This window comes from Zea mays, chromosome 1 (genome assembly GCF_902167145.1).
Source record: "Zea mays cultivar B73 chromosome 1, Zm-B73-REFERENCE-NAM-5.0, whole genome shotgun sequence".
Taxonomy (NCBI): Eukaryota; Viridiplantae; Streptophyta; class Magnoliopsida; order Poales; family Poaceae; genus Zea; species Zea mays.
The window spans coordinates 285,713,292-285,785,380 of record NC_050096.1 but is presented as its reverse complement, the minus strand read 5'-3'; the positions used below and the strand labels follow the sequence as shown (position 1 = coordinate 285,785,380).

The window sequence follows — 72,089 nt, the reverse complement described above, 5'->3', positions numbered from 1 at the left end:
TCGACTCTACGTCGATTAGAGGAGTCTAGGTCGTCCTGCCGAGCCTAGACAACACCTAGGATCTCTCCTCCCTGATGGGGTCCCTCCCGAGGGCGAGATCCAGGCGCCGCCGGCGACTTTCGCCGCCCCTGCGCACGTGCGGACCGTCCGCGCCTGTGTAGGGAGCACCGCCGCCGGTTCTCACGCAGTGATTGACGCCCAAAAAGGCACCAACACACTTTTTGGCCACTCCGCTGATGAACGATTTCATATAGACCTATCAAGATCGGTCCTCAATGGCCGGTTCAAAGGACAACTCTGAAGTTTCTACCAGCAATATTATCAAGCTGACATGGGAAACCTTGCCGGCTGAAGAACAGCTCCTGTTCGAGGAGCGCCAGGAACAACTGATCCACGAAGCAAAGACAAAATTCCTAGCTGACTTCAAGGTGGACAGGAACAACAAAGTCGTTTGGCAACGGGTGACAGATCTGGCTTCGCCCCGACCTACTACGAATATCCCCGATGTAAGTGACACCATTAAGCTCTAATCTCTTAATGCTTACATAGACGAACAACGAGAGCAAATGTAACATATCGTAGGGGATATACAAAATAATTATAAAAGGCTAATGCGTGCATTTGATAAGTCTACTATTGCAAATTTTCCTTCGCACGTGGTTAAACTGGGGGAAAACACAAGTAATTCATCGGCTACAGGTTGTCACGACCAGTCACAACCCTTTTATGGGATGCCGATAGACATGTACCCTGGGCAACAACAGCCTCCCACGCGCATCGGCGATAAATTTACCGATCTGCGCATGTCCGAACCGTCCGCACGTGAGCGCGGACCGTCCGGGCCAGCGACGGCCGGTCCCATTTTTAGAAGCGAATTACCGAGGCCTGCACCCAAGCCGCCACATAACGTGCAAACCCTAGATAATCCATTCGGACCGTCTGCGTATGGCGCCGGACAGTCCGAATATAACGTCGGACGGTCCGGCCACATGGACGGATAGTCCGCTCACGTAGCCGGACGGTCCGTGTATTTAACCGGACGGTCCGGCATAGAGTTTTTTGAGGAGGCTGGATATCCAACTCCGCATCCGTCCTAGCTAAACTCCCCATCTCACCATACGACACACCAGCACCATAATATAACATACCAAACCCATAAGAGTGAGTACTTTCTGGCCCCCAGAAGGGCAGAAAGGAATGGCCAGTCCTATGAGCCTCATAGGGCATGTATTAACGCGCCGCAAAACCCAAACCAATGGGGAGGAAAACAACGTACCAACATCCAAGCAATCTCACCCATATTGGACCAAAGAGCCGGTGGTCTCCCACCGGCTACCATTGATATAGTAAGAGAGGAAATAGCTGGGGCATTCCGAGATAAGCTCGGAGTTGGCATAATCCCTGGGGGGCAGTCATATCGTCTCCCATACCCACAGGGGACCAGAATACCCGAATTCGCAAAGTTTTCAGGTGACCAAGGAAAGAGCACGCGTGAGCATATAGACTAGTTCTTAGCACAATTAGGAGAATTGGCCGACACCGAAGCATTCCGTGTACGTTTTTTTCATTATCTTTAATAGGGACTGCATTCGCATGGTATGCCACGCTCCCTCCTAATTTCATTTTGTCTTGGGGAGACTTAGAACAAAAATTTCATGAACATTTCTTCTCTGGCGATTACGAGTTAGATTTAGTAGACTTAGTGGCCCTACGACAAGAAAAGGATGAATCAGTTAATGATTACATCCGGAGATTCTGGGATACGAGAAACCGATGTTTTCAAATTCATTTAACAGATAAACAACTGGCGGGAATAGCCTTTGATGGATTGTGCTATTATTTAAAAGAGAAATTAGAAGGCATCCAGTTCTTTACGCTAGCACAATTACATCAGAGAGCTTTGGCTTGTGAAAGCCGAAGCAAAGAACTAGTCAAAACAGTTCATCATAATGTCCATATAGTAGAGCACAATCAAAGTAGTTCGGACGACGAACTAAAGGAAGTTTACACTGCTAAAATGGTTTGGCCTGAGCAGGTCAAATCTTCGGCTTGCTCCTCCTTGCAGTCAGTTCAAAAGAAACCACAGGAGGAGGTTAAGTTTACATTCAATGTTGGCAAATGTGATAAGATATTCGACAAATTACTAAAAAATGGCAACATTAAGATAGATTATAATGTTCCACCCGCCGATGAACTAAAACATCGCGCATATTGCAAGTGGCACAACTCATTTTCACATGCCACTAATGATTGTAATGTGTTTCGACGACAAATCCAATCGGCCATTAATGAGGGACGATTGAAATTTTAGGAGGACACGGAGCCCTTCCCAATGAATGTGATCGACTTCGAGGGCAAAAAAGTCCTAATTCGGCTCGGCACGACCGATAAGGGCAAAGGCAAGGAAGTCATCGTCGGCAACGCACGAAAGGCCGATGAAAATAATAGAAGTTCTTGTAGGAAGTTGGTTGCTGAGAAGACTCCTGATGGAGGGGAGACTCTGAAGGTTACCATCACAAACGCTCGGGGGGTAATCGCAAACAGATGACCGAACGCGGGAACCTATTCTGCGGATCGCGGACGGTCCGGTACACAGACGCGGACAGTCCGGGACCTCGCTAGACAGTCCGGGTCATTCTAGTAGACGGATCGACAATGCCAAGGAGCCACGACGACCAAGTACCTTTGAACCACGATGACCAGAAATAGGTACGTGGAAAACTAACACGTTCAAGGTAGCTGGTCGGTTGGTCAAATCCAGCCCGACCTTTGATCAATTATTGCCTAAATATGTGAAAAAGAAGGCCAAACCTAGTGACTGGCCACCAAAGCGACCTCGCTTACCCACTTAGGAGCGACAACAGGTTAGGCCGATTGGACCACCTCACCAATTGGAAAGGACATGAGGTCATAATGTTCAATTAAGAACTAATGCACCTGCGTGGACACCTCCACCTCCACATACACCCATGTCATGTCATTATGCATACATACCACCGCCACCATATATCCCAAATCAGATGTGGGGCGCGCTGTAACACCCTGATTTTGGGGGTATAAAATTTCTTTCTAATGATCACCCAAAATCATGTGTTACTCTTCTCTCTTTCACCCTAGGTTCTATCTCTCTCTAGATTCTCTATCCCTTTTCTCTTTTAAGTAGAATTAGCTTAAAGTTAGGGGGATTTAATTATTTATTTTTGCCAAAACATTTTGGGTCATGACGTGTTGCATCATGCTGAGCTTAAAATATTCTTTGAAGTGAGCACATGTTTGAATTTATTTGAATTTGAAACCTAATTTGAATTTGCAATTGAAAACCCTATAGAAAAGAAATGGAAAAGGAATTAGAAAATCCAGGGAAAAAGAAAAAGTCATTTCGGTCCAAATCAGCCCACCTGGCCTAGCCCCGCGCGCGCGCCCGCACCCGCGCGACTGCCGCCCCTGACAGGCGGACCCCGCCTGTCGGCGCTAGTCTGCCCGCGCGCTCTCCTCTCTCTCTCGCTCGCTGCCTAGTGGGGCCAACTTGTCGGCGCCAGTTGCCTTCACCCGCGCGCCCCCTCCCCTCTCTGCTTCGCAGGCCCATTCTGCCAGGCGCTGAGCCGTTGCCCCGCGCGCCCCTTTCCTCTCTCTCTGCGTCGTGGACCCTCCCAGTTAGTTTCACCCCCTCCACGCTCGCCGTGGACCGGCGCGTGCGCACTCGCGCACGTCGCCGGATTTCTCGGCCACGACGCCCGCCCACGCGCCCAGCTCCCTTCTTAGAGCCCCGCCAGTGCCCCACACTCGCCCCTAGCCTCATTTCGCACAACTCTGCCCTCTCTCGCGCTCTGCCCTTGCCGCTAGACGCCACCGGAGACCTGCGCCCGTGTTCCCGACCACCTAGCTCGCCGGAGACCGCACCAAGCCTCCCCAAGCTCCGCCCCGAGGTGAGACACCTATCCCCGTGCCTAATTTTCCCTATTGCGCTCTGTGCTCGGCCAATTTTGGCACGCTGGTGCTCGGTCACGGCGGTCCGCCGTGGTCGCGCGGTGTCCGGCCATCCCCGACCTCGTTCAGTGCCCGGGCTTTGGCCCAGGGTGTTCTCCCACCTCTACTGGAACTAGCCTGAGCCCTATCACGGCCGATTGCCCCCTCTGGCGGCCTGGATTCCTCACTGGAGTTACTCCGGCCCGCCCGAGACCCTCTCCCCGTCGTTCTCCCCTCTCTGCCCTCGGACTCGTGGCCTCTTTCGCGCCATTGAGTTCGTCGTGGCGTCCTGTCCCTCTCTGCCCAACTCCAACGACCCCGGAGCCACCCTAGCTCACGCATGCCTCAGCTCCGGTGACCTCACCACCGCGGAGAAGAGCAGCGCCGCCCGCAGCCGTTTGCCCCTCCCCGGTCTGATCCCCCCGTTTGATCTTCATCGCATGGCTCAGATCACGGATAACGCTTCGCGCACGCGCACCTGATGCCCTGGCCCGCCTGTCAGTGCCCAAGCCCCCTGGCGCTGGGCCCGCTCGGTCAGTGCGCCCTCCCCATCTATCGCTGATGCCCCTGGCCCGCCTGTTAGTGCTCGCCCGCCCACGCGCGCGCCCTCGACCACAGATCTAATCGCAGCCATTGGTTTTAGATCTCACGGTTAGATTCACCCGATACCCCTTCACGCGGTAGTTTTATTAAAGAGACCCTCGGTTTATGGGAAATCAACCCACCGTCCTTGGTTTTCGCGCGCAGGCCCCTGTAATCTTGCAGATTTAACCCTAGACTTTTAAATATTCACAGAATTTGACCTAATTTCATATTTTGAATTCCCAAACTTGTTTATTTCATATCTTTTGCCTATGAACTCCAAATTTAGTGATTCAAATTGCAAAATGTTCATAGAATTATTCTCTATCTAAATAAAATGGTTTCATTTATTGTCTTCACATTCTAATTTTTATGATTAAGTATGAACTAATGTAGATGTAGTTTTATTTATTTAATAAAATAAATAAAAGGTGAACCTTAGAGATTTAAAAATGTTTAAGCTGGTGAGATTAATAATGTGTAATACATGAGTTCATCTCTGTTCTAATTTTTAGGTCACAATAAAATGAATTGAACTATGTTAGGTATTTGAGGGCAATACTTAGAGAAATAATAATCTATTTCTAGAAAAGGTTAGTTTATGTTAAAGTTCATATTATACTTTGATCTCATTATTCCTTATTGTGTTTTAAGATGCATTGCTATGATTGTACATGTTTGGTGTGTTGTTTATTTTGTACTTTCCAAATGTATTGATTGCATGCTCGCTGTATTTAGACAACGAGCAGTCCGAGGTTCCTGAGTGTGTTGTTGGAGACCTCCCTGAGCAACAACCTGGTGAAGGCAAGTGTCCTCTGACCCAATATGTCCTACTTACTTTATAATTTACTGTCCCGCATTACTTTATGAAACCTAAGGATTGACTACCTTTCTATTTACCTTATCCTTGTTTACCTTTTTTGGGTTATCATGGTTAGCATGTTGCTGTTGCCTTAGCTTAATCAATGAACATGATGTGAACATTTATGATACGATACTATTATCCTAATTATGTGGATGATCTTGTGATACCTTAGGGGGGCTCAGGCCTTTTTTCTGAGTACCTCTCCGTAAGGACCTGTTCGTGGAGTGACCACCCGGGATAACAGTACAACCATGAGGGTGGAATGGGACGACCTTAGTGAGAGCACCTAGAGGGGGGGTGAATAGGTGATCCTGTAAATCTAAATACTAAATAGCCACAAAACTTAGTTATGAAAAAGTTAGTGCGACCAAGTAGCTTTGAGGCGAGTTCTTGTGAGCAAAACAATCACAGAGAAAACAACACAAGAGACACGTGTTTTTTATTCCGTGGTTCGGCCAAGTGACATTTGCCTACTTCCACGTTGTGGCGTCCCAATGGACGAGGGTTGCACTCAACCCCTTTCAAGTGATCCAATGATCAACTTGAATACCACAACTTTCTTCCTTATAGTCTTCTTCCCGTTTGCGAGGAATCTCCACAAGTTGGAGCCTCTCGCCCTTACAATATTGATCACAAAGAACGCACAAGAGTAAGGTTGGGAGAGCAACACACACAAGACTCAAATACACAGCACAACCACGCACACAAGTCATGACTTGAGCTCAAAACACAACACACGGAGTTCACAACTCAAATGGAGCTCAAATCACTAACACAGAGAATCAAATGCGTGGAGTTGGAGTCTTGGAGTCTTAGGATGCTTAGTGAATGCTTAAGTGACTCCTCCATGCGCCTAGGGACCCCTTTTATAGCCCCAAGGCAGCTAGGAGCTGTTGATGACAATCTTGGAAGGCAATTCTTGCCTTCTGTCGAGTGGAGCACCAGACAGTCTAGTGCGCCACCGGACAACTACTGTAGCCTGTCCGGTGCGCGATTTCCTTCCAAATCGAGCACAGTCGACCGTTGCAGCTCTGGGCCTGTTGGCGCACCAGACACTGTCCCAGTGCACACCAGACAGTCCGGTGCCCCCTTCCGACCGTTGGAGCTGCCATGCGTCGCCTGTAGATTTCGCGGCTGACCATTGGCGCTGGCGACCGTTGGCTCACTAGACAGTCCTGTGAATTATAGCCACGTCGCCTTTCTTCATTCCCGGGAGCAATGAGTTCGTCGCAGATGACTCACCGAACAGTCCGATGCACCACCGGACAGTCCGGTGAATTATAGCCGTACACTGTCGTCAACTCCCAAGAGCAGCCTTTTCACCGGAGACCAGTCTGGCGCATCAGACATTGTCCGGTGCACCACCGGACAGTCCGGCGTGCCAGGCCGAGCTGGAGTTTTGGCTGGACACAGCCAAGTCTTTTGCAATTCGATTATCTTTTCTTTAGCACTGTTTCTAGCACTTAGATAACCTCATTAATATGCAAAAACAAATGTACTTAGTCTAGAAACATACCTCATGCCTTGATTTGCACTTTTCACTTTCTTTGGCCCATAAGAACTTATTCAAACGTGTTGGGCACTTAATCACCAAAACATTATAGAAATGGCCCAAGGGCACATTTCCCTTTCACTTAGCTGGTTAATTAGATGAACCTGGGGGTGTAGTTGGCTTTGCCGGAGGGCCGTCAATGGGGGTCGGGGCGTAGTGCTCGCTCTGCCAAGGTTGGGGTGTAGAGGTTCTTTCGATTTGGTTTTGTTAGTCACCCACCTTGGAGAGGTGTACTGCGTTTATATGACTGGCGAAACCTAACGAGCAGCTATGCACCAGGGGAGTCTTTGTAAAGGCTATGTAGTGTATCCCTGGCCATTCACCTTGGTAGTGAAGATTGGGTCTGTACAACCCAGGCTAGAAAGGGATCACGACTTGTGGGTAAAGTGTACAACCTCTGCAGAGTGTTAAAAATTGGTATATCAGCCGAGCTCACGGTTAAGAGCAGCCTTGGGATCCTCTTTGATTAGAAGAACTTTGGATACTTTTATGATGATAATTAAGAATGATGGTTATAAAATTTGATCTCTGGTATTTCCTCGTTTGAGGAAGTACTTTTGGGTAATAACTGGGTTTATTACTAAAAGTTGGCTCTACTAATAATAATAAATACTTGACTAACCTAAAAGCAGCTGCTTGACCTCAACCCCATATACAGCTAGTCCACTTTAGCCAAACGAGACATTTGCTGAGTACGTTGATGTGTACTCACCCTTGCTTTACAAACCACCCCACCCCAGGTTGTCCCCATTGCACTTGGTTCTTAGGAGGTGATGCTGGCAATATGGATGACTTCGAGGAGTTTTAGGACTATGACGAGTTCTAGTTCTTTGTTAGTGGCAAACCCCCAGTCAGCTACCTGTGTAGGCTTAGCTTCTACGTTTCGTATTTCCGCACTTTGATATTTATGTTGAACAATGGTTATGTATTAGACTCTATGGATGTCTTGGACATCTTGATGTAATAAAGTACCTTTCCGCTATTTATTTAGAGCATTGTGTGATGATGTCCAATTATGTAATCACTGTGTACATGAGTTTCTGATCCTGGCACGTACATGATTCGCATTCGGTTTGCCTTCCAAAACCGGGTGTGACATAAGTGGTATCAAAGCCTTGCTAACTATAGGACCGCTAACCTAGACTAGAATGGTCGCCCTAAGGACTATAGACCCCTACTCTTACCTTGACCTTAGAGTTCTTTCAAAAGTTGGTCATCTTGACCAACTCTATGTTATTTACTCATCTCAAAAAGTTTTGTCTCACTTTTCTATCTGTTTACTTTCTGGTCTCATAGTTCTACTCTTACTCTTGTGCTTACAATGTCTTTTGTAGATGGCCTGTATCAGGTGCACTGCACGTAAGTCTGTGATCCCCTTTTTGCCTTCTCGCCTGGCGGAGCGTCCACTGCGTCGCACGGTGCCAGGTCAGTCCAGTCACCTAGAGAGACTGCATCGTCGCCTGCACGAGGAGTAGGAGCACCGACGCCAGGAGCAGGAGCAAGACCAGGAGCAGCAGGACTCTTCCCCCTCGCCTCAGCGGGAGGTGGAGTCTGAGAGGCCGCCTTCCCCTGCACCTCAGCCAGAGAATCCCCCTGCACCACCACAGGGCCTCCCGGCTGCTGGAGGAGACCATGACGGAGACGGAGACGACGACGCCGATGGTAGTTCGAGCCACGGCACGGAGCTCTCGGAGGAGCCGGAGCCGGAGGGATGGATCGCTAGACCCATCACTCGTGACGCTACTCGTGGGTGTCACTTCCATGACGCTCTCGATACCCTGTTGCTTCGGGCCTTCGATCGACACACTTGGTCCATCGAGTACCGTTGTGTAGTCTACCAGCATCGTCGCGGGCTATACCTAGACCAGTGGGAGGCTACTTGCTTGGTGCGCCGTCTGGACGATGATCTCTGAGGTGCAGAGGCCTTCTCAGAGCACTATTCTATTACTGAGAGGGATACTGCCGAGGCAGCCATGCAAGATGCAGCACGACGGGCACTTCCTCAGTATTGCTCGTTGTTCAGCGGGGTAGCTGATGGCCTTGACCTGAAGTACTACCCTCGCCGTTCGACCGGCAGTGCTGGAGGTGTGATTGTCTCGCCAGTTGGCGAGGGCAATCCTAGGCTGAACAACATGGTCAACTTGGCCGCCGTGCTCAACACAGAGTTGGACCATGCCCTTGACGAGTTGGGCAAGGTTCAGGTGGAGGTTGCGGAATTGTGTGCTGAGTGCGCAACACGCCACTATCTAGATGGTGGTTCTCCCGCCCCTATCAGGATTCAGCACCCTTACCGTTCGCCGCCCCGTGGTCGCTTCGACTATGGTACCCCAGACTGCAGGACTCGGATAGATTTGGATCCTTAGATCGACAGAGTCGAAGTCTGTAATAATGCTTAGTTTAGTGTCTTAGCCTAAGTCAGTTTTAGTTAGAGTTAGTTTGTTTATCTTATGTTGAATGCTTGTTATGATGGACATGTACTGAAGTTGGGTCTTTGTAATGATTGTCACCAAGGTGTGGGTGTCCCCTGCAACTTGGTGTAGTTATTAATAAAGTCAGTTATTTAGTTGGGTAATCCCTTTATTTCCCCTTTCCTCTTTATCTGAGAAGTTGTCAGTGAAGATGGTCATTTGTTTAGTGTTATGAAGATTTTCTATACATCTTCTCTTATGCTAAAAGACTGCAGAGTCAGATTTAATATATATGTGTGATTTCTACAGATGTCTCAGAACAGGCGCAAAGGTGCGAGGTGTGCTCAGCCAGAACAGCAGGCACCCCAAGAGGAGGCAGCCCCACAGCAGCATTTGCCACCGCCACCACCGATGACCATTAAGCAAATGATCCTGATGCAGACTCAAGCAGTCCAAGCAATTGGTCAGACCCTAGAAGCTATGCAGCAGGTGTAGCAGCAGCCACCACCACCTCAGCCTCCAGTGCAAGTTCAGATGCCACAAGTGCCCAGAGACAAGCGAACATAATTCATGAGAGGCCATCCCCCTGTTTTTGCCCACTCTGCTGATCCCATGGGCGTCAAAGATTGGCTGCGTACCGTGGAGCCTGAGTTGCACACTGCCCAGTGCAACGATCGTGAGAAGGTGTTGTACGGTCCCCGATAGCTGAGGGGAGTAGCCCAGTCTTGGTGGGAGTCTTATCTTGCCACCCATGCCAACCGTGAAGCCATCACTTGGGAGGAGTTCAGGGACAACTTCCGCCGCTACCATGTGCCTGAGGGACTGATGATAGTGAGGAAGGAGGAGTTTCTCGCTTTGAAGCAAGGTCCCCTGTCCGTCAGCGAGTACAGGGACAAGTTTCTGCAGCTGTCATGTTATGCCCCAGAGGATGTCAACACGGATGCTAAGAGGCAGTACCGCTTCCTGAGAGGATTGGTTGACCCTCTCCACTATCAGCTGATGAACCCCACCTTCCAGCATCTGATCGACAGAGCAATCATGATAGAAAGGAAGCGTCCGGAGATGGAGGACAGGAAACACAAGATTGGTGGACCTCAGGTTGGGAGTAGCAGCCATCCTCGCTACTCAGGCAACCCACCTCAACCATTCAAGCAGGGTCACCAGCACCAGCACCAGCATCAACATTAGCGTAAGAACCAGCAGCAGCAGTACCAGAGGCAGTTTCCTCAGCAGCAGCAGCAGTACCGTCAGAATAACCAGTAAGGAGGAAATCAATACCAGCATCAGAGCAACCAGGCAGTCTGTCTTCCTGCCCTAGCAACCAACCAGAACAATCAAGCAGCGCCATCTCCAGGAGGAAGTCGTGCATGTTTCCACTGTGGGGAACAAGGCCACTGGGCGAACCATTTCCCGAAGAAAGCAGCTCAGCAGTAGCCAGCTCCTAATGCCCCAGTTAGACAGAATGCAATGTAGCAAGGAGGCAACAACCGTGGGCAGCCTCGTGCCCAGTATGGAAAGGTGAATCACTTGGAGGCCGACACAGTCCAGGAGACTCCAAGAGTAGCACTAGGTACGTTTTCAGTCGAGTACCATTCTCCAAATGTCTTATTTGATACTGGAGCAACGCATTCTTTTGTGACTGCATCATAGGTAGAATCACATAATATACCAGTAGCACCCATGTATCCACCTATGAGGGTTAGTTCAGTTGGTGGAAGGACCCAAGCAGATAGATTTTGCCCTAGTGCAAAGGTTCAAATAAGGGGGATAGAGTTCCCCGCTGATTTAATAGTTATGGGAAACCAGGATACAACTATAGATGTCATCCTAGAGATGAATTGGCTAACCAAGTATCAAGCCAGTCTTAGTTGTGATAAGAGAACAGTGAAGTTAGTGTCCCTATCAGGAGAAGAAATGTTAGTAGAGTTGGTCTTGTCAGGACCAAGAAAAGGGAGTTGTCACCAAGTCACCGCTCATATTGAGGATATTAAACCATCAGAGGTTATCCATGTAGTGTCAGAATTCCCAGATGTGTTTCCCGAGGAGTTACCAGGTATGCCACCTGAAAGGAAGGTTGAATTTGCCATAGAGCTTATACCAAGCACCACCCCTATCTCCACGAGAGCCTATCGAGTGTCCGGACTAGAGTTGGTGGAACTCAAGAAGCAGATTGATGAGTTGTTAGAGAAAGGCTACATCAGACCAAGTACCTCGTCTTGGGCAGCCCCAATGCTGTTTGTGGAGAAGGATGGCACAAAGAGGATGTGCATTGACTACAGATCCTTGAATGAAGTTACTATCAAGAACAAGTACCCCCTGCCCAGAATTGAAGACTTATTCGATCAGTTGAGAGGAGCTTGTGTGTTCCCAAAGATAGATCTGAGGTTAGGCTACCATCAGCTTAGAATCTGACCTTCAGATATACTGAAGACAGCATTCATCACCAAGTATGGACTGTATGAGTTCACGGTTATGTCATTCGGTTTGACGAATGTGCCAACTTACTTCATGTACTTAATGAACAATGTGTTCATGGACTATCTCGACAAGTTCGTAGTGGTGTTCATTGATGATATTTTTATATATTCCCAGAATGAGCAAGAGCATGAGGAGCATTTGAGGAAGGTACTTCAGAGGCCACGAGATTGTCAGCTGTATGCCAAGCTTAGCAAGTGCGAGTTCTAGATCAGTGAAGTCCTACTCTTGGGTCACATTATAAACCGAGAAGGATTGGCTGTAGATCCGAAGAAGGTAACAACTATCTTGGACTGGAAAGCACCAAAAGATGTCCGAGGAATCAAGAGTTTCATCGGAATGGTCGGTTATTATCGGCATTTCATTGAAGGTTTCTCCAAGATCGCCAGACCAATGACAGCCTTGTTGACAAAGAAGGTTGAGTTCAAGTGGACCCCATCATGCCAGAAGTCCTTTGAGACATTGAAGGAGAAATTGACAATGGCACTCATGCTGATTCTGCCAGATGTTCACAAGCCATTCTCAGTACATTGCGATGCTTCGTACACTGGACTAGGATGTGTGTTGATGCAGGAAGGGAGAGTAGTGGCATACTCATCCCGCCAATTGAAGATTCATGAGAAGAACTATCCTACTCATGATCTGGAGTTAGCAGCCGTGGTTCATGCATTGAAGACCTGGAGACACTATCTTTATGGGCAGAAGTGTGATATCTACACGGACCACAAGAGTCTCAAATACATATTCACTCAGTCAGAGTTAAACATGAGACAGCGAAGATGGTTAGAGTTGATCAAAGATTATGAGCTGGAGATTCATTATCACCCAGGCAAAGCAAATGTGGTTGCAGATGCTCTTAGTAGGAAGAGTCAAGTCAATATGTTGGCCGCTCACCCGATGTCGTACGAGCCAGCAAAGGAATTTGACAGATTGAGTCTCAGATTTCTGAACAACACTCAAGGAGTGACAATCGAGTTGGAACCCACACTAGAGCAAGACATCAGGAAAGGTCAGAAGGATGATGAGAAAATCAACGAGATCCAGCAGCTGATCATAGATGGGAAAGGCAAGGATTTCCGTGAAGATGCAGAAGGAGTGGTATGGTTCAAGGACAGACTGTGTGTTCCTGACATCAAATCGATCCGGGAATTGATTCTCAAGGAAGCTCATGAGACAGCATACTCTATACACCTTGGCAGTGAGAAGATGTACCAAGACCTGAAGAAAAGATTCTGGTGGTACGGCATGAAAAGAGAGATAGCAGAGTATGTGGCAGTGTGTGATAGTTGCCAGAGGATTAAAGCAGAACATCAGAGACCTGCAGGTTTGTTGCAACCGTTGCAGATTCCTTAGTGGAAATGGGATGAGATTGGAATGGACTTTATAGTCGGTTTGCCCCGCACTCGTACTGGTTATGACTCTATCTGGGTAGTAGTGGACTGTTTGACAAAGGCGGCCCATTTCATACCAGTCAAGACCACCTACAATAGTGCGGTGTTGGCCAAACTATACATGGCTCGGATTGTGTGCTTGCATGGCGTTCCGAAGAAGATAGTATCAGATAGAGGCACCCAGTTCACCTCTCATTTTTTGCAGCAGTTACATGAAGCCTTGGGCATGCATTTGAAGTTCAGCTCAGCTTATCACCCGCAGACAGATGGCCAAACAAAGAGAACTAATCAGATTCTGGAGGATATGTTGAGGGCTTGTGCCTTGCAAGGCAAGATAGGTTGGGACAAGAGATTACCATATGCAGAATTCTCTTACAACAACAGCTATCAAGCCAGTCTGAAGATGTCACCATTCGAAGCGCTCTATGGGAGGAATTGCAGAACTCCATTACATTGGGACCAACCTGGTGAAAGACAGGTGTTTGGTCCAGATATTTTGCTGGAAGCCAAAGAGAACATCAGAATGGTCCGAGAGAATTTAAAGGCAGCACAGTCGAGACAGTGAAGCTATGCTGACACCAAAAGAAGGGAACTCAGTTTTGAAGTGGGAGACCACGTCTATTTGAAGGTGTTACCTATCAGAGGAACCAAAAGGTTTGGAGTCAAAGGCAAGCTAGCACCTCATTATATTGGACCGTATCAGATTCAAGCCAAACGTGGAGAAGTGGCTTATCAACTCAGTTTACCAGAGAATCTGTCCGCTGTACATGATGTGTTCCATGTGTCTCAGTTGAAGAAATGCTTGAGAGTGCCAGAAGAGCAGTTGCCAGCAGAGGATCTTGAAATTCAAGAAGATCTAACTTATATTGAGAAGCCAACTCAAATTCTGGAGACAGCAGACCGGGTCACTCGGTGAAGTACCATTAGGATGTGCAAAGTCAAATGGGGTCATCACTCAGAAGAAGAAGCAACCTGGGAGCGAGAAGATGATTTAAAAGCCAAGTACCCAGAGCTCTTTGCTAGCCAGCCCTGAATCTCGAGGGCGAGATTCTTTTAAGGGGGATAGGTCTGTAACACCCTGATTTTGGGGGTATAAAATTTCTTTCTAATAATCACCCAAAATCATGTGTTACTCTTCTCTCTCTCACCCTAGGTTCTATCTCTCTAGATTCTCTCTCCCTTTTCCCTTTTAACTAGAATTAGCTTAAAGTTAGGGGGATTTAATTATTTACTTTTGCCAAAACATTTTGGGTCATGACGTGTTGCATCATGCTGAGCTTAAAATATTCTTTGAAGTGTTGCACATGTTTGAATTTATTTGAATTTGAAACCTAATTTGAATTTGGAATTTAAAACCTATAGAAAAGAAATGGAAAAGGAATTAGAAAATCCAGGGAAAAAGAAAAAGTCATTTCGGCCCAAACCAGCCCACCAGGCCCAGCCCCACGCACGCGCCCGCGCCCGCGCGATTGCCGCCCCTGACAGATGGACCCCGCCTGTCAGTGCCAGTCGGCCCGCGCGCTCTCCTCTCTCTCTCGCTCGCTGCCTAGTGGGGCCGACTTGTCGGCGCCAGTTGCCTTCACCCGCGCGCCCCCTCGTCTCTCTGCTTCGCGGGCCCATTCTGCCAGGCGCTGAGCCGTTGCCCCGCACGCCCCTTTCCTCTCTCTCTGCACCGTGGACCCTCCCTGTCAGTTCTGCCCCCCTCCGCGCTCGCCGTGGACCAGCGTGTGCGCACTCGCTCACGTCACCGGATTTCTCGGCCACGACGCCCGCCCACGCGCCTAGCTCCCTTCTTAGAGCCCCGCCAGTGCCCCGCACGCACCCCCGCCTCATTTCGCGCAGCTCTGCCCTCGCCACCAGACGCCACCGGAGACCCGCGCCCGCGTTCTCGACCACCCAGCTCGCCGGAGAACGCGCCAAGCCTCCCCAAGCTCCGCCTCGAGGTGAGACACCTGTCCCCGTGCCTAATTTTCCCTATTGCGCTCTGTGCTCGGCCAATTTTGGCTCGCTGGTGCTTGGTCACGGCGGTCCGCCGTGCTCGCGTGGTGTCCGGCCATCCCCAACCTCGTCCAGTGCCTGGGCTTTGGCCCAGGGTGTTCCCCCACCTCTACTGGAACTAGCCCGAGCCCTATCACGGCCGATTGCCCCCTCTGGCAGCCGGGATTCCTCACCGGAGTTACTCCGGCCCGCCCGAGACCCTCTCCCCGCCGTTCTCCCCTCTCTGCCCTCGGACTCATGGCCTCTTTCGTGCCATTGAGTTCGCCGTGGCGTCCTGTCCCTCTCTGCCCAACTCCGGCGACCCCAGAGCCACCCTAGCTCACGCCTGCCTCAGCTCCGGCGACCTCACCGCCGCGGAGAAGAGCAGCATCGCCCACAGCCGTTCGCCCCTCCCCGGTCTGATCCCGCCCGTCCGATCTTCATTGCACGGCCCAGATCACGGATAACACTTCGCGTACGTGCACCTGACACCCTGGCCCGCCTGTCAGCGCCCAAGCCCCCTGGCGCTGGGCCCGCTCGGTCAATGCGTCGTCCCCCTCTATCGCTGACGCCCTTGGCCCGCCTGTTAGTGCTCGCCCGCCCGCACGCGCGCCCTCGGCCACAGATCTAATCTCAGCCGTTGGTTTTAGATCTGACGGTTAGATTCACCCGATACCCCTTCGCGCGGTAGTTTTATTAAAGAGACCCTCGGTTTATTGGAAATCAACCCGCTGTCCCTGGTTTTCGCGCGTAGGCCCTGTAATCTTGCAGATTTAACCCTGGACTTTTAAATATTCATAGAATTTGACCTAATTTCATATTTTGAATTCCCAAACTTGTTTATTTCATATCTTTTGCATATGAACTCCAAATTTAGTGATTCAAATTGCAAAATGTTCATAGAATTATTCTCTTTCTAAATAAAATGGTTTCATTTATTGTCTGCACATTCTAATTTTTATGATTAAGTATGAACTAATGTAGATGTAGTTTTATTTATTTAATAAAATACTAGGTGAGTGCCCGTGCGTTGCAACGGAAACATATAATTCCACGATAATTTATATAGAAATATGTGTTATAGTGTTATGAGAAAAAGGTTTTGTAATCCATTTATGATGCTAGCTATACATAAATTTTGCCAATCAACATGGAAGATGCTTCTGATCATGACATTGTGACACTCGAGATTGATACCAAGCAACAAGCAAGATGCGCATGTACTCCTGGAAACAGTCATGACGACATGGAACTATCCATCTGTGATAACTCTAGTCAGGTCATTTCCAAAAATGCTGAGAAGATATCTGTCTAATGACACTTTTATGATGATACTTAGGCCGCATACAGTACATCTAGGATGACACTTAGGTCATTTCCCTTGGAAGACATCTAGGCAATACATACTATACATCTAGGATGACACTTTTTACCATCAAATATGTCCATCCAAATACGATACAAGACACACAAAAGGACATCAGACCAGAAGCTAGACCAAACCTAAATAAAAGGAACATGCTTCTACACAAATAAGGACGATGATTCCTGATCCACAATGTACACGAAACATTTAGAGTTCTTATTTAGATGAACAAATTAGTACAAGCAGGCCTCACACCACAAACATCATCACCGACGACTGATTTGATGCACCCCCGCAATCTATGTATCATAAAAAAGGTAAATAAACCCTCGTATATGAATTCATGGATCAAACAGTATGGATGATTGAATTTATATTTTCATGTCATTTATGCTGTACATGGACTTCTCTGTGTAATTTCATATTTTTCAGTTACATACAACAAGACATGGACACTCGTTGGACAAAATTTCCATTCCCGTCTCTAGATTATAAAAGCATCCAACCGGTAGGTGCAACACCTCAAGTTCGCTAGGCAGGCAACGTCTCCTGATCAATGTTCTATTCCCACCAAGTAGCATTCTGAAGCATAGAAACTCGATTAATATAACTCGTGATGTCTCCATGATGTGCTATAGTGAAATGTAATTTATGCAAGCAGGCGCTTTGAAGCTGCAACCAACTGTTTAGCTAGGATGTGACGAACCTTGTATGTTCTTCTTAGAAATTCAAGGGACCTCCCCTCTTCTCTCTTCTTGTAAACCAATAACTCCCAATAGTTCTTGTGCCTAAATAAAGAGAAATTGCATGGCAGACCCAACAATCTCAACGAAGTTAGTATCCTTTCCCCACAAACACACAAGAGAGCAGAAAAATGTAGAGCAAATGTATTCGAGTAGCTTATGGTATGACCTGTCCCACAGTGATATGAGCTTCGCTATCTGCGACACATCCATATGAACCATCAGCTTGCTTCATCATGACCTGTCAGGGGCCTTTACAAACAGTAACTCAGTAGCACCTATGAGAAGATGGCTTTCATGCAAAAGAGTGTGGGCTCTATGGCGTGTGCCGATCCAGCTCTATGACGAATCTACATCCCTAGAGCCAACTTGTACCGGCAATGAGGCCTCGTTGGGGGGAGGATGAGGCTCATGGCGGTGGCACACGCAGGCACTGCAACAACCTTATAAGGGGCGGAGGAGGGGATGGCTTCTACATCTAGCTAATATTCCAGAAGGCCAAGTCCTACCGACACCTCAAATATCTTAAAATGAAGAATCTGTCAAAATATGGAATAAACAAGATGTGCATTATGGACCTAGTAACTCAAGCTATGTTTCGTCTGGAAGCCAAGTGTTCTTTTCTCTGGCTACATTAAATAACAAAAAAACTGTGTATAGTTATTCAACAGCAGTTCTATAGTTGTTAGCACGAGTGCCTAGTAGAAAGATCTCAAAACTAATATGTTGTAGAAACATCTCAAACAAAAATCACATCCCAATTATGTAGACTGAACAACAAATCAGCCTGTGTAGAGATTAAGGCAAGTAGAACTCATAGCCATACCACTAAAATAAAAAAACTGAAGTAGATCAGGCTTCTTAAAGTCCAACTATGAAGATGAAAACTCTATGTGGGAAAACCTTTAAATACTCAAGGCTATAAAAAAGAAGGCGGGAAGGTAATCTTAGTCATGAATTAGTACCCATGCGTTGTTAGATTGATGAGCCTTAAAGACAGATCGTATGACGAGAAGAGCACGACCTCGTAAGTAGCAGCTTTGTCAGATTGATTGCTGCGGCAACTCTAAATCAGGGACAAAAAGCACTTCCAATCGAGCAAGATATCTGCATGAACAGATAAATCAATATACAGCTCATCAAAAGACCGTATATGACCTATTTTATGAAATAGGAATGTACCTTCCGTAATAGGAGGAACTCCGCTAATTATAGCAGTGAAATAGTGTTAGTTGCAATAAGTGCAGTCCCTGCAGAATTCAGAAAAACAAATTAAGCTTTTACTACAGATCTAAAAGGCAAACAAAGGAACTCTTTACATGGATTTTTTTTAAAAAATCCAATACCCAAAAGCAAAGACAGAAATCAGAACATATGGATTGCATATATGGCGCATGCATATCATGTATACATAGCTATGACTTTATAGTGCGTAGAGGAAAATAGGCATGTAATTACAATTTAAACAACCTGAAACAAGACAATATCCATGCAATATCCGTTGGCAGATAGTTTACCTTCTAAGAAAATATAAAAAATAAATACCAAAAGTGGATAGTTTACCGACTGATTAGATAAACAGATAACAATAACTTTTTCACGCCAAGAAATTAAAACAGACGATAATTAGTACGAGCATGTAAAGACATGTATATGTTTTCATAACACCATTGAGTTGAATAGTTTGTTTCTTTCCAAGAATTAGACACCTGCAAGAATAAAAAGTTAGCATTGACCATATGGTCTGAACATATGTGTTCTTACCCAAGCAAACAATATGCAAACATAGGCAGACAGGGAAAACCCTGGAGCGGGACCAACGTCATGGGCAGCATGGGGCCTCGGGGCAGCAACACCAGCTCTCGCGCGCAGTGCGCATACACCACGACCTTATCGTCCCACCTGCCGCTGTCACCGGCGACGTGCGCTATGACGTTGACGTCGTCGGCGCGCACGGTGGCCGTCAATGCGCCCAGCGATGTGTCGTGGACGCGCGTCCTCTTGGTCGCATCAAACAATATATAAAAAAGGAATGCAAAATAAGTTACTATGGAAATATAAAGATTGGGGGGTCATACTTTGGAGAATAGTGTGTAAAAGTATAGGAAAAGAAAACTCATCTCAAAAGTATGACCCTTAATTGACCGTAAGGAACCAAAAAGAGGACGAATAAACATGAAATGATACATTTTTACTATAGCGGAAAAGGCAAAATAGAAAGAGTTTTGTTTTCTTTTCATAAAATTTATGCAGAAAGATGAACATCATAGGGAGCTCACATTAGTGTTATTGGTATTGAACTTTAATCAATATAAAAATTGTCTTGCAAACTGAAAAATGAAAAAGCTTGGTCACGTGGAGATAGAGTTTTTCACGGTGGTCTAACTTGGCGTGCGTAAATTAGATTCTGGTCTAACTTTAATCAATTTATACGAATTTTTCCATTGTTGGATTTTGTTCTGTTTTTTGTCATGATACCTGTGCATTTTTACCCATCTGAATCTGAAGTTTTTGGAACCATGTATGGGTTCAATTACGTGTGTTTTAAAAATATGACGTTGAGGACAAGGCAATAAGTTCAAAACTCATTAGTTTGCCCTAAACTTAGAAATGGATGGTGTGTCGACTTAGTATTTATCAAACAATGTATCTCAGTCCAATTGCCTTGTGTCTTTTTTGGCCTAGTGTTTCTGAAATCATGCATATTTCTGGAATCAAATATTTACTTCCAATGAGGAACGAACAAATGCTCCTGCAAGAGATAACACATCAAACAAATCTTATGCTATGTCTGCCGCTAATCTGGAACATTCATTCTCCACGATACAGTTAAGAGAGGTGAGGTATCTTACCAATTTTCTCATTAATGTGATTCAGATGCAGTGAGTGTTTGACGAAGAACCTTTTCGAATAGCCACCAGTCATTCTGAAGCCTTCAGAACACCAGTTTGAGTAGGAGGCACTTGAAATAGCAATCAAAAAATTGCTATTAAAGTCAGAACTAAAGTTTTCAAAATCACGTACGTGCGCGTTGTATAAGTTGATCCAAAATACCAACCTTGCATCATCATTTAGTATAATTGAAAATCTAAAAAAATCAAACATTGAAGAATCTCAGACTAAGTGTCTGTATATTTCACCATTAAGATTTTCTCAAGTGTTTCCTTATACGAAAAAGAAAAGTTGTTTAGATGGATCATATTGATGTTTCAAAGCCTCTCAAAATCTGTAGCTTGATGAATGGAAAATCTAACCTCCCCAAAATAACAGTGGAGCAACCGGGTCTGCTAAGTCCAAAAGCAAGCGCATAGCTCAAGTTCTTTTTAGAATGGGTTATTGTCAATAGCACATTCGTGCTGTAGTAGACCAATAGAAAGGAGCGTCTGACAAGAACAAAAAGGATGTAATTCAAAATGGATCATCTAGCAAGCTACCCAATTAGACTCACGACAAGCAAACATACTAAACAAACATTGCTACTGAAGATATTTTATTATGAGAAATGATGTTTTCTTTCTTAAATGTTCAACATGTCTGTAGCGTGGAGTTACCATTTCTTGAAATAAATGCAATATCTGCTGCATTTGGAAATGCACACCATTGCACCGATAGTTCCTCTGCCCATTCTCCCTCCTCCATCTGGAAAAATAAAATTCCAATGTTCAGTTGCTTTAACATGTCGATGATTGTTGAATGGATTAAAATAAATGTTAGAAAAGAATGGCAAGTGTGCGCATCAAAAGCCTTCTTTAATCATCTGGATCGATGTTACATTTAGCTACAAAAAAGTATGGCACAAGCAAATTATCAAGAGCTCAGGTGAGCCATGAGTGAAGGTTCGGTTCAGACCTCAAGATGAAGCGTCGAGCGTGGGAATCAGAATTGTGGACATGAGATGGGGCGACAGCATCTATGGTGTAGTTGGTGCTAGTCGGGGCGACGTGGAGGTCAGCACCGGGGCGACCTCAAAGCCGAGGAGCCCTACGCAGTGCAGCACGCAAGTGAAGGTGCTAGGCCTGGACCCCGCGGGCGGGAAGCTCTTGAGCGTGCCGATGTTGAGGATGGACTCGAGGGCGTCCGGGTGGCGCAGGAACTCGCTGGCGCCGACGCTAGAGACATCGTCCGGCAGCGGCAAGCGCTGCTGCCGCCTCGCTGACAGCCGGGCACGCCGCCCCATTGGTGACTGGCCCTAGTCTGGATGGAGGGCCGCCCCGAGGAGAAAGGGTAAACGAAATCTGCTTCAGAGTGCGACTGGTGGGAGCCGAGATGCCAGCCAATGGAGAAGCTCCTAGCGAAGCCCATTCGCCACCTCCTGCAGATGCTGATGGTCCTAGTCTGCCTCCTCCTCTAGGAACCAGCACCAACCGAGCCTCCTGTTCTTCCGCACACCGCAGATCGGACCCACCACGACCGCGTTTCGCGCTGACGAGCCCAGGGAGGGGACCGACGGCAAGACGATGCCCACCCGGGTGAGAGGACACCAGATCCGGAGAAGGTAGGACTGGATCCGCACTTGGAGGCCCCAGATCCGGAGGAAGGAGGTGGACACCATTGCAATGAGGTTGAGGAAGGAGGCGGAGGAAGGAGATGTGTTAGGGTTTAGCACCTGCATCTCGCGGCACGTCGCTGGGTGAGGACGCGGGCTGTCGCGTCGGGGCATCAATTCGCTGGCGGGCATCACGCGACGGGGGTGGGGGGCACCGTGGTCAGGGAGGACAATGTCGGGGGCACGGCCTCGCACTGGCGAGGGTTTCGGGGGAGGAAGGAGCACGCAACAGCGACAGTGGTGAGGGCGAGCGTGGGGGAGCTAAACACGCGGTGAGGGAGTGGGAGGTTGGGGCGGGGTCTGGGGCACGGGCCTCGACGAGTAGTATCACGGGCGGGGGCACAACGGGGTGTGGACGCCCTCGTTGCACGCTTATAGAGTAGTAAAGAATAAAAGGGAAACCTTAGAGATTTAAACATGTTTAAGCTGGTGAGATTAATAATGTGTAATACATGAGTTCATCTCTGTTCTAATTTTTAGGTCACAATAAAATGAATTGAACAATGTTAGGTATTTGAGGGCAATACTTAGAGAAATAATAATTTATTTCTAGAAAAGGTTAGTTTATGTTAAATTTCATATTATACTTTGATCTCATTATTCCCTATTGTGTTTTAAGATGCACTATGTTTGTACATGTTTGGTGTGTTGTTTATTTTGTACTTTCCAAATGTATTTTATGTGTGCTCGCTTTATTTAGACAACGAGCAGTCCGAGGTTCCTGAGTGTGTTGTTGGAGACCTCCCTGAGCAACAACCTGGTGAAGGCAAGTGTCCTTTGACCCAATATGTCCTACTTACTTTATAATTCACTGTCCTACATTACTTTATGGAACCTAAGGATTGACTAGCTTTCTATTTACCTTATCCTTGTTTACCTTTTTTGGGTTATCATGGTTAGCATGTTGCTATTGCCTTAACTTAATCAATGAACATGATGTGAACATTTATGATACGATACTGTTATCCTGATTATGTGGATGATCTTGTGATACCTTAGGGGGCTTAGGCCTTTTTCCTGAGTACCTCTCCATATGGACCTGTTCGTGGAGTGACCACCCGGGATAACAGTACAACCATGAGGGTGGAATGGGACGCCCTTAGCTGATTAATTAGATGAACCTGGGGGTGTAGTTGGCTTTGCCGGAGGGCCGTCAATGGGGGCCAAGGCGTAGTGCTCGCTCTGCCAAGGTTGGGGTGCAGAGGTTCTTTCGATTTGGTTTTGTTAGTCACCCACCTTGGGGAGGTGTACTGCGTTTGTACGACTGGCGAAACCTAACGAGCATCTATGCACCAGTGGAGTCTTTGTAAAGGCTACGTAGTGTATCCCTGGCCATTCACCTTGGTAGTGAAGATCGGGTCTGTACAACCTAGGCTGGAAAGGGATCACGACTTGTGGGTAAATGAGAGCACCTAGAAGGGGGGGGGTGAATAGGTGATCCTGCAAAACTTGAAACTTAAGCCACAAAAACTTGGTTAAGTGTTAGCACAATAATCGCCAAGTGGCTAGAGAGGAGTCTCAACAAAACACAATAACCACAAGAGATCAATCACAGAGTTGGCACGGTGGTTATCCCGTGGTTCGGCCAAGACCAACGCTCGCCTACTCCACGTTGTGGCGTCCCAACGGACGAGGGTTGCAATCAACCCCTCTCAAGCGGTCCAAAGACCCACTTGAATACCACGGTGTTTTGCTTACTTTTCTTAATCCCGTTCGCGAGGAATCTCCACAACTTGGAGCCTCTCGCCCTTACACTTTAAGTTCACAAAGAAGCACAGAGCAAGGGAGGGATTAGCAACTCACACAAGACACAAAGATCACAGCGAACACGCACACACAAGACCCAGACTTAAGCTCAAAATACTAGCACACTAGAACGGAGCTCAAATCACTAGAATGTCGAACAAGTACGCAAGAATGAAGTGTGAGTGATCAAGATTGCTCAAGGAATGCTTGGGTGTTCTCCTCCATGCGCCTAGGGGTCCCTTTTATAGCCCCAAGACAGCTAGGAGCCGTTGAGAGCAATCCTGGAAGGCAGATCTTGCCTTCTGTTGACTGGCGCACCGGACAGTCCAGTGCACCACCGGACACTGTCCGGTGCACCACCGGACACTGTCCGGTGCAGATCTCCTTGCTTATTTGGCGAAGCCGACCGTTGGAGTCTGAGAGCCGTTGGCGCACCGGACACTGTCCGGTGCACCAATGTGACCATTGGCTCGGCCACGCGTCACGCGCGGAATCCTCGGCCGACCGTTGCCCCGGCTGACCGTTGACTCACCGGACAGTCCGGTGCACCACCGGACAAACCGGTGAATTTTAGCCGTACGCCGTTAATCATCTCCCGAGAGCGACGAGTTGGCCTGTGAACGGCTCACCGGACAGTCCGGTGCGCCACTGGACCGACAGGTGAATTTTAGCCGTACACCGCCATCGAAGTCCCGAGAGCAGCCTGTTCGCCAGAGCCAGCCTGGTCACCGGACAGTCCGGTGCACCTAGACCGAGCAGACTTTGGCTGAACAAAGCCATCTCATTTCCAATTCAATCTTTCCTGTTTCCAGTACTTAGACACAATACATTAGTCCATAAAAACAATGTACTAAGTCTAGAAACATACCTTTTGACAAGATTTTCACTTTGTCCACCACTTTGCATAGATTAGCATAAAAGCACTTGTGTTGGCACTCAATCACCAAAATACTTAGAAATGGCCCAAGGGCACATTTCCCTTTCAGTAAAGTGTACAACCTCTGTAGAGTGTTAAAAACTGGTATATTAGATGAGCTCACGGTTAAGAGCAGCCTTGGGATCCTCTTTGATTAGAAGAACTTTGGATACTTTTATGATGATGATTAAGAATGTTGGTTATAAAATCTGATCTCTGGTATTTCCTCGTTTGAGGAAGTACTTTTGGGTAATAATTGGGTTTATTACTAAAAGTTGGCTCTACTAATAATAATAAATACTTGACTAACCTAAAAGCAACTGCTTGACCTCAACCCCATATACAGCTAGTCCACTTTAGCCAAACGGGACATTTGCTGAGTACGTTGATGTGTACTCACCCTTGCTTTACAAACCACCCCACCCCAGGTTGTCCCCATTGCACTCGGTGCTTAGGAGGTGATGCTGGCAACATGGATGACTTCGAGGAGTTTTAGGACTATGACGAGTTCTAGTTCTTTGTTAGTGGCAAACCCCCAGTCAGCTACCTGTGTAGGCTTAGCTTCTACGTTACGCATTTCCGCACTTTGATATTTATGTTGAACAATGGTTATGTATTAGACTCTGTGGATGTCTTGGACATCTTGATGTAATAAAGTACCTTTCCGCTATTTATTTCGAGCATTGTGTGATGATGTCCAATTATGTAATCACTGTGTACGTGAGTTTCTAATCCTGGCACGTACATGGTTCGCATTCAGTTTGCCTTCCAAAACCGGGTGTGACATAAGTGGTATCAAAGCCTTGCTGACCTAGACTAGAATGGTCGCCCTAAGGACTATAGGCCCCTACTCTTACCTAGACTAGAATCTGGTCCACGAGCACGGGCCCAACAAGATTATCGGACCACTCGAACGCAAAGACCGATTAATTCGTTAGGGGGGCATACAGCTACAGCCTCCAATAGGACGATAAAAGGAGACGTCATCAAAATAGGAACGATAGATGTCAAAAGACCAATGATTGGTGAATCGGCTAACACAAGCAAAAAAGAAGACACGGCTGTCAACAAAACAACCGATCCAAAGTACTCTAGGCCTCGATAGTGCCCATCGGGATTGACACGATCACAAAAGCAAAAATTACAGCGTCTAAGAGCAAAGGAGAACTAGGAAAAGGATGCAGAAAAGATATTCAATGACACACATCCACAGTACCTGCCACCACAAAAGAGATGGAGACCAAAGGCCGTTGAGGAAAAGCAAACGTCCACAAAGGCGGAAAATAAAACAACAACTGTGCAGCTCTCTGCAGGTACGACAAATAGTCCGGCTATAAATGTCTGACCATGCGCGGATGACATGGACCGTCCGATCCCTAAGGCCGGACTGTCTGCACTACATAAGGATACCTCCAACGACGCACCAACACCCATGGAGGAAGACGACCTGCAAGGAGAAGATCTGGTCGACTACGGAGCTACGCTAGAACACTCAGAAAATTAGGAAAGCAAGATGACGAATTTGTCAGGACCAGTACGACACTCGATGGTGTTGGGACTGACAGTTCGATCAAAGCTAAACGGGTCACATCCGTTGAGTTAACCATCAAGACCAAGACCCTTACATACTATCCTAGTAGGTGGTAAGATGCCTAAGAAAACCGAAGTGATCACATCGAATCAGTTGCTTTTGGTTCGCTCAGCTCCACCAAAAGGCAGGGGGCATATGTTGAACACCAAATTGAGCGACCGGACGGTCCGGCCCTGAGTCCGGATGGTACACGATCTGGACAGTCCGCACTAAGGGCGCGGACGGTCCGCGCTCGCGCAGAGCCAATTAGGGTTCCGATTTTTGTGCTACGGTTGTTAGCTAAATTCGCGGAATTAGATCAGGAAATCTGTTTGTAACGGTCCAGCCCCCTCCTCTATAAATACAAAGGATTACAGCCGATTAAGCATCAATCAATCGAACCTTCAATCAATATAATTTACATTTTATCTTAGGAATAGTTCTAGTCTAGTTTTAGTTTAGTTTTCCAATCCCCAAATTCTCTGCTTTTCTTCGACTCTACGTCGATTAGAGGAGTCTAGGTCGGCCTACCGAGCCTAGACAACACCTAGGATCTCTCCTTCCCGACGGGGTCCCTCCTGGAAGCAAGATCCAGGCACCGCCGGTGACTTTCGCCGCCCCTACGCACGCGCGGACCGTCCGGCCTATAGGCGCGGACCGTCCGACCGTCAGGCAGGAAACCCTAAGCCCTGCGCCAGGTCGCGGACCGTCCGCGCTTGTGCAGAGAGCACCACTGCCGGTTCTCACGCAGTGATTGACGCCCAAAAAAGGCACCAACACATATACATTATATTGTTTTGCGTTAGAAAATGCACAAAGAGAGAATGTACAAAGGAAATAATTTAAATTAAGTACAATATATGGACAATACCTAAATATGTTCTAGGTTCCATCCAAGTCTGTATTGTCAAAATTTCATTTCTAGGTCACTCAACTTGTCTCAAGATATCATCTAGGTTCAAATGAGCCCTAATGGTGCTCCATCTTTACTCTCTCTATCTCTACGTTCCAAAGCGTGTTTGGTTTCGCTTCTTCCCATCAAGTTTAGATTCTAAGAAATATCATGATTCTCTAGATTATTTGATTCTCGCTTATTAGTTTATCAAGCTATCTATTATGTGAGAACCGAAAATAATCTAGATATTTGGTAGGATTCTCGCTTATTTTCATTTATAAATGGATTATAAACAAAATCAAAGAGGGCCCCAATCCAATGTGGCACGGATCAGTGTTGTTATTTCGTCCACAATCTTCCTCTACCTTTATCATTCTCTACCTCCAATCCCACGACGTCCTTAATAGTGAAGGTGGCGAGGCCAAATATGGTGCTATTCCTAGGTGGAAGATGCAGGTCGATGATTGCTTTACTAGTGATTTCCCACTGCAGTCAAGAATGAGGTGGATAACACCTTAATACAAGTGTGAGAGGAGATGACCAAACGGGCCGCCGCCTGGCCCAGATCCGGTGAAGCATGGTCAGGTTTAGGCCTGACCCGCCAGACACGGTTAGAAAATTGGGTCAGGCCTTCTAAACCTGTGGGCTTATTTCTCTGTTCGAGCCCAGCCTGCTGCGGGTCTAAACGGGCCGGGTCAGCCCGGTAAGCACGAAAAAGCGGGCTGGTAAGCACGGTTCAGTAAAAAAAACAAGCTTGACAAACTTAGAGGTAAACGAGGTAAACTAGTCGGGCCTAGCTAGGCCACCGGGCTTGGTTTCCTGTCCGGTCCTGGCCCGCTTATTCGTACTGGGCCGGCCTAGGCCCGTATAAATGCAGGTCGGCCCGGGTTCGTACCATGCCAAAGAAATGTGCTTCAGATCAGACTTTTGGGCTTCACTCTTTCTGTACAATCTGGGGGTGTCATCCAACAACCCTCATGGATCGCCCAACCCATCGCCGCACCAGTCCAGCCACCCACCTCGATGAGACTTATGTTCTTAGTGTTGAGACTTATGAGATACTTGAGACTTCAGAACTTGTTGGTAATGCTGTGTGAGAACTTGAGACTTATGAGACTTATGTTCTTGATACTTATGTTTGTGTTGAGAACTTGGATACTTAAGTTTGTGTTGGATACTTATGTCTGTGATGATATCTGTGATGTATATGTGATATCTTTTGTTTGTTTGTATGGAATAGAAAAAACAAATAAAAAAGGTGTATACTGGTCACTTTGCCGAGTGTTACACTCGGCAAAGAGTGCTTTGCGGAGTGTCAGGGCCATAGCACTCGGCAGAGAACCAACACCTGGGCACCGGTAAAGCTTCTTTGCCGAGTGTTGTGGCCCCTGGCACTCGGCAAAGAGGCAAGCTTTGTCGAGTGCCTCCTAGAGCACTCGACAAAGAACCTAACAAAGGGCCCCGCTGGTGGACCCTTTGCCGAGTGCAGGTCGGTAGACACTCGGCAAAGGTAACTTCTTTGCCGAGTGTCACCTAGAATACTCGGCAAAGGCGCTGTCTCCGTCACTCGGCGTCGTGACAGCCGCTTTTCTTTGTCGAGTGTCTGATAAAAAGTACTCGACAAAGAAGTCAGTGCCTCCTAGAGCACTCGACAAAGAACCTGACAAAGGGCCCCGCTGGTGGACCCTTTGCCGAGTGCAGGTCGGTAGACACTCGGCAAAGGTAACTTCTTTGCCGAGTGTCACCTAGAATACTCGACAAAGGCGCTGTCTCCGTCACTCGGCGTCGTGACAGCCGCTTTTCTTTGTCGAGTGTCTGATAAAAAGTACTCGACAAAGAAGTCGTCGCCGATGTACTGTTCGCCGAGCTCTCTTTGCCGAGTGTCACACTCGGTAAAGACTTTGCCGAGTGTTTTTCAGACAAAGCGCTCGATTCCAGTAGTGAAGCGTGAGATCTGAACTTGGCACTTTAAGAGCATGTGGCCTAAATTTCACTCAAGGGCAAGTTAAAAAATCTAAAAAAAATTTTAAAAGTTTAAAGACCTAAATAACACATAATGATATACATTTCTAATGCCTTATAACTCTAATACTACTTATGTATAAAAAAGTTCTAAATTCTAATCAGCAGGTTAATGGACTGGTATGAAAAAATAGGTACCAAATTCAGTGGAGTATACTATATTATATATCTACAGCTTCTAGAAGACTATAACACGTGGCTAAATGGCGAACTTCTACTAACGTCAGGGATTGCGTACCCAAAACTAAATGCCAAACTATACACTGCGGCAGTGCTTCATTACGCCTTGTACATATGCAACACAACAAGCACATCAAAAAATTCCGGAGAACTGAGAAAGCCCACTCGTTAGTCGTTACTCCCAACACCGGGAATCCATGGAGCCGGCCTATGTCGTCACCCTCTCCTTCCTCTTCCTCTTCCTCTTCTTACTCCACCATCTCCTCGGCCGCCACCGCCGCAGGACCAATAATGGCAAGAACAAGAGAACGCAGCTGCCACCGAGCCCTCCCGCCATCCCGGTCTTGGGTCACCTCCACCTCCTACGGAAGCCTATCCACGCGGCGCTCGCTCGCCTCGCGGAACGCTACGGGCCGGTGTTCTTCCTCCGGCTCGGCTCGCGGCAAGCCGTGGTGGTGTCGTCCGCGGCTTGCGCCACGGAGTGCTTCACCGAGAATGACGTCTGCTTCGCGAACCGCCCGCGGTTCCCCACGCTCCTGCTGGTTTCCTTCGGCGGCGCCACGCTCCCAATGTGCCGCTACGGCCCGTACTGGCGCAACCTCCGCCGCGTCGCCACGGTGCAGCTCCTGTCCGCGCACCGCGTCAGCTGCATGCTCCCCGTCATATCCGCCGAGGTGCGCGCAATGGCGCGGAGGATGTACCAATCCGCCGCCGCCGCCCCCGCCGGCGCCGCGAGGGTCGAGCTGAAGCGGAGGCTGTTCGAGCTCTCCCACAGCGCCCTGATGGAGACCATCGCGCGAACCAAGACGTCCCGTGCCGTGGCGGACGACGACACGGACATGTCTCCGGAGGCCCAGGAATTCATGAAGGCGCTGGACGTGTTCCTTCCGCTTCTCAGCGGGGCCAACGCGTGGGACTACCTGCCGGTGCTACGGTGGCTCGACGTGTTCGGCGTGAGGAACAAGATCCTGCGCGCGGTGAGCGCAAGGGACGCGTTCCTACGGCGGCTCATCGACGCGGAGCGGCGGAGGCTGGAGGAGGGCGGCGAGAACAACGATAAGAAGAGCATGATTGGCGTTCTGCTCTCACTGCAGAAGTCAGAACCGGAGGTGTACACGGATACCATGATCATGGCTCTGTGCTCGGTGAGTGATTCTTCGTCTTTGTTCTTCTTGCACTGGCCATTACCACTCGTGTTGCTACAGTTTCAGTCCTGACAATGATTGAATATGGAATTAATTGGTTGATGCTGGGTCAAATCGAGAACATTGGCGTACATTAATAAGTTGTAGCCACATAAATCCACTATCTTTTGTAGCAACGTTTATCCAAAAATTGGCAGCCACCAGTGGATCTGTTCGCCTAAATAGCAGATGTTGATATTCTGGTTTGGTTGGGATTTGGACAGCCTAGTGCTGGGAATCGGGCCAGGTTGGGCCAGCCCGGTCCAAACCCATCGTGCTTCGTGCCAAACGAGTTTGGGCAAGGAAAGCCCGATAAACTTTTAGGCCGTGCCGTGCTAGTCCGAAGTGTAAAAATAGTGGCCCAGTCCGGTCCTAAACCATGTCGTACCGACAACCCACCATACATGTCATATCTACAATAATCTACCACGTGGTAGTGTGTCACAAATTAAAATTTGTTTTAAATAATTATTAGATTTATATAATATTTGATGTATGTATTTTATATTTACGTTTAGATTTATCATCATTGCATAAAAAACTAAGACCGTGAGACGGAGGGAATACTATATATAGTAGATTAGTAGTGCGTAGTTTGCGGCGCCATGTTGCTACTACTGTGCAACAAAAGCTAGGTCTACGTTGGAGTATATATATCGCTAACGTTGACGTGTCTGTCGTTATCATCTTCCTACTTCCGTTTTATCATCTTGCTACTTCCGTCTTAAAGGAATCCAGTTATACGTTTCGCAGTATAAAAATAATTTGAACTCTCTGGTTCCAGGTTATAATTTATTTGACTTTTTGTTACCTCAAATTCATCATTATTATTAATTTTTACTGTGAAATCGTTTAGCATATAATATACTTAAAGGCTTTGAATTTTTCATCTTTTCGAAAATTTTTAAATAAGACGAGCTCATCAAACTTAGTAAAAAAAGTCAAATGAATTATAAATTAGGACGGATCGGAGAGAGTAAAAGTTTGTGTTGAGCGCCATAATGAGCCAGCGGACGGTCCGCGCCTGTGGGCCGGACGGTCCGCGGTCCGGACGGTCCGCGCCTGTGGGCTGGACGGTCCGCGCGTGCGCAGAACAGATTAGGGTTCCGAGTTTTGTGCTACGGTTCTTAGTTATATTCGCGGAATTAGCTCGGAATCAGTTGTGTAAAGGGTCCAGCCCCCCCCCTCTATAAATAGAGAGGTCTACGGCCGATTTGTAATCATCAATCGAATCAATACAACTTATATTTCGCATTTTATCTTATGAGTAGTTCTAGTTTAGCCCTAGTTTAGCCTATCGATCCCCAAATTCTCCGCCTCTCCTCGACTCTACGTCGATTAGAGGAGTCTAGGTCGGCCTGCCTGAGCCTAGACAACTCCTAGGATCTCTCCTCTCCGACGGGGTCCCTCCCGGGAGCGAGATCCAGGCGCCGCCGGCGATCTTCCGCCGCCCCTACGCACGCGCGGACCGTCCGGCCCTAGGGCGCGGACCGTCCGGCCATCAGGCAGGGAACCCGAGCTCCTGCACCAGGTCGCGGACCGTCCGGCCCTGTGCCGCGGACCGTCCGCGCCTGATCAGAGAGCACCGCCGCCTCGCACCAGGCCGCGGACCGTCCGGCCCCTGCGCGCGGACCGTCCGCCCCTGTGCAGAGGGCACCGCCACGGTTCTTGTTGAGTGTTTGGCGCTCCGAAAAGGCGTCAACATACTTTTTGGCGACTCCGCTGGGGACAACACATCTAGGCTCATCAAATCGGCCCTCAATGGCCGGTTCAAAGGATAGCTCTGATATTTCTCCAAGCAACATCATAGAGCCGACTTGGGAAACCTTGCCGGCTGACGAGCAGCTCCAGTTTGAGGAGCACAAGGAGCGGATGATCCAGGAGGCGAAAGCAAAATTCTTGGCCAACTTCAAAGTGGACAGGAACAACAAGGTCGTCCGACATCGGGCGACGGATCCGGCTTCGCTCCAACCCACGCCAGATATCCCCAATGTAAGTAATACCAACGAGTTACAATCTCTTAGAAATTATGTAGAAGAGCAACGTGAGCAAATGCAGAACATCATAGGGGGTATGCAAAGCGATTTTAAGAGACTAGTACGTGCATTTGATAAATCTAATATCGCAAATTTTCCTTCTCACGAGGTTGAGTTAGGGGGTAACACGCGTAATACATCGGCTACAGGTTGTCACGACCAGTCACAACCCCTTTATGGGATGCCGATGGACACATACCCTGAGCAACCGCAAATCGGCAGCAAATCAGCCGATCTGCACATGCCCGGACCGTCCGCACGTGAGCGCGGACCGTCCGGGCGAGCAACAGTCGGGCCTATTTTTAATGAGTTACCTAGATATGCGCCCGAGCCACCACATATGACACAGAACCCAAACTACCAAGTCGGACGGTCCGCATACAACGACGGACGGTCCGCATATAACCACGGACGGTCCGGATACGTATCCGGACAGTCCGCGCATGAGTCTTTTGAGGAGGATTATTACCTGAATCCTCGCCCGTCTCAGCAACACTTCCCATCACATTATGCAATTCACCAACCCATTAATTCAGGATCCAGAGCCCAGGAAAGCTTTCCGGCCCCACCTAAAAGGCCGGAAAGAAACGATCAAACCTATGAGCCGTATAGGGCAAATGGAAATGCACCACGTAGCTCAAACCAATGGGGGGAACGACAACATACTAATATGCAACCAACCCCACCTATGTTTGACCAGAGAGCCGGTGGCCTTGCACCGGCTGCCATTAATATAGTGAGGGAAGAAATAGCCGGGGCGTTCCGAGATAAGCTCGGAGTAAGCATGGTCCCTGGGGGGCAATCATATCGGAAACCTTATGACAACCGATTTGATCACCACCCGTACCCACAGGGAACTAGTACACCCAAATTCGCAAAATTTTCGGGTGATCAAGGGAAAAACACGCGCGAACATATAGGCCAGTTCTTAGCACAATTGGGAGAATTGGCAGACACAGAGGCATTTCGCGTGCGTTTATTTTCATTATCGCTAACGGGAACCGCGTTTGCATGGTATGCCACTTTACCTCCTAATTCCATTTCATCATGGGGGGATCTAGAACAAAAATTTCATGATCATTTTTTCTCCGGTGATTATGAATTGGATTTGGTAGATTTAGTGTCATTGCGACAGACAAAAGACGAATCGGTTAATGATTACATCCGGAGATTCCGCGATACAAGAAACCGATGCTTTCAAATTCATCTAGCAGAAAAACAACTAGTAGGATTAGCCTTTAATGGTCTACGATATTATTTAAAAGAGAGATTAGAAGGCATCCAATTTTTTACACTAGCACAATTACACCAGAGGGCTTTGGCTTGCGAAAGCCGGAGCAAAGAAACTGCTAAAACAATGCGTCACAACGTACATATAGTAGAATGCGACCAAAGTAGCTCAGATGACGAATCAGCAGAAGTATATGCTGCTGAAATGGTTTGGCCAAAACAGGCCAAATCTTCGGCTTGTTCCTCCTTGCAGCCGGTTCAAAAGAAACGACAAGAGGAGGTTAAGTTTACGTTTAATGTTGGTAAGTGCGATAAAATATTTGACGAATTACTCAAAAATGGCAATATTAAAATAAATCACACTGTTCCATCCGCCGACGAGCTAAAACGTCGTGCATACTGCAAGTGGCATAACTCATTTTCTCATGTCACTAATGATTGTAATGTATTCCGACGACAGATTCAATCGGCCATTAATGAGGGACGATTGAAATTTAAGGAAATGCAGGTGGATACAGAGCCCTTTCCAATGAACGTGATCGACTTTGAAGGCAAGAAAGTCCTGGTTCGGCCAAACACGGCCGATAAAGGCAAAGGCAAAGAGGCAATCATCGGCAATTCTAAAAAGGCCGATGAGGATCATAAAGTTTCTTGCAGGAAAGTGGTAGCCGAGAAGACTCCCGATGGAGGGGAGACCCTAAAGGTGACCATCACAGCCTCCAGTACTGGGGGGCAAGCGCAGTCAGGCCGATTGGACCACTCCAATCGGAAGAAATGAAAGGTCATACTGTACAATTGAGACCTAACATACCGACATGGACACCTCCACCCCCTTATCCACCTATGTCATATCCATACACATATTTACCTTCACCATATGTCCTAAATCAAATGTGGGGCATGCCACCATACCCATTTGGGATGCCACAGTACCCCGCCTGGGGGGCACCCCAAACATCTGTTTTTGACAGGCTGACGCCACCAATACAAGATCGATTGAGCACCGCTCAATCCGGTCACCAGGCACAGACCCAACAGGATTGCCGGACTACTCGGCCTCCAAGGCCGACCAATCCGGCAGGGGGGCATATGCCTGCAGCAACTCAAAAAACAACAAAAAAGGACATCATCAAAATAGGCACTGTAGATGTTGTCATACAGGGAGACAATAAAGGGCCGATGATTTTCGGCGAATCGGTCAACACAACCGAAAAGGATACGGCTACCATCAAAATAGCCGATCCAAAATACTCCATGCCTCGATGGTGCCCAGCGGGATTGACACGATCCCAAAAGAGAAAATTACAGCGCCTAAGAGCAAAGGAGAGCCAGGAAAAGGAGGCGGAAAAGACATTTAATGACACACATCCACTATACCCGCCACCGCAAAAGAAATGGAGACCGAAGGCCGTTGAGAAAAAACAAACGACCACAGAAATAGAAAGTCAATCTGCACCAGGTGCGGACCGTCCGGCCCCTGCGCGCGGACAGTCCGCCGTTCACCAGGAAGTCTCTGCACAACCTGCACCAGGCGCGGACCGTCCGGCCCCCGCACGCGGACCGTCCGCTGTTCACCAGGAAGCCTCCAACGACACGACAACATCAATGGAAGAGGACGACCTGCTGGGAGAAGACCTGGTCGACTACGAGGCTTCTTGAGAACGCCCAGGTATGGATGTAAATATTATTACATTCTCTGCCGATTGTACTATCATCGGCGACGATGAACCTGTTGTTGCCCAGTTTGATTTTGGTCCTAAAGAAGCCGCCTTTACTAAACCAAAGGAATCAGTAAATCATTTAAAGCCGCTCTTCGTGCGCGGTCACATTGATGGAATACCGATTGCTAAGATGTTGGTAGATGGAGGGGCGGCTGTAAATCTAATGCCTTATTCATTATATAGAAAATTAGGTAAACAAGATGACGAACTAGTCAAAACCAACATGACCCTCAGCGGTGTTGGGGATAGTTCGATTAAAGCCAGGGGAGTCACGTCCGTTGAATTAACCATCGGGACTAAGACCCTTACTGCTGCATTCTTCGTCGCTGATGTAGAAGGGAATTACAGTTTAATTCTAGGCAGAGATTGGATTCATGACAATCAATGTATACCTTCTACATTACATCAAATGCTAATACAATGGGTAGGCGATGAGGTAGAACAAGTACATGCTGATATATCGGCCTGCATCGCTGTGGCCGATGCCCCTGTACTCTGGACTTATGAGTCTGCTACATGTCTCACAAGAGTAGATTTTTCTGATTATCAGTTCATAAGTATAGATAAGAAAGGTTTCATTCCTGTAATGCTAGAGCCGATGGAGAATCGGCTAAATCCTAAATAAAGTTTAAATGATAAATACACACAGAGTTCATGAGTCGTTGATCACGGACAATTCGGCTCTCAAAGCCGGATGGTCCGGTCTTTCACAAAACAGTTCGGACTTTAAGACCGAACATCTACCACGGCGAAAAGACAGTATTACGGATGATCCGGTCCCCGAGACCGGAAAGTCCACCATCACACAAAGACCATCTGATTCCTCTGTGGGGGACATGATAGAGGAATTCAGAGATCTTGACAAACTAGGACAGGGGTTTACATCGGCCGATCCTTTGGAGGAGATTGACATAGGAGATGGTAAAACTTCAAGGCCGACTTTTGTAAACAAGACCCTGGAGACCGATTCTAGAAATGAGATGATCGGTCTATTAAAGGAATATTCAGATTGTTTTGCTTGGAATTACACTGAAATGCCTGGACTAAGCCGAGAGATTGTCGAACATCGACTTCCTATTAAGTCTGGTTTCAGACCTTTCAAGCAAAAAGCTAGAACATTTCGTCCAGATCTTCTCCCACGAATCAAGGACGAAATCCACCGGCTGCTAGAAGCTAGTTTTATTAGACCTTGCAGATACGCAGAGTGGGTCTCCAATATTGTGCCGGTAGAGAAGAAGAAGTCAGGTAAGCTTAGGGTATGCATTGATTTTCGCAATTTAAATAGAGCAACTCCTAAAGATGAATATCCCATGCCCATAGCCGACACATTAATCAATAATGCATCAGGAAATAGAATTATTAGCTTTCTTGATGGTAATGCCGGATATAACCAGATTTTCATGGCCGAAGAGGATGCGTCTAAAACGGCCTTTATATGTCCAGACTTCATTGGTTTATTTGAATGGGTTGTCATGACATTCGGTCTTAAAAATGCTGGTGCTACTTATCAGAGGGCTATGAATCTGATCTTCCATGAGTTGTTAGGAAACACTGTGGAAGTCTACATTGATGATATTGTAGTCAAATCGGCTGAGTTTAGTCCTCATATAGCTGATTTGCGCAAAGCCTTTGATAAAATGCGTCGGTATGGTTTGAAAATGAACCCACGTAAATGTGCTTTTGGAGTGTCGGCTGGTAAGTTTTTAGGATTTGTCATCCATGAACATGGTATAGAAATAGACCCTGACCGAATCAAGTCTATTCGGAATGTGGGGCCTCCGACTTGTAAGGTCGAAGTGCAGAAGTTTCTCGGCAAGGTGAATTATTTACGAAGGTTTATTTCTAACCTAGCCGGGAAGATTGCTGCCTTCACCCCTATCCTTCGGCTTAAGAATGATGCCGAATTCACTTGGGGGGCAGAGCAGCAGGAAGCATTTGATCTCATTAAAAAATACTTATCTTCGGCTCCCGTGTTAAAAGCACCACAAGTAGGAGCACCATTCAGATTATACATTGCAGCTGAAGACAAGGTTATTGGGGCTGTTCTGATGCAAGAAACTGAGGGGAGGGAGCATGTGGTGACATATCTAAGCCGAAGGTTGGTGGATGCTGAAACAAGGTACACTTTTATTGAAAAGTTATGCTTATGCTTGTTTTATGCATGCACCAAATGTAGATGTTATTTACTGTCTAGTCATTGCACTGTTTCTGGTCAAGCCGATGTGATCAAATACATGTTGCATAACCCAATTATGAGTGGTAGGATTGGTAAGTGGGCTTATGCACTCATAGAATATGACTTGGCCTATGAACCATTGAAATCTATGAAAGGCCAAGTCGTAGCGGATTTCATTGTAGAACATCGGGTTAATGATATTCATGAACTAGACATGTCATACCTCACTATTACTCCTTGGACTTTATATTTTGATGGATCGGTTTGCAATGAAGGGCAAGGAATTGGCATTGTGCTTGTTTCACCAAGTAATGTCTCCTTTGACTTCTCTAGCCGATTGAAAACTTATTGCACTAATAATCAAGCTGAGTATGAGGCCCTCCTATTCGGCTTAGAACTTTTAAATGGTATGGGAGTAAAACATGTGAAGGTATTTGGTGATTCTCAGTTGGTTGTCCAACAAGTGTTAGAAGAATATCAATGTTTTGATGGTACTCTAAATAGTTACCTTGAGAAATGTTGGAGCATAATCCATTCTTTTGACGAATTCAGTATTCGACATATTTCTAGAGTTGAGAATCATAGAGCTAACGATTTGGCACAAGATGCATCAGGTTATCGGATAAAGAGAGGGAAATTTCACAAAACTGAGAATCTGATAACCAGTGCAGAGCCAAATTCCCAGGTCGCGGACCCTCCACGTGATGACGTCGGACCGTCCGGGGTTACCAGAAATGTTCTCTTAATCGATTCGGCTGACATTGAAGCCGATGCAAGTGATTGGAGGACACCTATACTTAATTATTTGCGAAATCCCAATATCAGGACAGATAAGAACATTCGGCGAACAACTTTCAAGTATGTTTTGATGAGTGATGAACTTTATCGCTGAACAGTCAATGATGTCCTGCTTAAGTGCTTGGGCCCAGATGATGCTATATTAGCCATGGCCGAAGTACATGAAGGAATTTGTGGTACTCATCAATCAGCTCCAAAGATGAAGTGGTTGTTGCGAAGGTCTGGTTTTTATTGGCCTAGTATGATAGCTGATTGTTTCAAGTACTACAAGGGTTGACAAGTGTGTCAAAAATTCGGCGACCTACAGTTGGTCCCTGCAGCCGAATTATATCCTATCATCAAGCCTTGGCCGTTCAGAGGATGGGGATTAGACTTTATTGGAGAAATTCATCCTTCATCATCAAAGGGGCATTGGTTTGTGTTAGTTGCCACTGACTATTTCACCAAATGGACTGAAGCCGTTGCTCTAAAGAACATGACGCATAAGGAGGTAATTGAGTTCATAACTGAGCATATTATTCATAGATTCGGCATTCCCCAGACCTTGACTACAGATCAAGGTACTTCTTTTATGTCAAAGGAGGTACGTGAATTTGCTGAATTATACAGAATTAAGCTGCTTAATTCGTCTCCATATTATGCTCAGGCCAATGGACAGGCCGAGTCTAGTAATAGGACATTGATTAATTTGATAAAAAAGAAGGTATCTGATAATCCTAAACATTGGCATAAGATTTTGTCTGAAGCTTTATGGGCTCATAGAATATCTAAACATAGGGCTACTAAAGTATCTCCTTTTGAGCTTGTCTGTGGGCAGGAAGCAGTGTTGCCTGTGGAAATAAGTTTGAATACAGTCAGGTTCGCCAGACAAAATGATCTAACTGCTACTGATTATTATAATTCAATGATGGATAATATTGATGAGGTGACCGACAAGAGGATGATAGCTTTGGGAGCAATAGAAAAGGACAAGATCATGGTAGCCAGGGCCTACAACAAGAAGGTCAAAGCAAAATCATTTCAAGTAGGAGACTTGGTGTGGAAGACCATTCTGCCTCTAAGGAATAAAGACCAGAAGTTCAGGAAATGGTCGCCAAGCTAGGAGGGTCCTTATAAAGTAAAACAGGTGATGTCTGGCAACGCCTATTTGCTACAAACATTACAAGGCAAGGATTTGCCTAAGTCTTTGAATGGGCGTTTCCTCAAACAGTACCATCCTAGTATGTGGCAAGATGCCTAAGAGAACCGATGTGATCACATCGAGTTAGTTGCTTTTGGTTTGCTCAGCTCCACCAAAAGGCAGGGGGCATATGTTGAGCGCCATAATGAGCCAGCGGACGGTCCGCGCCTGTGGGCCGGACGGTCCGCGCGTGCGCAGAACAGATTAGGGTTCCGAGTTTTGTGCTACGGTTGTTAGCTATATTCGCGGAATTAGCTCGGAATCAGTTGTGTAAAGGGTCCAACCCCCCTCCTCTATAAATAGAGAGGTCTACGGTCGATTTGTAATCATCAATCGAATCAATACAACTTCTATTTCGCATTTTATCTTAGGAGTAGTTCTAGTTTAGCCCTAGTTTAGCCTCTCGATCCCCAAATTCTCCGCCTTTCCTCAACTCTACGTCGATTAGAGGAGTCTAGGTCGGCCTGCCCGAGCCTAGACAACTCCTAGGATCTCTCCTCCCCGATGGGGTCCCTCCCGGGAGCGAGATCCAGGCGCCGCCGGTGATCTTCCGCCGCCCCTGCGCACGCGCGGACTGTCCGGCCCTAGGGCGCGGACCGTCCGGCCGTCAGGCAGGGAACCCGAGCTCCTACACCAGGTCGCGGACCGTCCGGCCCTGTGCCGCGGACCGTCCGCGCCTGACCAGAGAGCACCGCCGCCTCGCACCAGGCCGCGGACCGTCCGGCCCCTGCGCGCGGACCGTCCGCCCCTGTGCAGAGGGCACCGCCACGGTTCTTGTTGAGTGTTTGGCGCTCCGAAAAGGCGTCAACAGTTTGTATAAAACATTTATAATCACAAATAGATACCTCATAAAATATATAAGTTATTATGAGTCGGATTAGTTGTCCGAATTAGGTTATAACTAAAATTACGTACTCTTGCATAATAACTAATCCGACTCATAATAACATACATGTACAAATTGGCAAAAACCATACATACATAAATTATTTATGAACTCTCACCTCCATATTTCTATTGTTTCAACATCGAGATGACTACATGTAACAAAAAAGTAAAGAACCAAACACAATTTTATTAAACTCAGGCATAATCAAGTTTTTCGAGTCACCTTCTGAGGCATGGATAACTGCAGTCCAAATCCAGTTCGACTATAAGCTAGAGTCCAACTCGAACATAACTAAGCCATCAGACAACTCGGGTCTCAACCTAGTTCAACCGTGTGTACGAGTTCAACTCAGGCATACAAATAACGTTGGTAGGCTTCTAAGCCATTGGATAATTGCAGTCCAAATCCAGTTTGACTACGATTCCAACTTGGACATGATCAAGTCTTCCGAGTCAGCTTCTAAACCATTAGAAAATTGCGGTCAAAACCTAGTTTGGCTAAGAGTACGAGTCCAACTCGGTCACGACCAAGTTTTTCGAGTCGTCTTCTGATACATTGAACAATTGTGGTCGAAACCTAATTTGACTATAAGTACAAATCCAACTCTAACATGACTAAATTTTTTGAGTCTGCTCTTGAGCCATCAGACAACTACAATCTAACACGGTCCAACTACTCTAAGTAGCATACAATGGCTCTATCGTTGGTTCCTGCTACTCGACACACAACAACATGTTGGTGTTGCCTACTCTAAGTAGCATACAATGGCTCCGCTATTAGTTTTTGCTATTCGTCACACAACCACATATTATCCCCTCCTACTCTAAATAATGGATCCCCGATTGGTTCCTACTACTTGGAACATAATAGTATATTGTCTCTTTCTACTCTAAATAGCATCCAATGGCTTCACCATTTGTTCCTGCTACTGGGCACATAACTACACGTTGTCCCTGTCTACCCTAAGTAGCATAGAATGGCTCCACTATTGGTTTATGCTACTTGGCACACAACATGATGTATCTACCTACTATAGAGAGCATATAATTAGTAGCTACACCATTGGTTTCTACTGTCCAACATATAATAGCATGCTATTCCTACCTACTCTAAATAGCATACAATGGCTCAACTACTAGTTTATACTACTTGACATACAATAACATGTTGTATCTACCTACTCTAAGTTGCATATAAGGTTCCACCATTGGTTCTTGCTACTGTACACACAACAACACATTGCCCATGTCTACTCTAGGGAGCATACATACAACAACATGCCATTTCTGCCTACTCTAAGTAGCATATAATTGCTCCACCGCTTGTTCCTACTACTCAGCACACAACAACATGTAGTCTCTACTTACTCTAAGTAGCATACAATAGCTTCACTGTTGATTCTTGCTATTTGGCACATAATAGCATGTTGTCCCAGCCTACTATAGGGATCATACAATTGTTATGTCATTGGTGTCTGATACCTGACATACAATAGTATGTTACCATCCTTGTCTAATATAAATAGCGTATAATGGCTCCACTATTAGTTCCATCTACTCGACACACAATAACACTTCATCCCTACCTATTTTAGATAGTATATAATAGCTACATTGTTGGTTCCTACTACTCAACATATAATAAGATGTTGTCTATGCCTACCTTGGGAGCATACAATGACCCTTGTGTTGGTTCCTACTACATGACATACAACAAGATGTTGTCTCTTTCTCTGGACACATGGCAACCTTGCCTGATTACTTTCTATCCATACAAAAGACATATAGGCTAGTTTGCTACTTTCTATCGTTAGGATGACGAGTTCAAGTTGCAGCACCGGGATATGATAGGATTCAGTTAACGTCTAGCTCATCTACAAAGGTGATGGATACAAGTTATATTTGCTGCTTTGCACGATCAAGTTGCTCATCCTAGCACTACTCTGGCTATCTGCTGAAAGATTTCAACACTAAGTCCAACACATGAGACTAACACAAGTTCATTTTCTACTGAAACAATGACGAACAACTGAGATGACAATCATATAGGAGAATCTTGAGCAACCCTACCAAAAACAATCACATGGATGGATTCTAGTCGGTTAGGCCAAGATTTTAGATTATAATTGAAGATAAGTGCATGGCTTAGTCAACACGATAAGATAATTACACGGCCTATTCAGCCACTGCCATAGCCTAGTCGATTATATTCCTACTAAGCTCAGGGCCTCCAACTCAACATGGGTCAGTCTTGGGTACAAATTAGAGTAACCTAGAAGAACAAGTGCACTTGACTAAAACCATATAGTCATAAAAGTGCCCCTAATTGTAGTTGACGCCTACTCAGTTTTGGACTGAACCATATCACAAGAATTATTCTAGTTGTAATATAAAGTAATTTCAACTATTCCGACTACGCATAGGGGTCATGCATATCAAATTTTATCATATTTAAGTCTAGAATGCCAAGTTATAAAGCAAAGTTACCACTGAAAGGTCCATAAGCTCACCATGGAGTATTTTAACCACTCAATAAAAAGTGGTCACTTACCATTATTTTGGGAGGTTACTCGTTAGCATCCTCGAGGATGTATATGCCCCTATAATTGACTCAGGGTAGTCAGTTTCATTCTTATGGGCAGCAGGTTATATATTCTGAACGAATGTATTCAAATTTCTTTGAAAGGAATTGAAAATTTGCATGACAAACCCTCAGCTTATTCATGCTAAATACCCAAAGGTTTAGGGGCTAAGGGTCTGTTTGGTTGAGCTATGGCTGTGAAAAAAGCTGCTGTGGGCTGTGAGCTGTGAAAAAAGCTGCTGTGGGCTGTGAACTGCTAAAAAGCTAAAAACCGTTTGGTGGAAACTACTAAAAGTCGCTAAAAATTCTTCCATATATATTTTCACAGTTCCACCTAAAAGCTGCTAAAAGCAGGTCCAGAGGTGCTTTCAGTTTTGCACTATAAAAAGTCGGCTTTTAGAAAAAGCTGCTTTCCAGATTCAGTCCTTTGGTTTGACTTTTAGGGGGCAAAAGCCAAAGCCAAAAGTTAAAACAAACACACCCTAAGAATTTATGCTTCACCATATAGTGACACATATATAAGACCTAAAGATTTGAAGAGCACCTCATAGTTTCTCTTGAAGAGCACCTCATGGTTTCTCTTAGGAACAATACTTGGATGAAGCTTGATTCTACTCGACCGATACTTATAAATTCAAGAAGACTTTAGAGTTAAACCAAGAAGAGCTCGAGGGTTTATGGGACACGGTCCCTAGATATCCCGTAAGGAAGAAAGAATATCTAGTCCAATTAGTCTTCCCCATATGACATTAGGATTTCTACCTTGTAATTCTACTAGAACTAATATATTGTAATTCTATTAGGACTCCTACGTTGTAACAGACTAGAAAACTTAACTCATGGACTATACAAAAGAGGGCAGTGCTTGCTAGATCGATAATCGAACATAATCGAATAGATTATAACTAGCAACCCAATGAAAGACAACATGCCTAACTAGAGTTGGGTATTTGCTCAATGGCAATAAACTGGTATAAATCAATGTTTTCGTGTTCAACATCGAATTTTCCTACACTGAAAGCCATCAATGCCCTACTTTGAGTAACCCTATAATAGACTTACGAGTCCTTACACTGATAGTGGCCTACCTATGAGAACTACTAGATACCATGTACATTTATATTGGCTTAGTTTATGCTCCATAAGATCTAACATATGCTAAGGCTAATACAAGCGACTAGTCTAGCCTGAATTTTCAAAGAACAATATCAAAATTAATAGTATACTTAAAATAATAACTCACAATATAAAATTCATTTTTAATTAAAACCATAACAAAATTATCTATTGGACAACAACAGAACAATCAAGCATATGACATATAGGAGAAGTGAATACATATTTCACGGCGAGTCTATTGATACATATTTGGTATATCTTAAGCATTAGTGTTTAACTTAATATTACTTCTTCCATTCTAAATTTAAAAAATATTTTAATATTCTTTAGATACATATTTTGTACTCTAAACAAAGATACTTGTTAAAACTTAGATTTATGAGTTTTAATTTATTTTTAGATGATAATAATGACATATATTTTATATTAAAATTGTAAAGTTGTTTTCAATTTTTTCCCGAGAATAAAAGAACCTTTACACATAACTACAAGGACGATAAAATACTATTTATGTTGACATATAGATAAGTAATAATTATTTATATAGTTAAATAGAGATAATTTTTTTTGAGAAGATAGATAACAAATCGTAAAAATTAATTCACTTGCATTGGTGGTGCATGAGTACTGACTAAAACTATTTTAAAATTTAGGCACCTGAAATATAAGAGAAGTGTACAACAAAAGTTAAAAATCTAGAGAAGTCGAAATCGCTTATAATTTGAAGTGGGGCGTACATTAGATTTATATCATTCATACGAAGGTACTGGATTTATATGCAATTCTCGAGTTTCAAGAGAACAGTGGGAGAAAGCGCAAAGACCCATTTACGGCTTTGATCGTCTCTTTTCCTCCATCGATCAAAGCGGTGTTGTATATTGTAAATATTATATATGATCAAAAATTGGCTCCATGGTAAACGATGAGAACTACTATGGTGGTTTAAGTAGGCTCCGGGCTTGACTACGCCGTTCTGCGTTTTGTCTCTCGACTGATCTCTGCAGAGCATGTTCGCTGGGGGTTCTGAAACAACGGCGACGACGGCGGAATGGGCGATGTCGCTGCTGCTAAGCCACCCCGATGTTCTGAAGAAAGCGCAGGCGGAGATTGACGCGTCCGTGGGGCATTCCCGGCTGCTCGGCGCCGACGACCTGCCGCGCCTCGGCTACCTCCACTGCATCGTCAGCGAGACCCTGCGGCTGTACCCGGTCGTGCCGACGCTGGTCCCGCACGAGTCCACCGTCGACTGCACGGTCGGCGGCCACCGTGTGCCGAGCGGGACGATGCTCCTCGTCAACGTGTACGCCATCCACAGGGACCCCGCGATATGGGCGGACCCAGCCGCGTTCAGGCCGGAGCGGTTCGAGGACGGCCGTGCCGACGGGCTGTTCGTGATGCCGTTCGGGATGGGAAGGCGGAAATGCCCCGGAGAGGCCCTCGCGCTGCGGACGCTGGGGCTGGTCCTGGGGACGTTGATCCAGTGCTTCGACTGGGACACGGTCGGCGGCGCCGAGGTCGATATGGCCGAAGGGGGCGGAATCACGCTCCCGAGGGCTGTCCCTCTGGAGGCCATCTGCAAGCCGCGCCATGCTATGCTTGGCGTCCTCAAGGGACTGTGAGCGCCATGCTATGCCTTGATACATAAGTAAGCTTTTTTTCTTTAGTAAAGCAGTCATCTTGCGTCTCAAGCAGTTGCTTGCTTTATTGCTTGAAACTCACTTTCTTCCTGGAGTGTAGCCGCCGCAGTGTAAGCGCGCGGGGTTCAAATGTTATTTCATTCACAGCCATCAGCCATGTATATGTTGAACTAGCAATGTGAATGTGACCCACGTAAAATCGCATGGGTTTACTAGTTTTTTTTTTCAGTTATAGCATTTGTGTTTTTTTATACTTGAACATTTTTCCCACATATGTTGTTTTATTTATTTGATTCTAATCGCATGGGTAACTAGTTTTTTTTTTCAGTTTTAGCATTTGTGTTTTTTTATACTTGAACATTTTTTCCCACATAAGTTGTTTTATTTTATTTGATTCTAATTGTTTTGTTAAAATGGATCACGTGTCAAGGCATCGTCGATATCTTTATCATCATATTATGCTAACTCGTGTTTATACACATCACTTTAAATGAGTGAAGGGAACGATTTAAACAAAAAAATATATTATCTTGCTTTTATTTATTTTAATATAACTGTCATACGTTATTATTGTTCTGAGAAGATTATAAATTTTTGACAGGTATTTATATTTTTGTTTGAGAGTTTTGAGTTATAGTGAAAAAAATCCTTCGAAGAAAAGATATCTAATTTCATATTTTGTATTCAGTCTATTGGTGACTAGTTAGATGCAAAGCCTAACACATGGTCGTGCAGTTTCTTTCAAGATCAAATAAAGTCAACGTTTAGTCTTGTCCGAGTCCGAGTGAGCTTTGTTCGTCGGTAAATCTAACTTTCTTAGAAATTGCTCGTTTCCTTGGTTCCTCTTGTAAAATTATTTTATTTATCAGGATGCATCTTCTGTCACACATTCGTAGTTGCATTTTTTACCTAAAACATCACTAACGCGAGAGAGCTACTACCACATTCTACCCACGTACCGCTGACCATGTTTTTTTTCTTCTTGTGACCAATTTCTCGGGAATAAAAGTAGATCAATGTTGGTTGCTCTTCTCGCGAGCTTGCCATGCTTGCACATTGAGTAGTTTAGGGTTAAAAGTTCTAGTTTTGTTTTGTTAATGGACTGACAATCTTAATTACATTGATGTGATATCTTGAAATATATAGGTGCTTATTAGTTTATATGTACACTAATATGAGCTTAAAAACATGGTGAAATGATGGTTTTTGGACATGTTGATAGTGCTTGACTAGTGAGATGAAGTAGCTCATTATATATGAGACATAATATGGTCTTATATGGCTAGGTGAAGAAAATCAAGAGGCATGTTTTAGGGGGTGTTTGAATGCACTGGAACTAATAGTTAGTTTGCTAAAAATCGATAGTGAAATTAGTTAGCTAACAAATAGCCATCTAACTATTAACTAATTTACCAAAAATAGCTAATAGCTGAACTATTAGCTAGAATGTTTGGATGTCTCAACTAATTTTAGCCACTAACTATTAGCTCTAGTGTATTCAAACACCCCCTTAACCACGAAGGATTGAGTTGCAAATGTGAAAAGAAAGTTAGAGGCTTGGTGCAATAATGGACCATCGAGGCAGTGAAAGATGAGCGAATGACATGGTGGCGATGGACTGTGTGCAACGGTGAAGGGCAAACAAAGTGATGACATGGAGTTGGATCATATAATATGTAATGGTTCATTAGTTTAGAACAAGAGGCAACAACGGCCGTAGATTAAGGTTGATCGTACTTCAGTCATACCCCCAATTGTTGTACTTGGCCTAGGAATATATATTCACCTATGTTCGATAAACATCACATTCGATTGAGTGAGAGAGCGATTATTGCACAGTGGCCTCATGTGCCCCTACTGCCATTGTTGTGGAACCACGGCGATGACATTACCTTTAGTTAAAAGACGCCAGGGATTCGAGACCTCCCCGCGTTTCATGGCATTTTCCTTCACACGGTGCCAACGCGTGGCAGAACAAAAATTCGCCACCATCACGGCTCACGGACGCGAAAGTTTTTCTCAAATAGGGTTGACTGCTCTCTCCCACGTCGTTGCGTCCGCTCCCTTCCACACCGCCTCCTGCCTACCTCTCACGCTCGCCATCGCATTCGCCTCAGCCGACCGTGCCACCACCTCTCGATGCTGCATTCGCCTCATCGGACCCCCACGTGCCACCACCTCTCGCCGTAGCTCGCGTCCATTACCCGCGACAGGGTCGCCGCTCACTGGAGGAACGGAGCGCCGCGTCACCGACATCGTCGTGGCCAGGAAGCACTCCTGCTCGGCGCTCGACGTTGCCTTCCATGCGCTCGAGGCGGAGGCCAGGGACGCCAAGATGGAGGCGCGTATCCGCCTCGTGAGAGAACAGAGGGCCGCTCCACCACCGACACTGTCCTCGAGGAGCAGAGGTGTTCTGCGGCCTCCAAACCGCTCGCAAGGAGAGCCGCTCCGTCGGCGCTAGCGTCCTCGAGGATCAAGTCCACCAGATCCCGCTTCGCTTCTTGAAGTCCCCATTCATTTCTTGGCGTTATTGCGTTTAGTTTGTTACTTTGTTGTTCCTGGCCTGAATTCTCTCACCCTACAGCAACAGTTGGATCAACGAGCTCAAATGTAAAAGTTCAGGAGCCATTCGTTGGATAGACTATGAGAGAAATTCAGAGACAAAGTACTTAGGAATACACGCAACGTGGCGAGATAGCTTGATCTCATACGAGCCATGTTCTTTTGTGACAAATTTGACCACTACTTTACCTGACCAGTTGCTGATTTGGGGACCAATCATGTTTGCAAGTATCGTATTTGCTTTCCTTTTGCAAGACAGTACAAGCCATTGTTAGTCATGTATTACTTCAGAATTATAAGTATTAAAGGTATGTGCTTACAATTTCTATTCCGCTATTGGAATTGGTGTTAATGGTATAACTGAATAGTGAGCACTGATGACTTCTATATAGCCATCTGATATAAACAAGCTTGGTGAATTGTGGTATTTTGGATATAGGAGCCTCCTGATATAAGATAAAATAACAATCAGATTCTTCTGAAATCCAAAGTCGCGTAGGATGCATAAGCAGAGCAAGTTCTTAAAGGAACAGAGGTCACCAACTTGCTGCCTAAATTCTAACAGGTACTTGCTGTACCTAAACTGTATGCACTGGCAATTGAAAAACGCAGCAACCATATCACAAGACAAGACAAGACCACACGTTACAGCTCAGAAACGGTTCCATTATACCTACCATTGAAAATTGCTGCAAGTATTATGTGTATTGTAACTGTACTGCTGTACACCAGTTATAATCTCATTATCTTCTCTTGTGGTTGAGTTGGCCATTTGGGGGGCTATACTATCTGGGGGAAATTGTGCTTGTACAATAAAAAAAGTTTCCATACAGCCACACGCATGCACTGGGGACCCAAAAACATAGGATAAAGTTCCTCACCCTCTTTGTCCCTGCCATGACCCCCCTGGAATTTAATCCATGGCCCAAGTTGCGATAGAATTATAGACTGGGGGGCAACTTGGCCCCCTGCTGATGCTTCCTCTATAGCCAAGAGCACCATATATGGACTGAACCCTACTGTCTTTTTCACTGACAAATTGCCCAGTTGTCCACTGGAGTGGACATCTTCTCTTCTCTCAAACGAATACTCAAGTGACCATTTGACAATCCAAAAGGAATTGGTTTGGTGATGCAGCTGTTTGTTGGCACATCTGATTTGGCGTGCGTGCATGTTCCCACTGCTGGCAGGCACTAGCCTGATTTCTGAAATTCTGAGACAAGCCTCTGTGTTGACGGCTACGCGTTACCTTGCAGATGCTATTACGATAAATGGTTTGTTTCCAAATTCACTTTCTATTTTTCACCAATTTTCTTCATGTGAACCTTTTGCAGACTAGATCATGCTCACTTCAAGGTTTAGTGAAGTTGAGGAACCTATTTGCTGATCAGCCACACAGAAAATTTGGTGACTTCATTAAAGGAGTATTTACTCTCTTCCACAGATTTGGGAAATGTTTATTTGCCTGCTGTAGTGAATTAAGAAATTTTCATGTCCCTATATTTTCTTATTTGCCATGTTTATAATAATTATGCTCCATCTCCATACGGATTTCTCATTTCTTGAGATGAATCCGTTCGCCGTGGTCAACGGGGAGCCATATCCTCTGGACATCAGAGGAGAACTAGATGACACAACAGCCTTCAAAAACTTCAAGAAGTGAATCAGATTTCCCAGGGATACCATTTCTTGTTGTCATTGTTGGATTTACTCTTATCAATTGTGCAGGTGGGGAGGTATACAATTCCATCTACCTTTTGGAAGAGTACTCAGCCCTACAGAAAGTTTCATCCATGAACTAGATGAGAAGATATTGATCTCTGGGCTATGTTTTTTATCTTTCTTTCTTTCCCTCTACCACTTTTTTCCCCTCTGATCAGTTTGGCTTCATTATTTTATCTTAACATTATCATAACCAATCCTTTCTGGTAAACCGACTCTACAATTTTTTCTTGAATAATTTCCTATCGTTTACTTGCTGTTTTTTTGCTCACATGATTGATGTGATTTTGAATAAGAAAATAAATAATATATTTGTCGGGGACCATAATTAGGGGTACCCCCAAGACTCCTAATCTCAGCTGGTAACCCCCATCAGCACAAAGCTGCAAAGGCCTGATTGGCGCAATTAAGGTCAAGGCTCAGTCCACTCAAGGGACACGATCTCGTCTCGCCCGAGCCCAGCCTCGGGCAAAGGCAGCCGACCCCGGAGGATTCATGTCTCGCCCGAGGGTACCCTAAAGCAACGGACACACCTTCGGCTCGCCCGAGGCCCAGTCTTCACGGAGAAGCAACCTTGGCCAGATCGCCACGCCAACCGACCGTATCGTAGGAGCATTTAATGCAAGGATCGCCTGATACCTTATCCTGACGCGCGCTCCTCAGTCGAAAGAGCCGAAGTGACCGCAGTCACTTCGCCACTTCACTGACCGAACTGACAGGAAAACAGCACCTCCTGCCTCGCTCCGACTGTCGTGCCACTCGACAGAGTGAAGCTGACAGCAGCTAAGTCCAGCCTCGGGCGCCATAGGAAGCTCCGCCTCGCCCGACCCCAGGGCTCGGACTTAGCCTCGACCTCGAAAGACGGACTCCGCCTCGCCCGACCCCAGGGCTCGGACTCAGCCTCGACCTCGGAAGACGGACTCCGCCTCGCCCGACCCCAGGGCTCGGACTCAGCCTCGACCTCGGACGACGGTCTCCGCCTCGCCCGACCCCAGGGCTCGGACTCAGCCTCGACCTCGGACGACGGTCTCCGCCTCGCCCGACCCTCGGGCCCAGACTCGACCTCGACCTCGACCTCGGAGGAGCCTCCGCCTCGCCCGACCTCGGGGTCGGACCTGCCACGTCACAGGGGGCGCCATCATTACCCTACTCCTAGCTAGCTCAGGCTACGGGGAACAAGACCGACGTCCCATCTGTCTCGCCCCGGTAAACAAATAATGATGGCACCCCTCGTGCTCCATGACGACGGTGGCTCTCAGCCCCTTACGGAAGCAAGGAGACATCAGCAAGGATCCGACAGCTTCGACAGCTGTCCTTCCACAGAGCTCAAGCACTCCTCCGACGGCCACGACATCGCATGAACAGGGTGCCAAAACCTCTCCGGCTGCCACGATGGCATGTACTTAGGGCTCTAGCTCCTCTCTGCTAGACACGTTAGCACACTGCTACACCCCCCATTGTACACCTGGGCCCTCTCCTTACGCCTATAAAAGGAAGGTCCAGGGCTCTCGTACGAGAAGGTTGGCCGCGCGGGAGAACAGGCCGACGCACAGGCCCCCCCCTCTCTCTCTCCCACGCGGACGCTTGTAACCCCCCTAATGCAAGCGCACCCGACCTGGGCACGGGACAACACGAAGGCCGCGGGTTTCCCCTTTGCTGTTTCTCACCCCCTTTTGTGCTCCGTCTCGCGCCGACCCATCTGGGCTGGGACACACGGCGACAATTCGCTCGTCGGTCCAGGGACCCCCCGGGGTCGAAACGCCGACAGTTGGCGCGCCAGGTAGGGGCCTGCTGCGTGTTGACGAACAACTTCCCGTCAAGCTCCAGATGGGTAGTCTTCAGCAACCTCTTCAACCCAGGACGATGCTTCATTTCGGGAGTCTGGAGTTCATGTCCCTCGACGGCAGCTACGACATGATACTCCTTCCTCCGCCGCGCGACGATGACAATGGCGGCCGTCAGCCCGCCCGCCGGCGGTGGAATCGACGACGTCTTCCCCTCGTGGCGGAAGAGCAACATCCGGGTCTGTCCCGTCACCTTCCCCGCCGACGGAGGACGAGGCGGGGCAGGCATGGCCAAGCAGGGGGTGGCACCTCGTCGGCTGTCGAGCGAGTCGGCGGCGCCGGCGCCCCAGTGGGGGACACGTCGGACGTCGACCTCGCGTCTGAGACGAAGACGAGCGCCGTTTCCTCGCAACACGCCAACTCCAAGCAGACGGACGACGCCAGCACGCTCGCGAAGGACATGCTGGGCTTTAGCCTCGTACCTGAGACAACGGTGCAGTCCGCCCCTGACGCGACTTCGTCACCACCCGTCGATCAAGAGGTACCGTCCGTTTCCCGTTCCATGCCTTTTAGATCCAGCTGCGACCCACCAAGCGACCCCGCTTTGGTGGACGCTTTCATAAAGGCATGTCCAAACCCTCCGGGGTATCATATGCGGTCACCCTAGGACCGGCTGACGGCCGTCTCGACCTACGGGCCTCTGGGTTCCGAGGAAGACGACGAGACCGACTCTGGTTGGGATTTCTCCGGGCTCGATAACCCCAGTGCCATGCGGGACTTCATGACCGCATGTGACTACTGCCTCTCTGATTGCTCCGATAGCAGCCACAGCCTCGGTGACGAGGACTGTGGCCCAAGTCGCGCATGCTTCCACGTCGATCTAGGGGGTCTCGACGAAGGCAACCATCTTGGTATGCCCGAGGACGGTGATCCCCCTAGGCCTGCGCCTCGCGTTGACATCCTTCGGGAGATAGCTGTGGTCCCAGTCCCTGGAGGGGGGTCGGGACGCACAGCTCGAGCAAATCCGCGAGGTACAGGCCAGGCTCGACTAGGGAGCAGGACAACTTGTGCAGCTTCGGCAAAATATCGAGCAGGAGTGGGCAGGCCGAGCACCGGTCGGAGAAGCACGTCACCTGGCCCAGGACGTCCAGCACCGCATCGTCGACGATGTCAGGGCAAGGCTGCCTCTGGCTTCCAGTGGGGTCGGCCAGAACCTGGCCGCAGCAGCGATACTACTCCGAGCGATGCCGGAACCATCCACCACCGAGGGGCAGCGTATCCAGGGAGAGCTCAAGAATCTCCTGGAAGATGCCGTGGTCCAACGGGCCGAAAGCTCTGCCTCCCGAAGGCAGGGGTACCCCCTGGAGCATCGCGCCGCGACTTCCCGATTCATGCGGGAAGCCTCGGTCCACACCGGGCGAACGAGGAACTCAGCGCCTGCGGCCCCGGGTCGCCTCAGCAACGAGCACCACCGCCGCGACCGTCGAGCCCACTTCGACGAGAGGGTGCGCCGAGGCTACCACCCCAGGCGTGGGGGACGCTACGACAGTGGGGAGGATCGGAGCCCCTCGCCCAAACCACCCGGTCCGCGAGCTTTCAGCCGGGCCATACGACGGGCGCCGTTCCCGACCCGGTTCCGAACCCCGACTACCATCACCAAGTACTCGGGGGAGTCAAAGCCGGAGCTGTGGCTCGCGGACTACCGGCTGGCCTGCCAGCTGGGTGGCACGGATGATGACAACCTCATCATCCGCAACCTTCCCCTGTTCCTCTCCGACGCTGCCCGAGCCTGGCTGGAGCATCTGCCTCCTGCGCAGATCTCCAACTGGGACGACCTGGTCAAAGCCTTCGCCGGCAACTTCCAGGGCACATACGTGCGCCCTGGGAACTCCTGGGATCTCCGAAGCTGCCGCCAGCAGCCGGGAGAATCCCTCCGGGACTACATCCGGCGATTTTCGAAGCAGCGCACCGAGCTGCCCAACATCACCGACTCGGATGTCATCGGCGCGTTCCTCGCCGGCACCACTTGCCGTGACCTGGTGAGCAAGCTGAGTCGCAAGACTCCCACCAGGGCGAGCGAGCTGATGGACATCGCCACCAAGTTCGCCTCTGGTCAGGAGGCGGTCGAGGCCATCTTCCGGAAGGACAAGCAGCCTCAGGGGCGCCAGCCGGAAGACGTCCCCGAGGCGTCCGCTCAGCGCAGCGCGAGGAAGAAGGACAAGAAGAAGTCGCAAGCGAAACGCGACGCCGCCAACGCGGACCTTGTCGCCGCCGCCGAGCATAGGAACCCTCGGAAGCCTCCCGGAGGCGCCAACCTGTTCGACAAAATGCTCAAGGAGCCATGCCCCTATCATCAGGGTCCCGTTAAGCACACCCTTGAGGAATGCGTCATACTTCGGCGCTACTTCCACAAGGCCGGGCCACTAGCGGAAGGTGGTCGAGCCCACAATAACGACAAGAAGGAGGATCACAAGGCAGAGGAGTTCCCCGAGGTCCACGACTGCTTCATGATCTACGGTGGGCATGTGGCGAATGCCTCGGCTCGGCACCGCAAGCAAGAGCGCCGGGAGGTCTGCTCGGTAAAGGTGGCGGCGCCAGTCTACCTAGACTGGTCCGACAAGCCCATCACCTTCGACCAGGGCGACCACCCTGACCACGTGCCGAGCCCAGGGAAGTACCCGCTCGTTGTCGATCCCGTCATCGGCAACATCAGGCTTACCAAGGTCCTCATGGACGGAGGCAGCAGCCTCAACATCATCTACGCCAAAACCCTCGGGCTCCTGCAGATCGATCTATCCTCGATCCGGGCCGGCGCGGCGCCTTTTCACGGGATCATCCCCAGGAAACGCGTCCAACCCCTTGGGCAACTCGATCTGCCCATCTGCTTCGGGACTCCCTCTAACTTCCAAAAGGAAACCCTCACGTTCGAGGTGGTCGGGTTCCGAGGAACCTACCACGCAGTGTTGGGGAGGCCATGCTACGCCAAGTTCATGGCCGTCCCCAACTACACCTACCTCAAGCTCAAGATGTCGGGCCCCAACGGGGTCATCACCGTCGGCTCCACGTACCGACACGCATACGAATGCGACATGGAGTGCGTGGAGTACGCCGAGGCCCTCGCCGAATCCGAGGCCCTCATCGCCGACCTGGAGAGCCTCTCCAAGGAGGCGCCAGATGCGAAGCGCCACGCCGGCAACTTTGAGCCAGCTGAGACGGTCAAATCCATCCCTCTCGACCCCAGCAACGACGCCTCCAAGCAGATACGGATCGGCTCCGAGCTCGACCCCAAATAGGAAGCAGTGCTCGTCGACTTTCTCCGCGCGAACGCCGAAGTTTTTGCGTGGAGTCCCTCGGACATGCCTGGCATACCGAGGGATGTCGCCGAGCACTCGCTGGATATCCGAGCTGGAGCCCGACCCATGAAGCAGCCTCTGCGCCAATTCGACGAAGAAAAGCGCAGAGCCATAGGCGAGGAGATCCACAAGCTGATGGCCGCAGGGTTCATCAAAGAGGTATTCCATCCCGAGTGGCTTGCCAACCCTATGCTTGTGAGAAAGAAAGGAGGGAAATGGCGGATGTGTGTAGACTACACTGGTCTAAACAAAGCATGTCCGAAGGTTCCCTACCCTCTGCCTCGCATCGATCAAATCGTGGATTCCACTGCTGGGTGTGAAACCCTGTCTTTCCTCGATGCCTACTCAGGGTATCACCAAATCAGGATGAAAGAGTCCGACCAGCTCGCGACTTCTTTCATTACGCCCTTTGGCATGTACTGCTACGTTACTATGCCATTCGGTTTGAGGAATGCGGGTGCGACATACCAAAGGTGCATGAACCACGTGTTCGGAGAGCACATTGGTCGAACGGTCGAGGCTTACGTCGATGACATCGTAGTCAAGACGAGGAAATCCTTCGACCTCCTCTCCGACCTTGAAACGACATTCCGGTGTCTTAAGGCGAAAGGCATAAAACTCAATCCCGAGAAGTGTGTCTTCGGAGTCCCCCGAGGCATGCTCCTGGGTTCATCGTCTCCGAGCGGGGCATCGTGGCCAACCCGGAGAAAATCGCGGCCATCACCAACATGGGCCCATCAAGGACTTGAAAGGAGTACAGAGGGTCATGGGATGTCTTGCGGCCCTGAGCCGTTTCATCTCGTGCCTCGGCGAAAGAGGCCTACCTCTGTACCGCCTCTTGAGGAAGACCGAGCACTTCACTTGGACCCCCGAGGCCGAGGAAGCCCTCGGGAACCTGAAGGCGCTCCTCACAAGCGCGCCCATCCTGGTGCCCCCTGCTGCCGGAGAAGCCCTCTTGATCTACGTCGCCGCTACCACTCAGGTGGTCAGCGTCGCGATCGTGGTTGAGAGACGAGAAGAGGGGCATGCATTGCCCGTCCAGAGGCCGGTCTACTTCATCAGTGAAGTACTGTCCGAGACCAAAATCCGCTACCCGCAAATCCAGAAGTTACTGTACGCGGTAATTCTGACGCGGCGAAAGTTGCGACACTACTTCGAGTCTCATCCGGTGACTGTGGTGTCATCCTTCCCCCTGGGGGAGATCATCCAGTGCCGAGAGGCCTCGGGTAGGATTGCAAAGTGGGCGGTGGAGATAATGAGCGAGACAATATTGTTCGCCCCTCGGAAGGCCATCAAGTCCCAAGTCTTGGCGGACTTTGTGGCTGAATGGGTCGACATCCAGCTTCCAGCGGCTCCGATCCAGCCGGAACTCTAGACCATGTTTTTCGACGGGTCGCTGATGAAAACAGGAGCGGGCGCGGGCCTGCTCTCCATCTCACCCCTCGGGAAGCACCTCCGCTACGTACTGCGCCTCCATTTCCCGGCGTCCAACAATGAGGCCGAGTACGAGGCTCTGGTTAACGGGTTGCGCATCGCCATCGAGCTAGGGGTCCGACGCCTCGACGCTCGTGGCGACTCGCAGCTTGTCATCGACCAAGTCATGAAGAACTCCCATTGCCGCGACCCGAAGATGGAAGCCTACTGCGATGAGGTTCGGCGCCTGGAGGACAAGTTCTACAGGCTCGAGCTCAACCACATCGCCCGACGATACAACGAGACTACGGACGAGCTAGCTAAGATAGCCTCGGGGCGGACAATGGTTCCCCCGGACGTCTTCTCCCGAGACCTACATCAACCCTCAGTCAAGACCGACGACACGCCCGAGCCTGAGAAGGTCTCGGCCCTGTCCGAGGCGCCCTCGGCTCAGCCCGAGGTGCCCTCGGCTCAGCCCGAGGTGCCCTCGGCTCAGCCCGAGGCACCCTCGGCCCCTGAGGGTGAGGCTTTGCGCGTCGAGGAAGAGCGGAGTGGGGTCCCGCCTAATCGAGACTGGCAGACCCCGTACGTGCAATATCTCCACCGAGGAGAGCTGCCCCTCGATCGAGCCGAAGCTTGGTGACTGGCGCGGCGCGCCAAGTCGTTCGTCTTGCTGGGGGACGGGAAGGAGCTCTACCACCGCAGCCCCTCAGGCATCCTCCAGCGATGCATATCCATCGCTGAAGGTCAGGAGTTATTACAAGAAATACACTCGGGGGCTTGCGGTCACCATGCAGCACCTCGAGCCCTCGTTGGGAATGCCTTCCGACAGGGTTTTTACTGGCCAACCGCGGTGGCCGATGCCACTAGGATTGTACGCACCTGCCAAGGGTGTCAATTCTACGCGAAGCAGACCCACCTGCCCGCTCAGGCTCTGCAGACAATACCCATCATCTGGTTGTTTGCTGTGTGGGGTCTGGACCTCATCGGTCCCTTGCAGAAGGCGCTCGGGGGCTACACGCACCTGTTGGTCGCCATCAACAAATTCTCCAAGTGGATCGAGGCCCGACCCCTAAACAGCATCAGGTCCGAACAGGCGGTGGCGTTCTTCACCAACATCATCCATCGCTTCGGGGTCCCGAACTCCATCATCACCGACAACGGCACCCAGTTCACCAGCAGAAAGTTCCTAGACTTCTGCGAGGATCACCACATCCGGGTGGACTGGGCCGCCGTAGCTCACCCCATGACGAATGGGCAAGTAGAGCGTGCCAACGACATGATTCTGCAAGGGCTCAAGCCGCGGATCTACGACGACCTCAACAAGTTCGGCAAACGATGGATGAAGGAACTCCCCTCGGTGGTCTGGAGTCTGAGGACAACGCCGAGCCGAGCCACGGGCTTCACGCCGTTCTTTCTAGTCTATGGGACCGAGGCCATCTTGCCCACGGACTTAGAATACGGTTCCCCGAGGATGAGGGCGTACGACGACCAAAGCAATCGAACCAACCGAGAAGACTCACTGGACCAGCTGGAAGAGGCTCGGGACATGGCCTTACTACACTCGGCGCGGTATCAGCAGTCCCTGCGACGCTACCACGCCCGAGGGGTTCGGTCCCGAGACCTCCAGGTGGGCGACTTGGTGCTTCGGCTGCGACAAGACGCCCGAGGGCGCCACAAGCTCACGCCTCCCTGGGAAGGGCCATTCATCATCGCCAAGATTTTGAAGCCCGGAACATACAAGCTGGCCAACAGTCAAGGTGAGGTCTACAACAACGCTTGGAACATCCGACAGCTACGTCGCTTCTACCCTTAAGATGTTTTCAAGTCGTTCATACACTTTGTTTACATACGCCAATAAAGTTTAACCATCAAGGAAGGGTTAGCCTTGCCTCGGCAAAGCCCGACCCTCCCTCGGGGGCTAGAAGGTGCGAACCCCCTCTGCGTCAAAATTTTCCTTGGAAAAAGTCTTTCTGCCAGAACATCTTTCGTGCTTTTCGACTGCTTCGAAAGTGGGATCCTGAAAACGACGGAGTACACGTAAGGAGGCAAGGCCGACCGAGCCGAGGGACTCCTACGCCTCCGGGATACGGATACCTCACTCACCACCTTCTGCGATAAGTAACTCACGCTCGGATAAGCGATTCCGCTGACTGAACAAGTCTTATTGCTCGAAAACTTTTCTGCCGAAACGATTTTTCCTGCCTTCTCGACTATATCGATAACAGAATCCTATGGACGAGTAAGAGCACACATAAGCGGCAAGGCCGACCGAGCCGAGGGACTCCTACGCCTCCGGGATACGGATACCTCACTAATCACCTTCCATGAAAAGTAACTCTCGCTCGGACAAACAATTCTGTTATCGACAGATAAGTCCAGATACTCGAAACAAGGGAAAAAAGAAACACAGCTTTACAACACGACGACGATATGTTTGGGCCTCGGCGGCCGCAAAAAACATACGCACACTACAAGATAAACTGTTCCTGCAGGGTCAGACATCAGTGGGGGAGCAGCAGCATCCTCGGCATCGACTCCACCTTCGGCGGAATCCGACCCGGCCTCGAACGGCAACACGGTCGGAGGATCTCCACCTCGAAGGAACCTGTTGGCACCACGCCTGGGCCATCGTCGCCGGGGTCTCCTCCGGGAACCCGGCCCGAGCGGACGGCTCAACCGGCCGCTCCGTAGCCTTAGCCAGTTGTCCCCCGAGGACATCAGCCCGGCTCGTGGCCTCGTCAACCCGACTCTGGCGTCGGTCCCGCCAGTGGATGGCCCGGCCAGGCTCCGGCCGACCAAGCTTCTTTTCGAGCCATCTCTGCCTCTGTCCGTGCTGGCACCGCTGCCTCTGGCTCCAGCTCATCGCAGAGCGGCCGAAGGTTCCTTTAACTAAGCAAGAGCAGCCTCGGGCGGCAAGGCCGACCGAGCCGAGGGACTCCTACGCCTCCGGGATACGGACACTTCACTCGTCACCTTCGCACGAGGCAACTCACACTTGGTTAAGCGGTTCGGCTAGCCGACAGGCGAGTCCTAGTGCTCGAAATGAGGATGAAACACGACTTCACGCCAAAAATACATACATGTTCAGGCCCCGACAGCCACAATGAACAGACACCGGCACTCAAGGTGCCATTACAAACGGAACTCCGGTTCCGCCCCCGTAGGTACGAACAACCCCCCACATTGGAGGGCCTGCGGGGCGACGAAACCCCAGGTGGCTCGCTGACGCCCGCTCTGGCAGCAGCAACAACGACCTCCGCTCTGAGCGGCCAAACAGCGACAGCGACGACCTCAGGGCAGACGCTGCTGCGGCAAGGCCCTCGCCCACGACCCCACTCGAGAGGCGAGGACAAGCTACCAATGCCGTGGAGTCGGAGGTCAGTCCGCGGGTGGTGCCGACTATCTCGTCGGTAGAGAAACCTCTTCCGGCTGCCTCGGTGGGAGGTGGCACCGGAAGCAGCGCCAATGCCGCCCAGGCCGGAGAGCCAGACACGCGGCAGCTGCCAGTGCCACGGACGGCGAACGCCCTTCCCCCCGATCACTGAGGGAAGGAGCGGGCCGCTGCCCGCGCGGAGACGGGCCCCAACTCGGCGCACTCCCCTCCCCAGCACTGATGATGAACATCCTTGAAGCTGAGGGAGGGGCAGAGGCCGCAACCCGGCTCGCTTCTCCCCACCATCAAACTGGTGATCACCGTCTTGGGTGACCACCAGCGAGGGGATGCAGTCGGGCTGCCTGATGAAAATCCTTGAAGCCAAGCGATGGCTGAAAGGTACCAACTTCCACGAAGTTGCGTTCCTCCAACGATGACAAGACAGAAGAACCGCGGGCGCTCCCCATTCGGGGGCTCGGAAGGTGGAGGGACGCGATGCATGAAGGGAGTACAAAGACATGGTTGCCATCCAAGGGGGTCACCCCCCTTTTAAAAGCGACTCTCCCCACTTGCGTCCTCAGCCGTCGCGGACTGAGTCTTCACCAACACGCTCCAAGGTCCTCCCCCTACGACACGGGGGCTGGGTCCCACGCGTCATGCAAGCTGGCCCAGGACAGAAGGAGCCAAACCGCCGCGTGCGGAGCGTACAACCGCCCAGCGGTTACAAGCACTCCTCCACTTTCGCCCAGACTAGCGGGTGAAAGGGCGGACCGCCATGCAGGCGGCATGCAACCACACCAAGGGGGCGCACCCTTTCAACTCCGACGCATCCAGCGTGGAGGCCCAGGCCCACACGTCATCTAACCGGCACGCCGGTTACTACGTGCGAGAAGCTGCACCGCCACTTGCGCTAGTACCGCGCCTTCTCGACTGGGGAACCAGTGCCGCGACTCGAGGTGACCCAGCGCATGGCCCAACAGTGCCAACCGAGCACGTCGATCACGGGTCAGTCAGCCAAGGGAGAAGGCGCGACGATCGATATGGCCAAAAGTGGGCCGACAGTAATGGCGGCGGCAGGCGGGCGGAAGCAGCGGTCAAGTCGTCTGCAGGCTCACGTCCCCTCCTGGGACAGCGAGAGAGCCCTCTCCCACGGCGTGAAGATGACGCGCCCGTGTTCTGTCGAACGGCTCGCGCACGCACAACGGCTGCCCCGCGAACCACTCGTCCCGTCGCATTAACTCCACGGCAGGACAGGCGGCACCTTTGGCAGGCGAAGCAGGCGACGCTTCACCTCCGCCATAATGACCGCGTCAAAAAAGGTGCGCCACGTCGTTCGATTTCGTATCCTTTTCCTCTTCCTCTTTTTCTCTCTTGCTACAGGGACCAGGAAAGGGGATACTCCGAAAGGGATCCTTCTCTGCGAAGGAAGCGGGCAACGAGCCCTCCTACTGATCAGAGGTTCGAAGGCTGCCCCCCCGGAAGGGCTCGATAGCCGCCTCAGAGCACTCGGGCTCCGAGCCCTCCTACTGATCAGAGGTTCGAAGGCTGGCCCCTCGGAAGGGTTCGACAGCCGCCTCAGAGCACTCGGGCTCCGTGCCCACCACTGGTCAGAGGTTTGAAGGCTGGCCCCTCGGAGGGGTTCGACAGCCGCCTCAAGCCACTCGGGCTCCGCACCCACTACTGATCAGGGGTTCGTAGGCTGGCCTCCGAAGGGTTCGACAGCCGCCTCAGAGCACACAGAGCGAGGGATGACTCTGGGTACGTCTGATACATGGCCGAGGCTCGGGCTACGCTCCTGAGGTACCCTAGGACATTTCCGAGACCAGCAGGAGCGATTCTGTAACAGAATCCCATCAAAGGGAGGCATCGAGCCCTCGGACCCTACCAAACGGGACCGGGTCCTGCAAATCACCTGCAGGTACTTTTGGAGCGCGCCTCTGGGCCACTAGCCGACCCTTATCGAACGGGGCACGGGCGTCCACTCGGATCACCCGCTAGTAACTCACTGGAGACAACATGTTCGGCGCCCTCCAAGGGCAACATGGCGCTTTCCCCCCTCCTTGCGGAAAGGCGACGCAGGGGCGTATGGAAAAAGCCGAGTCTGTCCTTGACTGTCCTCTCGCTCTGTGCGGAGGCTCGGGGGCTGCTCTCGCAAACCCGGCTCCGGCCAAACCGTTGACAGCGTCAACATACCAGCCCGAGAACTTAGAACCTGACAATGCACCCGGGCTACGGCCAGTTCGCATGAGGGAACAACCAGACCGGCCGAAGCATCACGAAACGCGCTAAGACCTCGAAGGAGTCAAACCACTCCTCCGAGGCCTCGGGGGCTACACCCGGCGGGTGCGCTCGCGCGCACCCACCGGAACGAATCACAACCGAGAAAGGCCGGTCCCCTTGCAAAAAAGTACGACAAAAGCCTCCAAGCGAGTGTCAACACTCCCTTCGAGGCTCGGGGGCTACTGTCGGGGACCATAATTAGGGGTACCCCCAAGACTCCTAATCTCAGCTGGTAACCCCCATCAGCACAAAGCTGCAAAGGCCTGATGGGCGCAATTAAGGCCAAGACTCAGTCCACTCAAGGGACACGATCTCGCCTCGCCCGAGCCCAGCCTCGGGCAAAGACAGCCGACCCCGGAGGATTCACGTCTCGCCCAAGGGTCCCCTCAAGCAACGGACACACCTTCGGCTCGCCCGAGGCCCAGTCTTCGCGGAGAAGCAACCTTGGCCAGATCGCCACGCCAACCGACCATATCGCAGGAGCATTTAATGCAAGGATCGCCTGACACCTTATCCTGACGCGCGCTCCTCAGTCGACAGAGCCGAAGTGACCGTAGTCACTTCGCCACTTCACTGGCCGAACTGACAGGAAAACAGCACTGCCTGCCTCGCTCTGACTGCCGTGCCACTCGACAGAGTGAAGCTGACAGCAGCTAAGTCCAGCCTCAAGCGCCATAGGAAGCTCCGCCTCGCCCGACCCCAGGGCTCGGACTCAGCCTCGACCTCGGAAGACGGACTCTGCCTCGCCCGACCCTAGGGCTCGGACTCAGCCTCGACCTCGGAAGACGGACTATGCCTCGCTCGACCCTAGGGCTCGGACTCAGCCTCGACCTCGGAAGACGGACTCCGCCTCGCCCGACCCCAGGGCTCGGACTCAGCCTCGACCTCGGACGACGGTCTCCGCCTCGCCCGACCCCAGGGCTCGGACTCAGCCTCGACCTCGGACGACGGTCTCCGCCTTGCCCAACCTCGGGCTCGGACCTGCCACGTCACAGGGGTCGCCATCATTACCCTACTCCTAGCTAGCTCAGGCTACGAGGAACAAGACCTGCGTCCCATCTGGCTCGCCCCGGTAAACAAATAATGATGGCACCCCTCGTGCTCCATGACGACGGCGGCTCTCAGCCCCTTACAGAAGCAAGGAGACGTCAGCAAGGATCCGACAGCTCCGACAGCTGTCCTTCCACAGAGCTCAAGCACTCCTCCGATGGCCACGACATCGCATGAACAGGGTGCCAAAACCTCTCCGGCTGCCACGATGGCATGTACTTAGGGCTCTAGCTCCTCTCTGCTAGACACGTTAGCACACTGCTACACCCCCCATTGTACACCTGGGCCCTCTCCTTACGCCTATAAAAGTAAGGTCCAGGGCTCTCGTACGAGAAGGTTGGCCGCGCGGGAGAACGGGCCGACGCACAGGCCGCCCCTCTCTCTCTCTCTCTCCCATGCGGACGCTTGTAACCCCCCTACTGCAAGCGCACGCGACCTGGGCGCGGGACAACATGAAGGTCGTGGGTTTCCCCTTTGCTGTTTCTCAACCCCTTTTGTGCTTCGTCTCGCGCCGACCCATCTGGGCTGGGACACGCGGCGACAATTCACTCGTCGGTCCAGGGACCCCCCGGGGTCGAAACGCCGACAATATTGATCTGCTTGATACCCAATTTCAGGCAATGGAGGACACATATATTGCAGTTGAACTTTACAAGCTCAGTGTTTCCACCCTAGATCTATTGAAACTAGCATCCAAAGAGGAACAGGTTGCTTATGTCGGTGCATGGTACATTATGCTTCTGTCCTATGCTCAAGAATTGAAGCATGGTGTGGAACTTTGGCAAGTGTTTTATCATGCAAATGTCTGCGACAGAGTAGTTTCTGAAGGTACAAATATTTTGCACGACCAGAAAAGCTTTATCATTCATTTGGGATCATTTACCTTCACAGATAGAATTCAATTATAAATTGCCATCTATGTTGGTTTTACAGGTGGTCACTACTTGATTGCTCTTGGGGAGATATATAGAGTTGCACAGATTTTATACTTATCCTTGCAGCGTTTCAAGACCTAGGTTCTTGCAGATCCTGGAATGTTGAGTAAAATGTTGTCTTGTTTGGACAGCTGCAGTTTTCAGCGGAACAAATAACTATAACCGTGTTACTGCTAGACACAAAGCCTTCTCTGAACAAAGCTTGCACACATGTTATTAGTTCAGCTAGCAGCAATTTCAGTCAGCTATATAGCGCGCCTCATTGGTTGACTGAAGTGGTGAATGGCTATGCTCAAGACCCAAATTAAAGGCGATGCAACTTCTTGCTGCGATGCCAGCTAGCCGGATCAGTTTCTGGAGGCCATTATATTATAATATAATATGAAGAATACAGATTATTGTATATGTCATGGGTATATTTCATCTTCAGATGCTTGTCCTATTATCTTTTACCATTTAAATATATCTGTCATGGGTATATTGCTGGAAATGCAACATTCAAAGTCATTTAGACAGGAATAGCTGATTTCAAGTTGCTTTGTTATTTTTGCATCCGCGTGTATGTGGTGGGTTCAAGTTTTGCACCTGTACGACTATATATGCTGAAAATATTAGCTGGAAATGCAATAGCTTTTCTTGATACTATGTTATTTACTTAATGTAGGGCGCCCGAAGGGGCGCCTAATGTTCTAGTGTACTTCATAGTGAGCGTGAGTTCACCCACTGCCTTCAGAGTGGCAATAGTGCTCATCCTTAACTGCTATGTCATTCATAACAGTTATAAATTATAAATGACTTATCTTGACTGCCTGGTACCCGTGAATATATAAATGGCTATAATTAATACTAAAAGCATACCTCATGCGTTGCTGCAGTGAATCCAAATAAATTTTAGAGGATGGTATATATGCTGAAATAGACAAGTAAATGAATGATGTGCTGTGCTAACATAGATAGATATTTTGTATCAATAGATATATGCCATAATTGCATACAGTAACGGATTGCTGATTAAATATGTTTGCATGTGGAAATAGACTTCCAGTGAAGTTTATTACTAATAAAACTAGAAAAATACTTCATCCGTCTCAGAATATTAGTCGTTTTAGCCTTTAAATTTTATATTTATATTCAATATATATATATATATATAATATTAAATATTGTATGAATCTATTAAAATCCTAAAACGACTAATATTTTGTGACTAATGGAGTATCACGTATATTGTTGCAGGATATTTTTAGAAATAATTTTATTGTAGATATTGCATTACTATATGATACCCTAGCCTACTGTGTGTGTATATAAGTTCACTTTGCATGTTATTTTATTGCATGAGATCTTGTAAAGATCGAAAAGCTAATAGATTACATCGTCTTAGAAGAATAGGATGACGAAACAAATAAGATATGCAGATGAATTATATGCTGATAGATTAAAAGATTAAAAAATTTCATTAATGAGATGACATAGACAATTTCTATATTAGTAAGGGATGACATAGATGATTTTCATTAAAGAATTGCAGGTTAGTTAAGAACTTAGTGAGAAACGCACCTTACATAAAGAAATAAAACATTTAGGGCTGATTTGGTGACCCGGATCACGGGAGGATTGGAGGGGACTGAGAGGGAAATTAGTTTATTTTCATCTCAATCCCCCGTGATCCCCTTGTCACCAAATCAACCCTTAGTGGGGTTTGGCTTTATTAGAGCATACACACACGTAGATAGAATAGGTGTCTAGAGGCTAACTTTTTAGAGGATCTTGAGGTTATTTAATTCTAATACGGACACGTTCATTTATATTATAATGAATAATAGACAATAATCCCTGCGTTCATAAATATCACTAGTACACAGAGGCTCTATAGTGGCGGTTCTAGAGCTGTTTGCACTGGCGTTTTTCAGTGCCGCCAGTGCTAGGGGCCAGTGGAAATTGCCATTTCCACTGGCGGTTATTCTAGAACCGCCAGTGGAAATAGCATTTCCACTGGCGGTTTTCTTAATAAAACCGCCAGTGGAAATTGTATTTTCACTGGCGTTTTTTTTATTTAGCCGCCATGGAAGTTTTCCCGCCTTTTTTTAAAATTTTCAATCAGTACAGAAATTTATATATATTTACACACACAAACATATATATATATATATATATATATTGATATTGATAAACATGTAGTATTGATATTAAAAGCAACATGGAATTAAATTCTATCATACATTTATATACATCAAAGTCTTGTTTACAACCATGTATATCACACATTATATACATCAAAGTTTTCACTTAAGCTCTAATAACTATCTCGGCTAAGAGATAGTCTACTAATTTCTGTTAGTATTCTAAACTCTAGCAAAGCTAATGTTCCGGAAGCATCGTGATATTTCCCTTCTGCGGGAATGACCTCTTTCAATATGAATGTGCACAGGTCCTCAACTATGCCATACAATGCACCTTCAGTCAAGTTCTCCGGGCTTCCTTTTTGAAATTGTTGTAAAGGAAGTTTATAAACATAATCTATTTATACTCAATAATAACACATTTGCATTTTTAATGACATAAATACATACGTGACTATTACTAATAATACCTTGCCAGGGTTCGTGATGTATCGTCCGTTCATTCTCATGAACTCGCACACGTAGAACCCACATAGGACCGATCCGGGTGGTTGCTTGTGGCACTACATAACGGGAGATTGGTTATTTAGTTGCAACATTGTCCTATGTACGTACATGTATGATATGTATTCATAAATTCACATACTTACCGGCCAGTTATAATGGATGTCTAGTGACACGCCTTTTTTGGACGTGTCGTACTTTCCACCTCGTAGCTTATAAAACCTAAATGCTCTGTGATCTCAAATAGAATCACCATGTTATTCTACAATTCTCATCGATATAAGTATGCATGCATAGAAAAGGCTTACAGCTCTAAGATGCCGAGGAATTTTGAATAGGCCGAAGGCTCGGTGTGCAAGGAGTCGAGCACCAGCACCTTTCCAACCTTAGGATAAATGATGAAGCATATCCAGTGGTCCCTGTACGAATCAAACTTGTGATTCATGTGTATTGAAATTATTAATTTTATTTATGCAAAATCACACTTACTTAAAGTTGTACGGGGCCACTAAGGATTCCCTGTCTTGAAATTGAAGCATTGCGTGTCCTATGTAGGTGGCGTATCTTGCTTCAAAATCCTTCTTCAGATTCTGGATACGCACCTCAATTTCTTCGTCCGTTAGTCCCTGTAATGCTTCGTTGTCTTTTCCGGTTCTAAAATTGTGGCTATCCTCGCATATCTTTATTGGGTTGAGATACCCAACCCTTTTACTGGCACTAGCATTGGGATTGGTACCATAAAGGATCTCCTGCTGATCATGTTGCATTCCGCAACGCACACGTGCATGTCAGATATTGAAAATTTATACAACTCACTAATAATAACACATATATGTGGAGTATGAGTGACACTTACAATGCAAATATGGTTACAAGTTGCACGTCGAGTCTTTGAAGGTTCATCATTAACCACATATCCTCGAATGCAACAAAGGATTTTTGATTTGAACCAATAAAAGCATGGGCTAGTATATTGACACTGATGGTGTCGATGCCAACTGAAAATGCCCGCATGTACCAATCATACAACCTTTTAATATTAGCTGGGACCTTCATTAGTTTCTCAAAAGTGAGTAGTGGTCTGCCCGACACATATTTTTTAGGCACGTTTTTATAATCTGCCTTAGTTGGCTTCTTTATCTTTGCGGCTATTGCCTCAGCCTTTTTTGCGGACTCCTCGAGATCGGCCAAATCAACAGTGTCTGACGTGAGGCTCCGTCCAATCCCTTTCAAAAAACGAGCTGTGCCAGCAGTGGATTTACTCTTCTTTTTCTTCTCGAACGGGGACACTAATTTTGGTATAGAAACTTTAGATTTCTTTGATGGTCGTGGATCCCTTGATGGTTGTGGAGAAGGTGGATCCCTGAAGGGCGATGTATGTGGTGGAGACGGTGGGCCACCATAAGGATGAGGAGAAGGAGGGTCAGAAAGAGGATGAGGAGCAGCATGTGAAGTTTGAGGAGGTGATGATGGATGTACAATAGGAACAGCAATTTGAGAAGGCATAGACGGTTGGACCTGCGACGACGGCTGTCGTGGTGGATCAACCAATTCGACGTCCCTTCGAGGCCAAAGGATAAAATTCTTGATAGCTTGTCCAAGTGTCTCGATACCTTCGGGCCTAGGGATGTCTAGCATGTCGTCCTCGGATCCTTGGACGACTGTCGTCACTTCTACCCTGCAATATTCTTCTGGAATGTCGTTTCCATGGAACTTGCGTCCTGGGATCGCAAGGCCTGTGGCTACTTTCTTTGTACGCTGATTGTTAATACCATATATTATAACTAGTGTGCATGCCACAGGCCTTGTGATGTCATCAACTGGATAGCGGACCTTATTTCCCGTTGACGCGATAGAGCTTGGGATGGTCGTACCCTCGGTGGAAGCCGACGGTTGAGCTGCTGGAATTATTTGCATCTGTGGAGTGGTCATCTGTTGAACAGACATCGCACTCGCCATCGCCAATTGCTGCATCAATTCTAGAGGAGGATTCGATAGCATTTCAGACATCAGGCCTTTGAACTCTTTCTTGGCCTCCTCCTTAAAATAATTCGCCATCTCTTCCTTGTATCAATCATGTTTCTTGTAAAGACCTTCCCATTGTGGTCCGAATCCTTCCTTCCATCCTTCCTTAGATGAGATTCCTCGTACACGACCAGGATGCTCAGGGTTACCGAGACCAGCCATTAGAATGTCTCTCTCCCTTTGCAGCTTAAATGTTCCTTGGCTCTGCTTAGCTGCAATTGCATATATGTTTTTTGCCGCTTCTTCGACAGTGGGATCATCAAAAGATACACCAGACTCAGTTTCCCTTGGTTTTCTAGCACGGATCCAATTAGCTGTCCTTTCACCAAGTTGCTCGGACAGCGTCGGCAACCCTGCAGCCTTCTTCTCGGTGTCTTCTTGTCTCCATTTAGGAACCTGACGCTTGTAACCACCTGTGCCAAGGTGGTGGTGGTATTTGTTCTTCTTAGATAGTTCCGAATTTGCCTCACTTAGCGATATGAAATCAGGGCTGCTCCTTTGCTCTAGAAATACTGCCCACTGACCTGCTGAGATTTTATATTTTTTCGTCGGGTCTAGGTCTTCTTTGCAAACTTTGTATTCATCTCAGACCTCCAGTTTCGGAAATCGATTGCAAACTGCTTCATCGTGTATTTTTTCATGAGTTCTTCTGAACCCCGAGGCAAAACGAACCTCGTTATTAGCTTATTCCACATTTGATTCTTGACATCATCTGATACATCTCTCCACTGTCGGATTGTGATGTCAAGATTATCTCTAACTAAGAACCCAAGTGCATTCCGAAACTTAGGCAGTGCCTCTTCCAGAGCTAGGGGCTGACCATTCGGGCTCACGTCTGTGATTTTATATGTCTTGTCAGGAAACTTGTTTAGCCCCCCTGTCACCTCTGTTCTGATTGCTCTGCTTCCTTGACCTCTCGGTGGTTGTCTCGGTCGATTCCGGTGCGCCTTGGGTCGGTTCCGGTGCGCCTTGGGTCGGTTCCAGTGCGCCTTGGGTCGGTTCCGGTGCGTCTTGGGTCAGTTCCGGTGCGTCTTGGTATCGTGCCGCAACTTTTTCGAGCATCACACAAAATTGAGACAAGACCTCCTATTCATGTAATAAAATGCACAAGAAATCATGCATGTGTAATAGACATTGTGAAATCAGCTAATTAATTAGGTACACACACGAAATTAAGGATGTGTAATTTACCTCATGGTCTTGTGGATCATCAGTAGGGTCACGTTGCAACTCACGGCGAGCGGCCCTATCTATGCTAGTGGTAGGAAAAGGGTCGCTAGGCGTTTCATATCCTTCACTGCTGGATTGTTCTTGAGCAACACTCTTGTCCATGTGGTCGGGCCCTAATCCTTGGTCCTTGATTGGAGAACTCATTGAGCTATATATATACAAATACATATTAACACATATTAACATAAGCAATAATTAAATTCATATTAACAAATACCCTAACCCTTAACCACTAACACTAACCCTAAGCCCTAACCCTAACCCCTAATATTGTGATACGGATATTATCGAGTTACGTATAGAGAGGGAGAGTCGTATAGGACGTAGAGAGAGAGATGGAGAGTCGTATAGAACGTATAGAGAGGGAGAGAGGGAGAGTCGTATAGAACGTAGAGAGAGATGGAGAGTCGTATAGAACGTATAGAGAGGGAGAGAGGAGGAGTCGTATAGGATGTAGAGAGAGAGATGGAGAGTCGTATAGAACGTATATAGAGGGAGAGAGGGAGAGTCGTATGGATATTATCGAGTTGTGTACCCCTTTCATCAGATTGGAACAAAAGATTAGAACATATATATAATATCATACTAAGTTCTTACATAATACGTCGTCCATCATACTAAGTTCTTATATATAATATCATACTAAGATTAGAACATATATAGTAATTTCTACTTTTCTACTCCTTGTCGTCTATCAGTGTCGTCCAATCGATCTCCTCATCTTCATCGTCGGAGATGTTGGTGATCTACTCCTCTCTTCCCTTTCCCTCCCTCCTCTCCTCTCTCTTCTCCTCCCTCCTCTCTCTTCCCTCTCCCTCCTCTCTCTTCTATCTCTCTCTCCCTCCCTCCTCTCTCTTTCCTCTCTCTTCCCTTTCCCTCTCTCCTCTCCTCTCTCTTTCCCTCTCCCTCCTCTCTCTTCCCTCTCCCTCCTCTCTCTTCCCTTTCCCTCTCTCCTCTCGTCTCCCTCTCTCTCACTCTCTGCAGAGACGCGCACCCTAGCTAGGGTTTTTACACGCGCGCGGCGGCGGCGCGTGCATGGCGGCGGCTAGGGGTGGGCGTTCGGGTTACCCGAAAATTTCGGGTCGGGTATTTCGGGTTTTTAAAATTTCGGGTTTTGAGAATCGATACCCGAAATTACAACGGGTTTTGCAATACCCGAAAATTCGGGTACCCAGAATTTCGGGTTCGGGTTCGGGTATTCCCGAACTACCCGAACTATTATGTTGGCTTCATAAAAACACATGCACCCTATTAAATTAGTATAAAAATATAGTTTGAATAATGATATACATGGACATATAAAACACAAGCAATCTACAATCACAAGTTATGCACACTTACACATAATTATACATGCACAAATTAATAATTAAGCATGACATGAGTACATGACACATGAAAGTTCGGGTAATTCGGGTATTTCGGGTACCCGATTGTGATACCCGAATTACCCGAAATAAATTCGGGTTTTGTAAGTTGCTACCCGAAATTCCCGAACAAAATTCGGGTTTTGGGTATTTCGGGTTCGGGTTCGGGTATTCCGGGTTCGGGTTTCGGGTTACGGGTTTTTTGCCCAGCCCTAGCGGCGGCGGCGTGCCCGAGCGCGAACTGTAACACCCCTGGTGTTACTGTAACTAAAACTTGAGCATAACATCATAAGCATTGGCATTGCATATGTTTGACACATCTAGGGTGCATTCACTAGGTAAAAATTTCAAACAAGTTGTATTGTTATAGCACTTTGCAAATAGAACCCTGGATAGGGAACTTAACCCTAAATAGGAATTAAAGGGGTAAAACATAACCCAAGTTGATAAAACCTAAAGGCTTTAGGAGAATAGTCATAAAATGTTCCCAAGAATGAACTTGAATCACATTTATACCCCTGGGATACCTAAAACCCTAATTGGAACCCTGGAAAAACCCTAATTCCAAACCCTAGGGACCTATGTGCAAAATTAGTCCACTTTTGGACTAAAGTG

The 72,089-nt window shown here is 48.2% G+C and overlaps 2 protein-coding genes across 2 annotated transcripts; both read left to right on the top strand.

The window, feature by feature from the left end:
• Positions 1–29,414: 29,414 nt before the first annotated feature.
• On the top strand, positions 29,415–45,975 carry LOC100382629 (uncharacterized). Its single transcript, NM_001175353.2, has 2 exons — positions 29,415–30,345; positions 45,118–45,975. The coding sequence occupies exons 1-2, from the start codon at positions 29,770–29,772 to the stop codon at positions 45,730–45,732; spliced, it is 1,191 nt and encodes a 396-aa protein (NP_001168824.1). The 5' UTR covers positions 29,415–29,769; the 3' UTR covers positions 45,733–45,975.
• A 918-nt stretch (positions 45,976–46,893) lies between these two features.
• On the top strand, positions 46,894–48,638 carry LOC118476177 (uncharacterized). Its single transcript, XM_035964384.1, has one exon. The coding sequence runs from the start codon at positions 47,597–47,599 to the stop codon at positions 48,209–48,211; it is 615 nt and encodes a 204-aa protein (XP_035820277.1). The 5' UTR covers positions 46,894–47,596; the 3' UTR covers positions 48,212–48,638.
• Positions 48,639–72,089: the final 23,451 nt, after the last annotated feature.

Excerpts from the sequence above, each read along its gene's own strand:
- LOC100382629 (NM_001175353.2), top strand. The coding sequence starts at position 29,770 with ATGTGCCGCTACGGCCCGTACTGGCGCAACCTCCGCCGCGTCGCCACG. Across the intron at positions 30,346-45,117 it reads TGATCATGGCTCTGTGCTCG|AGCATGTTCGCTGGGGGTTC; the intron begins GTGAGTGATTCT and ends TGATCTCTGCAG.
- LOC118476177 (XM_035964384.1), top strand. The coding sequence starts at position 47,597 with ATGTGCCCCTACTGCCATTGTTGTGGAACCACGGCGATGACATTACCT.